The sequence below is a fragment of the Leucoraja erinacea genome, chromosome 11 (genome assembly GCF_028641065.1).
Source record: "Leucoraja erinacea ecotype New England chromosome 11, Leri_hhj_1, whole genome shotgun sequence".
Classification (NCBI taxonomy): Eukaryota; Metazoa; Chordata; class Chondrichthyes; order Rajiformes; family Rajidae; genus Leucoraja; species Leucoraja erinaceus.
Window position 1 is genome coordinate 48,658,949 of NC_073387.1, and position 72,089 is coordinate 48,731,037.

The 72,089-nt window shown below is 44.5% G+C and overlaps 1 protein-coding gene across 2 annotated transcripts; it reads right to left on the reverse strand.

Moving 5' to 3' along the window:
* Nucleotides 1–8,809: 8,809 nt before the first annotated feature.
* slc25a48 (solute carrier family 25 member 48) lies at nucleotides 8,810–58,162 on the reverse strand. 2 transcript variants are annotated; one of them, XM_055643205.1, is made up of 7 exons: nucleotides 56,059–58,162; nucleotides 53,171–53,214; nucleotides 52,900–52,971; nucleotides 51,156–51,411; nucleotides 48,560–48,829; nucleotides 26,302–26,435; nucleotides 8,810–9,062 (listed from the first exon to the last, which is right to left on the reverse strand). In XM_055643205.1, exons 1-7 carry the CDS (start codon nucleotides 56,102–56,104, stop codon nucleotides 9,006–9,008), a joined length of 879 nt encoding a protein of 292 aa, XP_055499180.1. In that variant the 5' UTR covers nucleotides 56,105–58,162; the 3' UTR covers nucleotides 8,810–9,005. The 2 variants fall into 2 exon arrangements, with proteins under 2 accessions (XP_055499180.1, XP_055499179.1); XM_055643204.1 differs by lacking the exon at nucleotides 8,810–9,062 and adding an exon at nucleotides 15,848–19,598 and having other exon boundaries at nucleotides 56,059–58,155.
* Between the last annotated feature and the right edge of the window lie 13,927 nt (nucleotides 58,163–72,089).

Consider the following 72,089-nt stretch of genomic DNA (forward strand, 5'->3'; position numbering starts at 1 on the left):
GAACCTGTTCTCACATGGATGGTCAGCCATGATCATGTTGAATGCGGTGCTGGTTCGAAGGGCCAAAAGGTTTACTCCTGCACCCATTTTCTGGGTTTCTGGGTTTCTATGAGTCACCTGTTCAAGACTCATTTCAGAGATTTCACAGACTTTATGGTGACCATGTTGATGGAAGAACCACTCTTTACATGAGGCCACAAATTTAGAGGTGACCAGAGGAATGCAAGACAGCCCCTTAAAGAGAGGCCGGTGCTCTAGTGATATTTATGTCTCATCCACATATGCTGAAGATGATCTGTACATTGGTTGTGGACCTTACCCTGCATAATCAAAACAGCAATAAAAATCAAACAATCACAAGGTAAAATAAAATATTGCTCTGCACAAATTGGCTGATGCATTCCTTATGATATACAGTGACTAAGCAATGACTGGGGAGGAAGATTGCAACCATCACATGGTCCGCCCTGTTTCAACGAATGCAATCAATCAAATAAGATCAAATAGAACAAGTTGTCCTACAACTTTAGATTGTGCAACTTTAGGCTGTACAATTTAAGAAGAAGCAATGACTACTAGTCTTTGGCAACAAAATAAATGGCTGGAGGAACTCAGCTGGTCAGGCAGCATCCGTGGAGGGAAATAAACAGATGGCTTTTTGGATTGGGGCCCTCCATGAATTAGAGTGGTGATAGCTGGTAGAAAGAGTTTAGGGGAAGAGTTGGAGCAAGAGGTGGCAAGTGACAGGTGGATCCAGGTGAGGCGGGTTCAATGGCAGGTGAGCCAGGCAGGGGAGAGAAAGGTGATGAGCGTAACCGAGGCTGGAGGTGATGAGTGGAATTCATTGCCACAGATGCTGTGGAGGCCAAGTCAATGGATATTTTTAAGGCAGAGAGAGTTAGATTCTTGATTAGTACGGTTGTCAGGGATTATGGTGAGAAGGCAGGAGAATGGGGTTAGGAGGGAGAGATGGATCAGCCATGATTGAATGACAGAGTAGACTTGATGGGCCAAATGGCCTAATTCTGAACCTATCACATGAACATGAGTGGAGAAGACACAAAGGGTGTGAAGACAGGAAGTTGATTTAAAAAAAAGATGGTAGGGAATGAAATTTAGAACCAGAGGAAAGGATGGTGGTGGATGTGAGAGAGTGACTACTTGGTTCACTCACCTCTGCGCATCCACCCTTCCCCTCCCTCCTCCCCAGACACTTTCCCCTGCACCCGCAGAAGATACATCACCTGTCCCTACACCCTCTCCTTCACCTCTATTCAGGAATCCGGACAGCCTTTCTAGGTGAGACAAATGTTAACACATGTAGAAATAAGGAACCGCAGATGCTGGTTTGCGAAAGAAGATGAAAAGTACTGGAGTAACTTCACCATTATCTGCGATATTACTATACTGACCCCAACATCACCCACCCATATTCTCCAGAGTAGTTGCCTGACCTGCTCAATTACTCCAAGTTCAAGTTCAAGAGAGTTTATTGCCATGTGTCCCAGTTAGGACAATGAAATTATTGCTTTGTTTCGGCACAACAGAATATTGTAGGCATAAATAAATACAGAACAGATCAGTGTGTCCATACACTATTGAATATATATATATATATATATATATATATATATATATAGCACTTGTCTATAGTCTGAAGAAGGGTTTCGGCTCGAAGTGTTGCCTTTTTCCTTCGCTCCATAGATGCTGCTGCACCCGCTGAGTTTCTCCAACTTTTTTGTGTACCGTCGATTTTCCAGCATCTGCAGTTCCTTCTTAAACACTATATATATAGCATGTTGTGTCCTTTTGCGTATTGACTATATATGCAGTTCGTTTCTACCTCTTTTCATTGAGTCCGAGGTAGGGTTCCAACCTGAAACATCACCTATCTAACTTGTCCAGAGGTGTTGCCTGACCTGCTGAGCTTCTCCAGCACTTTATGTATTTTTTGGTAAACCAGCATCTGCAGTTCCTTGCAGCTACAGACAACTCCTTAGCCCACCTCGGGAACTGGAGCCTATCTTTCCCAAACTACTCTTTCAATCATGACCCGATCATTTAATTTATTCAGAAGAAGCGTATTGGCTCGAAATGTCGCTTGTCCATTCCCTCCATAGATGCTGCCTGACCTGCTGAGTCACTCCAGCACTTGGCATTTTGCTGATTTATATCACTGCTGTTTCCTCTTCTCTGATCTGTTGCCTCCTTTGCCAATGAGCAAGTATTGTGAGGTATAATCTAGAGATTATCGTCACCAATAGTTTTAATTTAACAGCACTCCAGATACTTTTGTTTAGCAGGAACCCCTACCACCACCACCTTCCTTTCTTTCTTATTTTAGTGAAATAAAAAGATTTTATAAAGTGTTAATTCTGTTTATTCTTCTCTTCACAAGTGCAATCTGAGAAGAACGTTTCCATCATTTTGTGTTATTTTTTCTTTTAGAAATCTTTGATTTACTGACACATCTTTTCACACATATACGTTTCAGTTAATCAGTCATACCAGAACAACACAGTATTTCGTTGACAGTTAACTGACTTGCAAGAATTAAGCTTGAATTTCATCTTAACTTGCTTTAGTTTAATTTAGAGATACAGTGTAGAAATAGGCCCTTCGGCCCACCGAATCCATGCCGGTGAGGGATCACTAGTTCTATCTTAGACACTAGGGACAATTTACAAAAGCCAATTAATAACAATGTTACAAAATTTTGAGATTTTAAAAATCAAGTCTGCAATTTATCCAATCAGATAAAGCATAAAAATAAGTTTAATTTGACACCTAATTCACTTTCATATCTCAAGTATTTAAAAAGTTATGGCCATTTTCATACTCGGAAATTAGCATCTTGTTCCCTATTGATTTTCTATGGACATAACAAAAAAAGCTGTGATCGTGGACAGTCAAAAGCACATAACTTTCTTAAAAATTAAGAGAACTGAATGAAATTTTCAGTTATCATAGATTGAAGCATTCTGAAACAAATATAAAATAATCTTACTTGGATGACCTGAAATTAAAGCATATAATAGTAAGATTAAACGAGAACTTACCAGTTTGAAGTTTGATCTGTATTTTATGAGGAGTTACGATGAGGGATTACGTGAAGAAGCCCGCTCAGGGCGCAGGCGCGGCATGCTTCCAAGCAGCGGTGTGGAATCACAGATAGACACACGTATTTGAAGTAACATAGTAAAGAATAAAGAGACATCAATTATCAGTTTGATCCATGTAATGAGGGTGGGAGCGGAGGGCACGTAATCCCTCATCGTAACTCCTCAAAAAATACAGATCAAACTTCAAACTGGTAAGTTCTCGTTTAATCTTACTATTTTATTTCGGAGTCACGTGAGTGACTTCGTGAAGATTTCAAAGCTCTGTGATTTCAAACCGTGTAACAGTTTTACTCACTCACTGCCGAAAGCTTTCGAGGAAGGAAGTGTTATTGTAATCAACCAATGAATCTGTTTTAAAAACAAAACGGTATTTATTAACAACAACAAAAGAAAATAGCTCCCCCGGGCTTTAAATTAAATATTTGCAGTTTCTAAAATTCTGGCTGCAAATACGTCAGGTTCCACCAACGGCTTATGATAAAATGTTCGGAATGTGGATTCCCTTGACCATCCTGCTTTGTTGAGGATAATGTCAACAGGCACATCCATCCGTGCTGCCGATGATGTGGATGCTGCCCTGGTGGAATGAGATTTAAATATATTAATGTTTATCCCCGCAGCTTCCAATACCTGTTTCAACCATCTTGAAATGGTTTGGCTTGTTACCCTGCCATGTGGCTTTCTGTGGCTGACCCATAAGGCTCTCTCACTTCCTCGGATATTATGGGTTGTGTCAATGTAAATATTTATGTGGGTCACCACACACAATCGTGGCTCTGGTGGGTAAGCCCGGAATGCCACTAGCGTGTTGGATGTTCCTGGCCTGGACTGTTTTATCAGACCTTGTATGGAGAAGGTTATCTTGTCTGGCGTTGTCTCCATGTTGTCCAGTCGTAGTTTATGTAAGGACTGGACCCTCTGAGCAGATACTAGCGCCATGAGCATGAGCGTTTTTAAAGTCAATTGCTCTAAAGTGAGAGATCTTGCTGGTGGTCTGTCCCGAAGGTATGCGAGTACAATACTGACATCCCAGATTTGAGTATATCTAGGGTTGGGGGGCTTGCTGTTAAATATACCCCTCATAAGTTTGACCACCAGCGGATGGGATCCCATGGGCTGATGTCCTGCAGGTCTGAGGTAGTTAGAGAGTGCACTACGTGCCGTGTTGATGGCACTGTAGCTCATATCTTCATGATGATGTAAATCGGCCAGGAACTCCAGAACATTCGCTACTGTGGCTGTATTGTAGGCAGTCCCCGTTTTCTGGCAGTACGTTTCCCATTTCCTAATGCTGGTTAGGTACTGCCTCTTTGTAGATGTTCTCAGGGATGCTGACATGGTGGCGATGGTTTGTTGCGATAACCCCAGATCCAGGTAAGGTCGGTCTAGAATCTGCAACCCAGGAGATTCATGTCTCTGTGGCATGGGTGGCTGATGCCTGATACTGGGTGAGTTAGTAACCCTGGATGACTGGGGAACACCATCGGTGCTTCCACCACCATGTCATGGAGAATTGGGAACCATGGCTGTGTAGGCCAGTCGGGCACTACCAAAACTCCAGACGCTGAATCCGTCTGGATTTTCCGAAGTACCCGACTGATGAGGCAGAAGGGAGGAAAGGCATAGAAAACAAACTTTCCCCAATCCAGCGTAAATGCGTCTACCGCTGCTGCCTCCGGATCTGGTTCCCACGCGACATAGATGGGTAGTTGGTGATTCAGCCTTGATGCAAATAAATCTATATCTGGCTTCCCATATCGCTTTACAATTTCAGCGAATGTTTTAGGATTTAACATCCATTCGATGTTGTCATTGAATTTACGTGACCTGGTGTCCGCCACTGTGTTTAGCTTGCCTGGTAGATAGGTAGCTGAAAGCCAAATATGTCTTTCGACACACCATTGCCAAATCGTATTGACCAATTTGTCGCATGATAAAGATTTTATGCCGCCCATATGGTTAATATAAGCCACCACCGTAGTATTATCTATTTGTAATCTAACATGCAAGTGATGCATATTAGATGCATATGCTTTCAAACCATAAAAGGCGCCCAACATTTCCAAAGAATTAATGCCCAGTGTAGATAGTAACGATGATTCTGTGTTAGTCCATCTACCACCTGTGCTGGATATGGAGTTAGTTGCTCCCCAGCCTTGAGCACTAGCATCTGTTTGGAGTACCAATGTAGCATTAGTAATGACAATAGGACTATGACTGTGCCAAATATTTTGTGTCCACCACTGTAGCTCTGATATGGCTTCAGGGGGTAATGTCATGACCCGATCATAATGACCTTTGTGCTTTTTTAGTGCCTTTATTTTTGCTCTTTGCAAATTTTGATAGTGCAAAGGTCCAAATTGGATAGCTGGGAATGCTGCTACCATTTTGCCAATTACTGCTGCCACTTGTCGAATAGTTGGTCTTTGCTTTATCTTTATGTTATCACATGATTGTATCAACCCAATCATTTTTCCCCTTGGCAGGGTAATAGTCATTTGGACTGAGTTAATTGTGAAACCCAGATAGTCCATAACTGTGGATGGATTGAACTTGGATTTATCTGGATGTAAGACAAAGCCTAGACTCTGTAGGAGCCGTATAGTAGCTGATACTGCTGCTACAGCCAATTCCATAGTTTTACCAACTATGAGGATGTCGTCCAAATATGCCATGACTATATGGTTTTGTTTTCTTAACGTTGCCATGGCTGGTTTTAATAGTTTTGTGAATAGTCTTGGAGCTGACGTAAGCCCATTAGGCAGTGCTTTATACTGCCGAAGCTCCCCCATCCAGATAAATTTAAGGTACCTGCTATAATCCTTATGAATAGGTACTAGATAGTAAGCATCTTTGAGATCAATGCTGGCCATATAGTATCCTTTGGAAATCAGTTGTCTAGCAGTCACAAATGTTTCCATTTTGAAATGTATATACTTAACAAATTCATTCAGGGATGTTAAGTCAATGATGATGCGACACCCACCATCCTTTTTACTTTTAGTAAATATATTGGAAACAAATTCCAAGGGCTCATGAGTAGTTTTCTCTATGACCCCTTTGTTTAGAAGCCTCACCAGTTCAGCTTGTCCCTCCTGTTGTTCCTTATTGGAGAGTACAAATTCCCTTGCGGGTGCATGTTGAACTGGCGGTAAATTTGAAATAAATTCTATTTTATACCCTTGAATACTATTGAGTATATATTTATCATCCGTGATCCTTCCCCATGCTTCTTTAAACAAGTGTAACCTGTTAGTAAGTCACCCTTATTCTCGATATGCGGGTAGGAACCAGATCCACCTACCTCCATGGTTATTGGCGGGGTTGTGATTTTTTCTTTCTGAATGTTCTTCCCTGTCGACGTGCTGGCGATGTTGGGGGGAGGCGCATTTTCCAGGGGGTCCGCTGCAGGCCCTGACCTAAAAAAGGTCTCTGGGGATAGTGCGGCCCACAGCTTTGACCAGTCGGATGTTCGGGCCTCCGACTGGTAGATACAGTGGTGTGCTGCCGCCTGGGTGGAATGAAGAGTTTTGGTATCACTGCCGGTGGTGCCCTCATGAGGCTAACGGTCTTCGATGCCTCCTCCATCTCTTTGAGCTGTTTGTTCAAGTCCTTCCCAAATAAAAATGAGTCGGTCTCTACTGATGGAGTTTTGCATAGTCCTGCAAATTTAGGATTGAGGGCCGGCTTGATGTTGTCTCTTCTTAGGTTGTTTAACTCATATTGAGTCGTGCACATGAGTGCCAGGACATCCTGTTGGTGGGTGGTCATGTCTACGGCCTCGACTCCCCGCGCATACGCTGTTATAGCCGCCGTGAGGAGGCGAAGTATGCGCTGTAGTTTGACCTCCTGTGTCCTGATATGTCCCCCCACGTTGCCCCAAATTTGAGGGTTGAGGCTCTTGACCTTGAGAGCCTCACAATTATCCGGGGCTGTGTGCTCCTCAAGCACTTGGTCGAGCACCTTCTCCCGCAGAGGTTTGTTGGAGAGATGGTTTATGCTGGCAGCCATCCTAGGCTCCAGCGGTGCTCCGACCCGTGGGGTAGCGACAAAGCGACTTACGACCCCTAGCAGCTCTTCCTGCACACCCTGCTCTCTTTCGGCTTCGTCCGCCTGCCCCATACTCAGACCAGCCTGCCCCTGGTCACCAATGCTGACCTCCCATTCCAGGTCCGAGGTCGCAAAGTGGGGTGCCGGACTCAGCACCATGGAGGGGGCGCCTGTCCTGTCTGACCGAGAGCGCTGCTGCTCCCGGTAGACCATCCCCTCCAATAGCTGCTGGATGCAGCTTAGGCGGCTGTCTCTCCCCCGCTTCGGGGTGGACATTTCCCCTCCCGACGAGTCGGAATCGACCGGCCGGTTTGTCTTCCGTTTGGCTTTCCCAGTCCGCCGTGTAGGCTCTGGCGTGACTGGGACCGGCTCGGTCTGGGGGATTTCGAACCGCTGTTCAAGCGGTAGAACCGCCGGTTGCTGCCCCGCTGGAATTGACTCCTCTGGTGGAGTTACAGCTCGGGCAGGTTTGCTAGCGAGTTTCCTACGTTGGGACATGTTTCTTCCAAAGAATCAACACCAAACTCGCTCCGTTCCCAACGCACCGTTCACTTACCTGATGGTGCGTTTTAAAGCGCAGCTGGAGAGCCTGACTCCAGCTGCCGCCGCTGTTGCACTTGCTGGCGTAATGCCGCGCCTGCGCCCTGAGCGGGCTTCTTCACGAAGTCACTCACGTGACTCCGAAGTAAAATTAGTTAGTTACCCAATTGTAGCTAATTTCAGACTTCAATTACTAGATCTAAACATCTATCCATTTCTTAATAAATGATTAACATTTTTAAATAGCCTAAGTGTCCAAATAATATTCACAAATAATTCACAATAAAACATGATTTTAAAATCTCATTTACATTAATTTATAGGCCAAATGGAAGGAATTTAGTGTTCAATTGCTGTAAATTAAAGTCCATTTAATTCAGCTTTCTAGTGGGATCCTGTGAACGCGCTGGTTTAGAACATTCACATTGTACTAGATTTGTGCCCTCAAATGCCCAAAAAAATACTGCGGGATATAATGGGCCTAAAATTAGCTACTCGCAACATTAAACTTTGTATAAAGGGATGTTAAGAAGCCCTTTTAACGTAAAAATAAACATCCTACCTTCATTTGTCCGCTGTATGAGATCCGGCCCGTTGTCGGTGGTCGGGGGTTTAGAGGTTAATTTTTAACCTACTATAACAAGTATAGAAAGCCCTTAAAACTAAAAATAGCTCCAGCTACGGAATCTTCCAGCGATTTTTCGTTAATAATTAACTAGGCTGAAAAACCTCGATTTGAACAGCCTAGTGAAAAATCGCGTTTTAAACCCGCCCCCCTCTAAACGGCGCCAAAATCACGCACACGGGCTGGGACAGATTTTCAGCGACGCTTCAGGTAGGCTTTGCAACATACCTACAATTAACCTACAAACCTGCACGTCTTTGGAATGTGAGAGGTAACTGGAGGATCCGGAGAAAACCCACAATGCCAAGGGAAAACATACAAACTCCATACGGACAACACCTATAGTCAGGATCAAACCCGTGTCTCTGGTTTCTCCCCATATCCCTTGATTGGCCCTAAGAGCTTTATTTAACTCTCTCTTGAATACATTGAATACAATACTCTCCGATTCAAAGCCACAACACTACATCTGAGCCAATACTGATACCTACAAATACCTTTGAAGTGCAACTTCAGCTCAAAGTGAAATATGTAGTGACTATTAAAAGAGACAGAAGGTAATAGAACAGACAAGACTAATGTTAGTATTTTTAATATGTAGGAAGGAACTGCAGATGCTGACTTAAACCAAAAATAGACACAAAAGGCTGGAGTAGCGCAGCGGGAGTTCAGCATGGACGAGTTGGGCCGAAGGGCTTGTTTCCGTGCTTTATGACTCTACGAATCTAAAAAACAATCATAAACCAATTGTATTAGTTGATAAGCAACAATCAAGAAGTGCATGGAATATAACAGGCTGCACTACTTTGCTTTATCTTGGTCCTATGCCCTTTGATTCATTCAATCCCATCAGTTGAGCCTGGCCCATTAAAAGAAGTTAACACTGATACTGGCAAACCTGTGGAAGAACTAATGCACATTAAACACATGCACTCTCCCATCTTAGAAACATAGAAACATAGAAACTAGGTGCAGGAGTAGGCCATTTGGCCCTTCCAGCCTGCACCGCCATTCAATATGACCATGGCTGATCATCCAACTCAGTATCCTGTACCTGCCTTCTCTCCATACACTCTAATCCCTTTAGCCACAAGGGCCACATCTAACTCCCTCTTAAATATAGCCAATGAACTGGCCTCAACTACCTTCTGTGGCAGAGAGTTCCAGAGATTCACCACTCTCTGTGTGAAAAACGTTTTTCTCATCTCGGTCATAAAGGATTTCCCCTTTATCTTTAAACTGTGACCCCTTGTCCTGGACTTCCCCAACATCGGGAACAATCTTCCTGCATCTAGCCTGTCCAACCCCTTAAGAATTTTGTAAGTTTCTATAAGATCCCCCCTCAATCTTCTAAATTCTAGCGAGTACAAGCCGAGTCTATCCAGTCTTTATTCATATGAAAGTCCTGACATCCCAGGAATCAGTCTGGTGAACCTTCTCTGTACTCCCTCTATGGCAAGAATGTCTTTCCTCAGATTTGGAGACCAAAACTGTACACAATACTCCAGGTGTGGTCTCACGAAGACCCTGTCAAGATCATGTCAAGACCTCGATTGGACCCCCAAAATAGATACATAAGGACATGAATATGCAGGGAATGGAGGGATATGTATCACATGAGGACAGTGGCAGAGGCCCGTATCCGATCATGACCATGGGTTACTGCCTGTACGGAGTTTCTCTGTTCTCCCTGTGACCACGTGGTTTTTTTCGGGTGCTCCAGGTTCCTCCCACATTCCAAAGATGTACAGGTATGTAGGTTAATTGTAAATTGTCCCCAGTGTGTGGGATAGTGCTAGTGCACGGGGTGATTGCTGGTCCGCGCGGACTCGATGGGCTGAAGGGCATATTTCTGCGTTGCATCTTTGAAGAACTACAGAAGGAAGCAGTTTAATTTGGCATCATGTTTGGCATCATCGTAAGTGGACTTTGATCAGGTATATTCCCCAGGTCAAAATGTAGGCTGTGTGTATCAAAATCAAATTTCCTATTGCCGAGATTTATTTTTAAATCTAACAGATCAAAGAAAATAATTTTACAATATAAATACAATATAGCCATCTGTAAACATTTTTTGAAAAGGTCAAGAAACCCTTGGCTCATTCTACTTCCATGGCATTTTATCAGTTAAGAATTGCTGAAGGATAAATACCTGAGAAAAGGAAATCAAAGGGCAGTCACGGTGGCGCAGCGGTAAAGTTGCTGCCTTACAGCGAATGCAGCGCCGGAGAACAAGGTTCGATCCCGACTACGGGTGCTGTCCCCCCGTAACCTGCGTGGGTTTTCTCCAGATCTTCGGTTTCCTCCCACACTCCAGACCTACAGGTTTGTAGGCTAATTGGCTTGGTAAATGTAAAAATAAATCGTCTCTAGTGGATGTAGGATAGTGCCGGTGGGCCGAAGGGCCTGTTTCCGCGCTGTATCTCTAAATTAAACTAAACTAAACAAAGCTCATATACACAGAATTATTTTGAGATGTAGTTAGAACAGAAAAATTATCTGTGTTCCAAGTTGGTTAATAATCCAATTAAATTGAACCTTGCAGTTTTGCAGGGTTTTTTTTTGTTGCCATTTTCAAGGTAAGGAGAATTAAATGAGTGTTGTAAACTGGTCAGGTTTAATAATGGATAAGTTACAAAAGGGGATTTCTGCAATAAAGGAAAAGGTGAAAAGCTCCATGCATGCAGTTAAGCAATCAAGGACCTTTAATCTGGCATAGCACTGCAGCAGAGTTATCCCCTACTGTAGCAGACACCCGGGTTCGATCCAGACTGCTGGTGCTGTCTGTGTGGAGTTTGCATGGGCGTTATGGTTTCTTCCCACATTCTAAAGACGTACAGGTTTGTAGGTTAATTGGCTTCGGTAAAGATTGTAAATTGCCCTCATGTTTAGGATAGTGTATGGGGTTCGCTGGTTGGCGTGGACTCAGTCCATGCCGACCAACAATCACCTTAGTATGTGGGAGTGTGGGAGGAAATCGGAGTACCCTCAGAGAACCCACGCAGTCACTGGGAGAAGGTACAAACTCAGTAGAGACAGCAACCGCAGTCAGGATCTAATCTGAGTCTCTGGCGCTGTAAGGCAGCATCTCTACCACTGTGCCGCCCCCTTGATGGCACAGTTGAGGGAGAGTAAGATGTGTAGAGAAGTAAAGGGACTTGGATGTCTTGTTGAACAGATCTACAAGATCCTGTGTACATTTACAAGGAGCATATATAGAAGGCAAAATAGAGACTATCTACCAGAGTGATACTTGGACACAATGAAATTAAATAATGAGGAAAGGCTTTATTTTGTTCCCTTAAGTTTGAGATGTGGTTCAATCTAGACAAGTGTCAAGAATGTTTTATTGTCATACAGTAGACAAACAAAATTCTTACTTGTAGCAGCACAACAGAATATGTAAATATAGTACACAATATTCACTGGAATTTAGAAGGATGATAAGGGATCTTATAGAAACATAAAAAATTCTTAAAAGATTGGACAGGCTAGATGCAGGAAAAATGTTCCTGATGTTGGGGGAGTCCAGAACCAGGGGGTCACAGTTTAGGAATAAGGGGTAGGCCATGTAGGACTGAGATGAGGAAAAACTTTGTCACCCAGAGTTGTGAATCTGTGGAATTCTCTGCCACAAAAGGCAGTGGAGGCCAAGTCACTAGATGTTTTCAAGAGAGAGTTAGATTTAGTTCTTAGGGCTAAAGGAATGAAGGGGTATGGGAAAATAGCAGGAATGGGGAACTCATTTTGGATGATCAGCCATGATCATATTGAAAGGCGGTGCTGGTTCGAAGGGCCGAATGGCCTACTCCTGCACCTATTCTTCCATGTCCACGTTTCTATGTTTCAATGTAATTATCCAGAAAAAAAAAAGTTTAATGTGTATGTGTACCCAGTCACAAATACATATATATACGCACACATCCATACACACAAAAAAATAATAGTGCAATAATAGCAATAGTCCATGTTGTTCAGAGCTTATTTGAGGTTGCTGTGTTTTATAGTCGAATGGTTGGAGAGAAGAAGCTGTTCCTGAACCTGGACGTTGGTTTTCAGGCTAGAAAAGTACGTAAAGTATTTGAAAGGATTGATACACAAAATCATACACAGAAACCGCTCATGAGGGAGTTATTCACCTCATTGTGCCTTCATCAGCTCGTTGATCAGCTACAAGTTTAATCCTGCATTCTTGATCTTTCCAATACTTTACGGGGTTTCACTTTAAATAATCACCCATTACCCTTATGAAACCCACGTCAGTTTCCACCGCCCATTCAGAAAATGCACTTTAGAACAAAATAATATTCTGCGGAAAATTTGTTTCCCCCTCCCCCCTCTGGCTTATCACTGATGACCTCGAACTTCTGTCCTTAAGTTACTGATCGTTCTGCCATTTTTTTTTTCTTATTTACTCTTTTAAAACTCGTCCTCATTTTAAACACCTTTATCAAACATTTCCTTAAACATCTCTGCTCCAAGAACAATCATAGAGACCGTAAAGACAAGGACCTTTGAATTATCTTTAATCTGATTTTATCTTGCATTATCTGATGCATCATCGCACTTAATTGGACTTTTCTTGCACTAGGGATGCATCATTGCACCCACCCTGTTTGTCGTCTTCATTTCTGCCATACTTCACCTCATTGATGAATAGCAGCCACAGGGGATCCCAATCCTCTACAGAACTGACAGTGGGCTCTTCGACCTTAAGCAGTAACACCGCCATCATGGAGCTTCAGTACGCGAATGAGTGCGCCATTACAGCACATTCTGCAGAAGACCTCCAGGGCATCCTGAATGCCTTTGCCAAGGCATACAGAGCCATGGGCCTAGCCTTAAATATCAAGAAGACCCAGGTCCTACATCAACCTCCACCCAACCAGCCGTCTACCCAGCCCACTATAAAAGTGGGCGACACCACTCTTGAAAATGTTGACCATTCCCCAACCTTGGCAGTGTTCTTTCCTCAAAAGCTGACATTGACTATGAGGTCAACCATCGCCTGAGTTGTGCCAGCGGAGCCTACGCCAGACTCAGGAGAAGAGACTTTGAAGACCGAGACCTAAAGGCTCAAACATAACTGCTGGTCTACAGAGCGAATGTCCTCTCCACCCCGTTGTATGGAGCCGAGTCATGGACCACCTACAGCAGGCACCTGAGAGCCCTGGAACAATACCACCAAAGATCCTTACGAAAGATTCTGAGCATCAGCTGGGAGGACAAACGCGCCAACATCAGGGTTTTGGATGAAGCCAACATGACCACCACAATAATGCAGCACCAACTTCGATGGACTGGCCATGTCATCCACATGTCCAACACACGTCTCCCTAAACAAATCCTGTACTCTCAATTGAAGGAAGCCCCCGGCGGGCCAAAGGAACGCTTCAAGGACAACATCAAGAACAGTTTAAAGAAATTCCACATCACACCGAGCAACTGGGAGCACATTGCACTGGACAGGCGCTCCTGGAGGGAATCCGTGCAGGAAGGAGCTGCACGTCACGAAATAGAACTACGCTGTGTCGCTGAGACAAAGCGACAGCATCGTAAGGAGAGAGAGAAGGGGGCTCGAAGACCACCAACTACCGCTTAGTCTCCACTGCCCACGTTGCACCAAGGTGTGTGGATCATGGATCGGCCTCTACAGACATCTGCAGGCCTACAAGTAGCCGACCCTATGGAGAGGAGAGGACAGTCATACTCGTTCAGAGTGACCGCTGACGATGTACTCGTTATCCTGTATCTGTATACTGTGGACGGCTTGATTGTAATCATGTATAGTCTTTTCATTGACTGAAAAGCTTTTTGCCGTACCTCGATACATGTGACAATACTAAACTGAACAGTGGAGATTTCCCACCCCACACCCTTTCCTCCCCCTGTCCCACCTATATCCCTCTCTCTGACTTTACATTTCACTCCTCTTTTGCTCGTCTTCTCTCCTTATCTGGCACCCTGTTGACCTCTTGTCTCTTTTGTATTCTTTTGTCCCCTTTTCATCTCTAGTCACCTATCACTTGTGTAGGAAGGAACTGCAGTTGCTGGTTTAATTCGAAGAGAGGTACAAAAAGCTGGAGTAACTCATCGGGAAAGGTAGCATCTCTGAAGAAGGGTCTCGACCGGAAACATCACCCATTCCTTCTCTCTGGAGATGCTGCCTGTAACTTGCCAGACTTTGTCCCATCTTCACCTCTTTTCCAGCTTTCTCCCCCCTACTACAATCAATCTGATCCAAAACAAATTGTGGCTCAAAACATCACCTATCAGCGTCTTCCAGAGACCCCTTGGCCAACAATAAACCATTCTACATTTTCTTGATCAGCTTCTGCTTTGATCTGTCATTTTCACACCTTGCTCTTCCACATCACTACTTTCCCTCTCCCCTTACTCTCAGTCTGAAGAAGGGTCTTGTCCCAAAATGTCACCCATTCCTTCTGCCTGGCTGTCCCGCTGAGTAGTGACAGCATTTTGTGTCTATTTTCAATGCTACCTGATCTGCTGAGTTACCTCAGCACTTTGTGTTCTACTGTGGTCAAGAGTTTATGATCCTATCTGTTGGTATTTTTCTCTCATTCATTATCTAAAGTACTGGAGGGTGAATAATTACTTAATGCTACTCAGTGCTGTGTTAACCAACATAATTCACAGAGCTAACCAGTATCTCTACTGTCCATCTCGTACCAGGCAAACAGGAACATTTGGTTCTGAGCATTGTTGTAACATACACATAGTGACCAACTTGACATATCATACAATTCTTAAAGGAGTATACAACCAGTATTATATAAACCACCTACTATGCACCATGCACCATTATAGTTCTCTTGTCTTGGCAGGGAACTTATTCAACATCTAATACCTTTGGTTCAGGCTCAATGTAGTTTCTGTACGTAGGTTCTCTAATTTCTTGTATTTGCGGTTGTATAGGGCTCTGGTAAGACCACATCTGGAGTATTGCGTACAATTTTGGTCTCCTAATTTGCGGAAGGACATCCTTGCGATTGAGGCAGTGCAGCGTAGGTTCATGAGATCGATCCCTGGGATGGCGGGACTGTCATATGAGGAAAGATTGTAAAGACTAGGCTTGTATTCACTGGAGTTTAGAAGGATGAGGGGAGATCTTATAGAAACATATAAAATTATAAAAGGACTGGACAAGCTAGATGCAGGAAAAATGGTCCCAATGTTGGGCGAGTCCAGGACCAGGGGCCACACACAGTCTTAGAATAAAGGGGAGGCCATTTAAGACTGAGGTGAGAAAAAAACCTTTTCACCCAGAGAGTTGTGAATTCCCTCCATCTCCCTGCTTGGGCATGTACCTGCCGAAATGCCAGTTAAAGGTTTCCATAGCTTATGCTCCTACCATCAGCCCTGGCAGCGCGTTCCAGGCATCTACCACTCTCTCTACAAAATCCTTGCCACGAAAATCTCCTTTAACCTTTCCCCCTCCCACTTTAAGCCTATTCCCCTAGTTTTTGACATTAACACCCTGGGTAAAAGACTTTGACTTCAATTTTATATATTTCTATCAGGTCACATTCAGCCTCTAATGTGTGAAAGCAACCAATCTTCCACGCATAAACCTTTTCACCCAGAGAGTTGTGAGTTAATGGAATTCCCTGCCACAGAGGGCAGTGGAGGCAAAATCACTGGATGGATTTAAGAGAGTTAGATAGAGCTCTAGGGGCTGGTGGAATCAAGGGATATGGGGAGAAGGCAGGCACAGATTATTGATTGGGGACGATCAGCCATGATCACAATGAATGGCGGTGCTGGCTCGAAGGGCCGAATGGCCTCCTCCTGCACCTATTCTCTATGTTTCTATTCCAAGTTAGTCCAATCATTCCTTATAGCCAACACCCTCTAATACAGGAAGCATTCTAATTAAACTCTTCTGCACCTTTTTCAAGATTGGTTCTATGATATCCCACATTTGCATCCACTCCCTACACACTAGGGGCAATTTTACAGAGGCCAATTAAACCTGCAAACCTGCATGTCTTTGGGATGCAGGAGGAAACCAGTGCACCCGGAGAAAACCCACACAGTCACAGGGAGAACGTGCAAACTCCACACAGACAGCACCCGTGATCCAGATCGAAACCGGGTCTCTGGCACTGTGAGGCAGCAGCTCTACAAGCTGCGCCACAATGCCGCCCTTGCAAGCCTTCACAACACTACACATCTTTGCACACAAAGTTGTGAAAGTGTAATAATGGGTTTGGCAGCCAAATGAACAGAATAACAACATTTTGGCAAACTATTTTTTTTAATTGCTGATCATTTTTCGAAGTTAATTGCACATGGCATTTAGCTCTCACTGACCGTGACTCCACCAAATACAAGTCCCACAGTCTCCACCATGGGGAATGATTGTGGTTCAGTACATTGGCAATACATCAAACCTGTTTAAAAGCAGTGCTGCTGTCTTTCCAATTAACATGTGCCCATGAATGTGAATAAAAATACATAACGGACAATGAAATGGTTGTCATTCAAGACCATAATGCCAAATGCAATTTCATGCACAGCCTATATCCAACAACATGAAATGGAAATTAAAATTACAATCAGAAATATAGTACATGATGTGATCGTCACACCTTCCACACATAAGGTTCACTACACCCCCTTCTGGCCTGTAACAAGTATTTTCATCTGTAAGCTACAAAACAGATACATGGTATCTAATTTACAGTGAAAAAATAATTTGCTTTGTGATTGACACATTTTATACTTGGTCACAGATTAGAGAATAATCTAAATGCTTCTGAACACAGTATTAAAACATTGAAATTAAAGTTAGGACTTTATACAACAATCTTCAGACTTGGTGAAATGTTATTCTCTTTAGACTTTGTTTTCATACGTTGTACTGTGGACATATTTCATTATAATACATATCAGTAATGTTATCTTGCTTTTGTGTGGTTCATTGCAATTATCTGTGAAGAAAATACATAAGCCAAGATAATCATCGTGGCGAAGATAGACACAACATTCTGGAGTAACTCAGCAGGTCGGGCAGCATCTCTGGAGAAAATGGATAGGTGACGTTTCGGGTGGGGACAACTTCTTCAGACCGACCCGAAACGTCACCCATCCATTTTCTCCCGAGATGCTGCCTGACCCGTTGCGTTACTCCAGCATTTTGTATCCATCTTTGGTATAAACCAGTTCATTTTTATTACATTTTTAATCGTGGTGGCCTTTGATTTCTGCTCCTGTGTGGAATAAAGTTAAAAAAAATAACTTCCTGCACATCAATAGGTTTTGTGACTTTTCCACTTGCAAAATTGCAAAGCATTCTCCTGGTACACATATTACATTGTGGCATGTTGGAACATTAGTGATAGCCAATTAACATTTACTTAGCAGCGTAAAGTGTCTTGTTATACTGTTGAATAAAATTAATCTTTGTGCCGCATCAATGCAACAATTTAAAAGCACAGTAATATATAGAAATGTAATTGCCTGGTAGCATGTAGAAACATAGAAAATAGGTGCAGGAGTAGGCCATTCGGCCCTTCGAGCCTGCACCGTCATTCAATATGATCATGGCTGATCATCCAAATCAATATCCCATACCTGCCTTCTCTCCATACCCCCTGATCCCTTTAGCCACAAGGGCCACATCTAACTCCCTCTTAAATATAGCCAATGAACTGACCTCAACTACCTTCTGTGGCAGAGAATTCCACAGATTCACCACTCTCTGTGTAAAAAATGATTTTCTCATCTTGGTCCTAAAATACTTCCCTCTTTTCCTTAAACTGTGACCCCTTGTTCTGGAGTCAATGTCAATTAGTCTGTTAGGTCCAAGCTTTCAATTTTCTTATTAGCCATAACTAAGATGGTGAATCTGTGGAATTCATTGCCACAGAAGACTATTGAGGCTGTCAGTTGATATTTTTAAGGTGGAGATTGACAGGTTCTTAATTAATATGGGTGTCAGGGGTTACGGGGAGAAGGCAGGAGAATGGGGTTGGGAGGGAAAGATAGATCAGAGTGGACAGAGTAGACTTGATGGGCCAAATTACCCAATTCTGTTCCTATCACCTATGAACTTATGATCGAGTTCGTGAATCAGATCAACATCATATTGACAAGGGACAAATTTGCTGTTTCCTGGAAAAAAACAGGCACAAAAGGTCACGCTTGAGAAGAAATCAGAGGAGCAAACAAGGTCTGTTTTCCACATGCTGCCCCCCTCAACCTCCCCTCTGCCCCTTGTACATTTCCATGCCTTTATTTAAGAAATAGATGAAGAAATAAGAAATAATCCTCCATGAAGTATTTTCAGCTAAATCAGTGAAATTTGTTAAATAGGTGCACATTAATGTTAAAACAAATATGGAAGTATTAATGGAGGGAAAATATCAGAGAATGGAGGATGAACAGGAGAATGGAACTAGGCAATGTTTCGGGTCGAGACCCTTCTTCAGACTGAAGAAGGGTCTCGACCCGAAACGTTGCCTATCTCCTTCCCTCCATAGATGCTGCCTCATCCGCTGAGTTTCTCCAGCATTTTTGTCTAACTTCGATTTTCCAGCAGTTTCTTCTTAAACAGGAGAATGGAACTAATTGGTTTGTTCTTATAAAAAGCTGTAGAGGAACAATGTGGCTACTTGTTTTCTCTTGTGATGCATGATTCTATGCAGTTCCCTCAGGCTATTTTGTTATGTTACACAATAATGCTGAGATATATATATCTTTCTGCAAGTTAATGGCACCGTTTCTCAGTTCACTACCTCCACCAATATAATCCCTTCAATAATCAAAGCTTCCTCTGCGTTTTCTGTTCCTGTTTCGATTTTAGTGGGGGAATTTGTTTGCTTGAGGATGACTCAGCAAGTCAGTCTGTTGGTCGACATTTCAGCATCAAAGATTCCTCTGCTCAATTCTTGTGGCCTTGCTTTATACACGCTGTGTTTGACTTCCTGGGGAACATTGCATATAACGTTTGCAATACACCGTCATTCTGCGTAATGTCTGCGTAGTCCAATAGCGTTATGGTCGTTTGACGTGTTTGACACCAGTAGCCATGGAGATAATAGAATCATTCTGTTCATAAATCAGGTCAGTTGTTGGTTGGGGCAGGAACAATGCAACCGGATAAATACCAGGGACTAAATGTTACGTTCTGCTTATTGACCTCGCAATATTTTCAACGTGAATTCATATCCAAGGAACATGGCTGCACTCATAGGGAATCCCCGGATAGCATTCACAGCTGTTCCTCTGAAAAATGCCTAGCAAATAAAACAAGCATTAATATAGAAGTAAATTCCCACGCACAGTAATTGTCACATCTGCATGGCATCTATTTACTTGGTTATTTTCAATGATGACTATGTATTCTTGTATTTGCAATATCCCCATCCAAGAGAACTAACTACCTGCTCCATAAGGTTGCCTGTCCATTCCCTCCACGGATGCTGCCTGATCCATTGAGTTACTCCAGAACTTTGTGTTTTACTCAAGATTTCAGCGCCTGAGTTATTTGTATGGTATGGTCTGGTATTTATTTGACACACGGACCGAGGCACAGTGAAATTCATTTTTGTATACAGTTCAGTACAAGTATCACTATATATAAGCACTTCGATGCATATAATAGATAAACATGTCAGATACAGTACAAGTGTATATCAGTAGTACACTGAGACAGTGTACCAAGTCACCAGTTTGGCACCATTTTTAAGTTCCTTTGTGCTCCATAATGAAGCCATCAACAGTAAGCTGGGATGGCCTTCCCTGATACCTCTCTGTTCTGGGCTTACACTTGGTGACAATCAGTATTTCACTGATGCAGTGGACTGCAAATTTGTTCCTTGGCCACAATAATTCTCATATTGTACTGAGTGGTCCAACTTAGCATGCCAAAGTAATGTTTGCTCCTTAATTTTGATTGGATATAGAGTTATACAGTGTGGAAACAGGCCCCTGTGGTCCAACTTTTTTTATAACACCCAAAATAAAAAGCAGACAACTTGCTGTCCGACAACACTGTTGGAGGCTTTGTGGGAGTACGGAGGCAGACCACTCGCTTATTTTCTGGAACTGTGTAAAGATAAGGCCATACTGGGAAAATGTTAATGCAGTTGTAAAAAATATGTTGGGCTATAAAATCCCAAATACTTGCTCTGCGATGTATCTGGGGCGTATTAAAGATATTGTAAAAATAGAAGATACATATTTGATTAAAGTTTTGCTTGCAGCAAGTAAGAAGGCCATTACCAGGCAGTGGCTTAATGAAAAAAGTCCAAAGCAGGAACGGTGGTTAGAAATTGTGTGAGACATCTTTAATATGGAGAAATTGACATATTCCTTGAGAGTCAAGGATAATTCATTTGAGAAGATCTGGGAAAAATGGACCGTTTATTTAAACCATGACACCAATTAGATAAATGCCGAGCTAGATATGGGAAAATTGTGTTATATAAAACTAGATGGTATGTTTGTATGAATATTGAATTATCTCCAGATAACTGATCAATGTAATGTTTTTTTCTTTTTTAATTTTGTAAGTGAACCACACGGTCTTATTCCAATTTTTTATTCATTTACTTCTTTTTTTTCCCCCTATCTACTTCTTTTTTTATTTTGATTGCTGTTTTTCTTATTTTGTTTTATTTATGGTGATGGTGTTGCACTGTTTTGTATATATCTCTAAAAAATATGTAAAAATGTAAGTGAAAAAAAACAACAAAGTAATGTGTGCACCTTAATTTTCAATTGGATATAGAGTTATACAGTGTGGAAACAGGCCCTTCGGTCCAACTTGCCCGTGCCAAGCAACATGTCCCATCTACGCTAGTCCAACCTGTTTGCATTTGGCCCATATCCCTTTAAACCTATCCACATACTTGTCTAAAAGTTTCTTAAACATTGTGATAGTACCTGCCTGAGCTACCTCTCTGGCAGCTCTTTCCATAGATCCACCAGCCTTCATGTCAAATAATTGCCACTCGGGATTCTATTAAATCTTGGCCCTCTTACCTTAAACCTATGTCCTCTGGTTCTTCATCCCCTTACTCTGGGTAAAATACTGTGTGTTTACCCTATCTAATCCTCTCATGATCTTATACACCTTTACAAGATCGCCCCTCATCCAACTGTGCTCCAAGGAATAATGTCCTAGCCTACTCAACCTCTCTGCACCCTTTCCAGTTTAACAAGAAAATCTTTGCCTTAAATGTACTTAACGTACATTAACGTACTTAATGTACTAAATGTCATAGTTTTTTAAAATTTAATTCTCCTCTGTTGCGGGAATCTTTATTTATCCCCTAACATGTCACCCACAAAACATGACATTGGAGCTCTGATAGAAAGAGATGATATGAGCCACCAGTTCCCTTAAATAGTGCCAGCACTCAATGTAGAGATTAACATGGCATGGAGATAACATTTATTATCGATCCTTGAACTGGGCCAACATATTTGGTGCAAATATTTATTTTAAAAGGATCATTTACCTCCCCTTTATATCAAACAATTATAAAATAAGAACGGAAAATTCCCAAAATTGGTGCCAGTTCTGCACATTTTTAAGTGGGATCCACAAGGAACTGCAGACGCTGGCATCTTGAGCAAAAAAAACCCCAACCTACTGGAAGAATTCAGCAGATCAGGCAGCTTCCGTGGAGGGATATGGACAGATAGATGACTTTTTGAGTGGAGACCCTGTTTCAGACCTCTCCCGTGTACATTTTCAATGTGTGATTTATATGGAAGGTTGTTATTGAGGTGAGAGGAAACGGGGAGAGATATGGAACATGTTAAAACACGCCATAAGTAATCTCCGCGTTGATTAGCAATCACTGGGAAATTGGCATGGAGCTTCCTGGGCTGTGACCTTAATGTAACAGATCGGACACAAAGTACTGGAGTAACTCAGCGGGTCAGAACCATACTTCAGACACTCCCTTTTAAAGAAGCATCCCAACCCGAAACGTCACCTATCCATGATCTCCAGATACGCGGCCTGTCCCACCGAGTTGCTCCAGCACTTTGTGTCCTTTTGTGTAAACCAGCATCTGCAGTTCCTTGTTTCTACTTAACGTTACTGAGGTTGGTCCAATTAATCCATCCAATGATGTCATCCAATGCACAGCAGACAATGAAATCTAGCTGTTTAGAGGACCAACTACCACAGTTAACTAAACTGTCTGAAGAAAGGTTTCGGCCCGAAACGCCTATTTCCTTTGCCCCTATTTCCTTCGCTTTGTTGCCTATTTCCTTTGCTGCATCCGCTGAGTTTCTCCAGCATTTTTGTCTACCCACAGTTAACAAAACAATTAGCAAGCCCCTCAACAAGCGGGCGATGTGAATTAAAGTGTCTCCATGCAGGGGCAGAAAACCCAGAAACGTTGCCTATTTCCTTCGCTCCATAGATGCTGCCTCACCCGCTGAGTTTCTACAGCATTTTTGTCTAGATTCTTGACACGCCCCCCCCATGTTTTGAGAGGTGGGAGACATCCCCCCCCCCCCCAAGTTTTTGTGATCCCGATTTTAAAATCTCCACTTTTAGCGCTGGATTGTGTGAGTGTGCCTCGCGCGCGTATGTGTGAGTGTGCGCATGCGCGTGTGGTCGCCAAAAAATAGTGTCCCCCATCCCCTCCATGTTTTGATAGCGAGTTCCGCTTTTATCTCCATGGATATACTGTATTACACACTGCTTTTGTCCGATTCTTTCTTCTATACTCCATGTTTTGATCACAATGATTACTGGTCAAGATCGCAGCATGTGATCAAGTATTATCTTTCTGCTGACTGGTTAGCACGCAATAAATCCTTGTTCTCATACAACAGATTTTGATTAGTAGTTTAAGAAGGAACTGCAGATGCTGGAAAATCGTAGGTTAAGGAAATAGGCAAAGTTTCGGGTCGAAAACTTTCTTCAGTCTGAAGAAGGGTTTCGACCCGAAACGTTGCCTATTTCCTTCGCTCCATAGATGCTGCCTCACCCGCTGAGTTTCTACAGCATTTTTGTCTAGATTCTTGATTACTAACGGTGTCAGGGGTTATGGGGAGAAGGCAGGAGAACGGGGTTGGGGGGGGGGGGGGGGGGAAGAAAGATGGATCAGCCATGATTGAATGGCGGAGTAGACTTGATGGGCTGAATGGCCTAATTCTATTCCTATCACTTGCGATCTTATGAAAAAAGCTTTTGACTGCCCCTCGGTACACGTGACAATAAACAAAACTCAACTAAACTTGATGAATCCACAACCTGCTGGGGTTTGAAGCCACTTGCAGCATGGGACCACATCATCATGTTGACGTTTAGATTGGGCAGACACACCGAATCTCTTGCCCAGAGTAAGGGAATCAAGAACATAGACATAGACATAGGACATAGAGGGGAAAGATTTTATAGGATGCTGAGGTGTAAATTTTTCACACAAAGGGCGGTGGGTGTATGGCACGAGCTGCCAGGGGAGGTAGTTGAGGCAGAGACTATCGCAACGTTTAAGAAACATTTACACAGGTACATGGCTAGGACAGGTTTAGAGGCATATGGGCCAAATGCAGGCAGGTGGGACTAGTGTATTTGGGACATTGCGGGCAAGTTGGGGAAAGGGGGCCTGTTTCCATGCTGTATGACTCCAAGAAAGCACAGCAACGCCTCCACTTCCTTCGACGGATGAGGAGAGCCAACCTCCCCCCTTCTGCCCTCACCACTTTTTACAGGGGTGCCATTGAGAGCATTCTTACCAGCAGTCTCTCAGTCTGGTATGGCAGTTGCTCTGCTGCTGACCAGAAGGCCCTACAGAGAGTGGTGAGGACAGCGGAGAAGATCACCAGATCACCCCAACCAGTAATCCAGGACTTATACCCATCTCGTTGTCGCAAGAGACCAACCAATATCATCAAAGACACCACCCACCCAGCACACAAACTGTTCACCCTCCTACCATCCGGCAAGCGCTACCGCAGCATGCGGAGCAAAACCACCAGATTCAAAAACAGCTTTTTCCCTCAGGCCATCAGACTACTCAACACACTCAAGAAAATTCCATGAACATTACACAAACAAAGACCTACTGACTGTCAAAATAACTTTAACTCAATGTCTGCAGTATGCTATTTGAACTTTTCTATATTGCACCTTTTATTATTGCACCTTAATAACATACCTTAAAATTTTACTACACTCTGGCACACTGTGAATGTTTTATATAATATATAGGTCCATTGTCTATTTTTATTGGTATATAGTCTGTCTGTGTTATAAATATTACTTGCACATTTGGAGTATGGGGAAACGCAATTTCAATCCTCTGTGTAACTACTTGTTGCATTATTTGAATTGACAATAAAGTTTACTTTGACTTTGACTTTGACTTGGATAGATTACACACTGTATTTTCCAGATTCTTTATTCTCTGCTCCACTTTTGATCACAAGGAATACTGGCAAAGATCGCAGCATTGTGATTAATGGCTCTTGGATGAATCCACCGCCTGCCGTGGCTATGTGCCACTTGCAGTGTAGGACCACAGCTTTATGCGTGGGATTGTTGAGTCACATTGCAGTGTCCCCCTCCCCACTTCACATCCCATTTCCCTTCACATCCCCCATAGCTGCCTCCCTGCTGCTGTATTCAGCGTGGCAGCAGCACAAAAGCTATCGCAGAGATGAGGGAAGAGGTGAAAGAGAATGGGAATTGCAGGGAGACGCTTCAGTCAGTGACATGCGAGTCTACAACACCTCCTGTTCCAGTCTTTCATATGAAGAAAGACTGGATAGACTCGGCTTGTACTCGCTAGAATTTAGAAGATTGAGGAGGGGGGATCTTATAGAAACTTACAAAATTCTTAAGGGGTTGGACAGGCTAGGTACAGGAAGATTGTTCCCGATGTTGGGGAAGTCCAGAACAAGGGGTCACGGTTTAAGGATAAAGGGGAAATCTTTTAGTTCCGAGATGAGAAAAACATTTTTCACACAGAGAGTGGTGAATCTGTGGAATTCTCTGCCACAGAAGGTAGTTGAGGCCAGTTCATTGGCTATATTTAAGAGGGAGTTAGATGTGGCCCTTGTGGCGAAAGGGATCAGGGGGTATGGAGAGAAGGCAGGTAGAGGATACTGAGTTGGATGATCAGCCATGATCATATTGAATGGCGGTGCAGGCTCGAAGGGCCGAATGGCCTACTCCTGCACCTATTTTCTATGTCTATGTTTCTATGTTCTGGAAACACCAGTAATGTTTCATTACATCATTCAAGATTTGGACTGTTTTCTTTTTTTTCCCACAAGGCTTTTTAGCAGTGCAGTGGGTTACAAGTTCAGGTGCTGGCACTCATTACCCGCAGTGTCCATTTAATGCACCAAATACGTTCCTGAGTTCTAGGAGCAGAAGTAGGCTATTTGGTCCATCAAGTCTACTCCACCATTCAATCATGGCTGATCCATCTTTCCCACACAACCCAATTCTCCTGCCCTCTCCCCATAACCCTGGACTCCTGTACTAATCAAGAATCTGTCAATCTCCACCTTTAAAAATATCCATTGACGGCCTCCACCGCCTTCATTGGCAATGAATTCCGCAGATTCATCACCCTCTGACTAAAGAAATTCCTCCTCTTTGCGTTTCCAAAAGTACATCCTTTTATTCTGAGGTAGACAAAAATGCTGGAGAAACTCAACGGGTGAGGCAGCATCTATGGAGCGAAGGAAATAGGCAACGTTTCGGGTCGAGACCCTTCTTCAGACTTTTATCCTTTTATTCTGAGGCTATGACCTGTGGTCCTAGACACTCCCACTAGTGGAAACATCCTCTCCACATCTATTCTATCCAGGCCTTCACTATTTAGTAAGTTTCAACGAGGTTTACCCCTCATCCTTCTACATCCTTCTAGGATTTATCTTAGCTCTTTTGAAAAAGAAAGGATTAAAAAATAACATTCTTGAACTCCAAAATGATCTAAAGCAGCGAGTTCCACTTACATTGAGCCCTTCCGTCCGGTAACTCTTTTGAATACAGTGTAATATTCCCTTGTACTTTGTCTCGTTAACCCCATCGGCTTGAAGACGACTTTTGACCACATCCATGGGAGTTGCAGTGCCCCATGAAATTGTTCCTGCAAAAGAGAATTTCAGTCTATAGTCCAGAAGTAACTGCACTAGGTTTAGCTTAAGAGACGTGAGAAATAAATATCTCTCTTCAATCGCACGGTTAACAGCATGTGACCAGATATGAAACGGTGCAACAGGGTGAAAACAGAGAGTTATGCTTTTGTAAAATCAATCAACCATGTACACTCTGGTTACTATCCCCTGCTGGGTAGTGTCTACCACTTGTTGATGCCACAAAGCACTAACCGAATGACTCCCCTCCCCCCCCACCCACCGCCCGCCCGTCCATTCCTGCTGTTGCAAGTTGCCAGATTGGAAGAGACGCAAAGCAAACTGTAATCACCAAGGTCATCTATCGAGTTGGTTACAGTGTGTGATCACAAATTAGGCAAGGAATGGATTGCAAAAGAGATTAAGTGCGCTGATGGGCAGCATCCACTAACGTCACAAACGTCCAAAAGTTAAACACAGTAGTTTCTGGAACTCCAAAAGGGGGAAAAAAAAATTGCTGAAAATACTCAGCGGGTCAGGCAGCATGCATGGAGAGAAACAAAGGTAATGTTGATAACATTGAAGCTTTGAAATGGTTTGACCTGCAGGGTGTTCCTGGCATTTTTAGTTTCTACTTAACTAAAGGAGACAAGAATTGAAGGATATTAGGTTGATTTTAGTTTAGTTTAGCGATTCTGATTCACTAACTCGGACATAAGTTCATAAGTCATTGGAGCAGAATTCGGCCATTTGGCCCATCAAGTCGACTCCGCCATTCAATCATGGCTGATCTATCTTTCCCTCTCAACCCCATTCTCCTGCCTTGTCCCCGTAACCCCCGACACTCTTACCGATCAAAAGTCTGTCAATCTCCACCTTGAAAATATCCATTGTCTTGGTCTTCACAGCCATCTATGGCAACAAATTCCACAGATTCACCACCCGCTGACTTAAGAAATTCCTCCTCTAAAGATATTCCCTTTTATTCTGAGGCTGGAAGAGTTTCTCAGGCAACTGAACCGCCCTCTCATCAACTAGAGTGCAGCCCTGATCACCCATCTACCTCATTGGAGACCTTCAAGCTATCTTTAATTGGACTTTATTAGACTTTATCTTGCACTAAACATTATACCTTTTATCCTGCATCTGTACTCTGTGGACGGCTTGGTTGTAATCCTTTATAGTTTTCTCGCTGACTGTATATCACACAGCAAAAACGTTTTCTCTCTACCTCGGTACAAGTGACAATAATAATAAACTGAACTAAACTAAACTAAAAAAACTACTTACTGGTATGAAACAAAAGCATTGTCAACCATATTATCTAAATGGTGGCCGATTGGGAAAGGGGGAGATGCAGCGAGACCTGGGTGTCATGGTACACTAGTCATTGAAGGTAGGCATGCAGGTGTAGCAGGCAGTAAAGAAAGCGAATGGTATGTTGGCTTTCATAGCAAAAGGATTTGAGTATAGGAGCAGGGAGGTTCTACTGCAGTTGTACAGGGTCTTGGTGAGACCACACCTGGAGTATTGCGTACAGTTTTGGTCTCCAAATCTGAGGAAGGACATTATTGCCATAGAGGGAGTGCAGAGAAGGTTCACCAGACTGATTCCTGGGATGTCAGGACTGTCTTATGAAGAAAGACTAGACAGACTTGGTTTATACTCTCTAGAATTTAGGAGATTGAGAGGGGATCTTATAGAAACTTACAAAATTCTTAAGGGGTTGGACAGGCTAGATGCAGGAAGATTGTTCCTGATGTTGGGGAAGTCCAGGAGAAGGGGTCACAGCTTAAGGATAAGGGGGAAATCCTTTAAAACCGAGATGAGAAGAACTTTTTTCACACAGAGAGTGGTGAATCTCTGGAACTCTCTGCCACAGAGGGTAATTGAGGCCAGTTCATTGGCTATATTTCAGAGGGAGTTAGATGTGGCCCTTGTGGCTAAGGGGATCAGAGGGTATGGAGAGAAGGCAGGTACGGGATACTGAGTTGGATGATCAGCCATGATTGAATGGCGGTGCAGGCTTGAAGGGCCGAATGGCCTACTCCTGCACCTAATTTCTATGTTTCTAAGTTACATGTTTTTACCATTGGTTAAATCCAAATCTCTCTTGGCAGATCGAAAACATTTACTTTTCAATCACCTTAAACTTAACAGCTGTTTCAAATTTAATATTTTCACAATGCAATTATTAGTAGCACGAAGGAAGTTTCACAGTCATAGAGTCATCTAGCACAGAAACAGGCCCTTCAGCTCCATTTACCCATGCCCACCATGCTGACTATCCATACTAGATACAAAATGGTGGAGTAACTCAGCGGGTCAGTCTGCAAAAAGATCTCGACCTGAAATGTCACCCATTCCTTTCCTCTACAAATGCTGCCTGACACGGTGAGTTACTCCAGCATTTTATGTCTATGGTGTAAACCAGCATCTGCAGTTCCTTCCTACACACACTGACTCTCCAAGCTGGTCCCATTTGCCTGCACTTGCCCCATATCCCTAGTCGAAATCTTCTCTATCCATGTAGACTATTAATAATATCTGCTTCCAGTTCTACATGGAATTTGCTTCGGTTAGATTTAAAACATATTTTTCTGAATCAGATTAAATATTTCAATATGGAAACAGTTTTATCAGTAACTCTTTTCCAACAGTGTACGTATTAACTAGAGTTGAAAAACATTTTTAAATGCTATTAATAATTTAACTAAAAGAATTTGTACATCTTAAAAGTCAAATATTTAAAAATGTGAGTAAATATCTATGTTTAGCTGTTCTTTATGCCTGTACAGTTCAGTAAAGAACAAACTCTCCACCCCCATCCCATCCCATCGTACATTGTAAACTTGACCTCATTACCTTATCTGGAATACATGATGTACACAAGGCCACGGGACATACAGGCACAACTACATTATAAATTACCAGGTGGCACCGTACATGGCAGTCTCGCCAACAGCCTGTCTAGTCCGTTTCTTCTTTTGCCATTTTTCAGCCTGTGTTTACTTGTATGTCTTAGTGTACTTTTAGTTTTGTATCATGTGGGGGGTTGGAAGAAACTTTTATTATATCTCTTCCCTCGACGGAGATGCGATTTTTTCTGTTCCGTATCTCCGCCCGCACTGCAGCCTTAACATCGTGGAGCTGGCGACCCCGTTGTGAGGGGCCGACTTCGGGAGCTCCAACTGCAGGAGCTTCGACTGCACCGATCGTGGCAGCTTCGATGCTGGGGTTTCGATCGCCGACTGCGGGAGCTTCGATCGCCCCAACTGCAGATGTTTCGATTGCCCCGACAGCGGGAGAAAAGGAGGAAAGAAGGTGTAAGTTACTTGCCTTCCATCACAGTGGGGAATGTAAGGTCGCCGAAAAAACAAGATGGGCGTGCTGCCTGCACTGGTGAGGACTCGGAGGGAGTGCCGTGAGTGCGGTGATCTCAGTGTTTGCGGGGACATCGAGACAGGGACTGCAGAGAGAGTGACAGCGGTCGGTACAACTCTGGTCACATCACAGTGAAGGAGCGTGTGTGTGTGTGTGTGTGTGTGGCCCGGACATTGAACTGATGGCCGTGGGTCTCCGCTTATGCTGTGTACCCTGGGGATTCCCACACTCCACTGTGGTTCCTGTTTAAGTCTATGTTTAATCTTGATGTAGTTATGTATCTTGTTGCTTTTTAGGTATGACTGTATGGCAAATTAAATGTCACTGTACCTCAGTACACCTGGCAATAAAGTACCCATGAACCATTGAATTAAAAGAATCCTGCCACTGAATAATAATTCATGGCAGCCCTGCATAACCTGTGAAAGGAATTGGAGAATAAATTAATGGATGTTCAAAGAGTGCTAGGAGCATATCTGGGACCTTTTAATGGATCACAAAATCTTCATAAGAAAGAGTCATCATTTGGTACCAGTGGACTGAAACTTTGTATGTTAGGTTTAGTTTTGTTTACTAAGGGACAGTGAACAGTTTTTTTTATTGCTTGCTATCCAGTCGGCAAAGACTATACATGATTACAATTAAGCCGTCCACATTATACAGATATGGACAAAGGGTATATCGTTTAGTGCAAGATAAAGTCCTGTAACGACTGATTAAATATAATGTGAAGGTCTCCAATGAGGTAGATGGGAGGCCAGAACCACTTTCTGGTTGTTGAGAGGATGGTTCAGTTCCTGATAACAGCTGGGGAGAAACTGGCCCTGAATCTGGAGGGGTGCGTTTTCAAACTTTTGTATTTCTTGCCTGATGGGAGAGGGGAGAAGAGGGAGTGACCTGGTCATTGATCATGCTGAGGCAGCGTGAAGTGTAGATGGAGTCAATGGAAGGGAGGTTGGTTTGTGCGATGGAGTGGGCTCTGTCCACAACTCTCTGCATTTTCTTGCAGGTAATGTCCGATTCACTTTTGCACCATTGCGGACATTGGACTTTGTGAACAGAACGGATGCGCTACAATGCTGAGAACTATATTATGCTCTCTGTAGCTTCTCCTTTACTCTCCCCTTTGTATTTGTGTTTGGCTTGATTCTATTAATGTACAATATTTAGTTTAGTTTAGTTTATTGTCACGTGTACCGAGGCATAGTGAAAAGTTTTAGCTGCGTGCTATCCAGTCAGCAGAAAGGCAATATATGATTACAATCGAGCCATCACAGTGTATAGATACATGACAAGGAAATAACATTAGGCCAGCAGATCAAGATATCAAGGATCACCAATGAGGTTCAACACTGCTCTCTGGTTGTGGTAGGATGATTCAGTTGCCTGATAACAGCTGGGAAGAAGCTGCTTCTAATGGATAGCACACAAAACAAACCTTTTCCACTTTATTTCAGTACACCTGATAATAATACATCTAAACCCAAAAATTGCATTCACCATTTACAGGTACAGATCCTTCATCCAAAAGCAGATACAAAGGGATCCCGCAAAAAGAGAGCATTAAAGATGGGCAGGTTTCAGCCCGTAACTCAAAATTGCTTGTACCCTAACATTAACTCTGTGTGGAACTCATTGCCTGTGGAGGCCAAGTCAGTGGATATTTTTAAGGCAGAGATAGATAAAGTCGTGATTAGAATGGGTGTCAAGGGTGATGGGGAGAAGGCAGGACAATGGGATTGGGAGGCAGAGATCAAGCTTGATTGAATGGCGGAGTGGACTTGATGGGCCGAATGGCCTAATTCTACTCCTGTATCTTGTGAACCTGTGTGATAGTGGCAATAGATGGTGGTGAGGCGCGGACCAGATTCACATCTCTCCTGACTATTATTTGAACTGAATGTTACTAATGGAGAGATTTCACCCCCTGCCCCCTCCCCCAATCTTCCACAATACCTTAAATTGAGGGATGGGGCTAGTGGGATCAATAATTCTCTAATACCTATCTGACACAGGCAAATGTTGTGCCGACATTCATATAGAGAGTCAGTAGCGCCTTCTACTTTGTGGGGCTTAGAGTTAAGCTTAATTCTATCCATATAACAATGGATTGCCTATAAATGTTCACGTTCAGCCATTAACAGAAGGAGGTAGGTTAATGTTTGAAGTGAGAGCAAAAGGGCATAATCTAAATGTTCAACCCCCTTTCACTTTTGGTTTCCAATTTAACTTATGTACCTCCAGTACTTTTATATTTTACTTTAGAAATATTCAATTTCAGGTCTCTCTTTTCAATTCTTTCGTCATCTAATACTTACACACTTGCACATTATCTGGCTGATATTACATCGTTGGATAAATCCCACGCAAACCTACTATTGCCAACCCAGAAGATGTTGGCTACCTTAACAGAGACCAAGTGGGTGGTGAATTTGTGAAATTCATTGGCAGATGGTGGTGGAGGCCCAGTCATTGGGTATTTTTAAAGTGGGGACTAATAGGTTCTTGATTAGTAAGGGAGTCAAAGATTCCAGGGAGAAGACAGGAGAATGGGCGAATGGAGAGGCCCAGGAGCCGTTGGTGAGGGAGGAGCGACCTCCGTGCGGTGAGTTACAAAACCCATCGCGGGGCTTGTTTCAACAGAGGCCCAGGGGCTGTTGGTCATGGAGGTGCGACCAAAATCTGCAACGTTCCATTCGCAGATCACACTTCAAATTAAGGGGGCTGGTGGAAGCCTCTGATCGGTCAAACGGACTAGAGGAAGCAGCCGTTACAGGACTAGAGGAAGCAGCTGATTGGCTTGTATCCCGGGTAAGGCTTTATTGTATTTGGATAAGGGGGAGAATGAGGGCCAGGGCAGTTTACTGTTCTGGATGTCAGATGTGGGAGGTCATGGAGTCTGAGTGCCCTCCAGACGTCCACATCTGCGCCAGGTGCGTCGAGATGGGGCTCCTAAGGGACCGTGTCAGGAACCTGGAACAGCAACTCGATGACCTCTGTCTGCTCAGGGAGAGCGAGGAGGTCATAGAAAGGAGTTACAGGGAGGTGGTCACTCCAAGACCACGGGAGACAGAAAACTGGGTCACAGTTAGGAAGGGCAACGGGCAGAGGCAGGGACTGGTGAGTACCCCGGTGGCTGTACACCTTGAAAATAAGTACTCATGTTTGAGTAAGGGTGGGGGAGACAGCCTACCTGGGGGCAGCGACAGCGGCCGGGCCTCTGGCACAAAGACCGGTCCTGTTGCTCAGAAGGGTAAGGAAAAGAAGAGGAGGGCAATTGTAATAGGGGACTCTATAGTCAGGGGGTCGGATAGGCGATTCTGTGGACGCAGACAGGAGACCCGGATGGTAGTTTGCCTCCCTGGTGCCAGGGTCAGGGATGTGTCTGAACGTGTCCAAGAAATCCTGAAATGGGAGGGAGAGGAGCCTGAGGTTGTGGTACATATAGGTACCAACGACATAGGTAAAAAAAGAGAAGAGGTCCTGAAAGAAGAATTTAGGGAGTTAGGTAGAGAGTTAAGGAGAAGGACTGGAAAGGTAACAATCTCAGGATTACTGCCTGTGCCACGCGACAGTGAGAGTAGGAATGGAGCGAGGTGGAGGATAAATGAGTGGATGAGGGACTGGTGCAGTGGGTATGGATTCAAGTTTCTGGATCATTGGGACCTCTTTTGGGGAAGGTGCGACCTGTACAGAAAGGACGGGTTGCACTTGAACTCGAGGGGGACCAATATCCTGGCAGGGAGATTTGCAAAGGCTACTGGGGAGACTTTAAACTAGTATGGTTGGGGGGAGGGACTCAAATTGGGAAAGCTAGCAGTCAGTGTGTGAGGCAGGAGGCAGAGAATGGTAGCACTCTGACCCAAAATGTAGGGGAGAGAGAAGAAAAAGACAATAGACAGAGAATAAGAGAGGGTGGGTTTCTTAAATGTGTATATTTTAATGCTAGGAGCATTGTAAGAAAAGTGGATGAACTTAGAGCCTGGATTGACACCTGGAAGTATGATGTTGTGGCGATCAGTGAAACATGGTTGCAGGAGGGCTGTGATTGGAAACTAAATATTCCAGGATTTCGTTGCTTCAGGTGTGATAGAATTGGAGGGGCAAGAGGTGGAGGTGTTGCATTGCTTATCAGGGAAGATATTACAGCAGTGCTTTGGCAGGATAGATTAGAGGGCTCGTCTAGGGAGGTTATTTGGGTGGAACTGAGAAATGGGAAAGGGGTAACAACACTTATAGGGGTGTATTATAGACCGCCAAATGGGGAGCGAGAATTGGAAGAGCAAATATGTAAGGAGATTGCAGATATTAGTAGTAAGCACAAGGTAGTGATTGTGGGAGATTTCAATTTTCCACACATAGACTGGGAAACATTCTGTAAATGGGCTGGATGGGTTGGAGTTTGTAAAATGTGTGCAGGATAGTTTTTTGCAGCAATACATAGAAGTACCTACTAGAGAAGGGGCGGTGCTGGACCTCCTGTTAGGAAATGAGACGGGTCAGGTGACAGAGGTATGCGTTGGGGAACAGTTCAGGACCAGTGATCACAATACCATCAGTTTCAATATAATTATGGAGAGGGTCAGAACTGGACCTAGGATTGAGATTTTTGATTGGAGAAAGGCTAACTTTGAGGAGATGCGAAAGGAGATTTTTGATTGGAGAAAGGCTAACTTTGAGGAGATGCGAAAGGATTTAAAAGGAGTAAATTGGGACAGTTTTTTTTATTGATTTAAATTGAATTGAATGCCTTTATTGTCATTCAGACCTTACGGTCTGAACGAAATTTCGTGCCTGCAGTCATACATACAATCATACAATCATAACCAACAATAACCCATAAACACAAATTAACACCACCACAGTGAGTCCTCCAAGCACCTCACTGTGGTGGAGGCAAAAATCTTAGGGCTGCAGTCTCTTCCCTCCTCTTCTCCCTCTGCGCTGAGGCGATACCACCGGGCGATGGTACAAACAGTCCCGCGGTTCACCGAACCCCGCAACGGGCCGGCTCAAACACCGCGGCCCGGGGTGGTCGAAGCTGCCGCCCTCCAGTCCAGCGGACACAGCCGCTGGCCCGCGGCTGAACCCAGGACTCGGGTCATAGCCGCCAGAACGCCGTCCCAGCCATCGGAGCACCGTTCCAGCCCCGAGCCGGATCGCCCTCACGAGAGTGCCATTCCACCCTCGAGCTGGGCCACTCCGACGGAAGCGCCGTTCCAGCCCCAAGCTGGGCCGCCCTCACGGGAGCGTCACAGCCCCTCACGGAAGCGCCGTTCCAGCCCCGCGCCAGGCCGTCCTCACGGGAGCGTCACAGCCCCTCACGGAAGCACCGTTCCAGCCTCGAGCTGGGCCGCCCTCACGGGAGCGAGCCCAGGGCAAGTCCTGACTGGCTCTGCCTCCGGAGTCTCGGGGCCGCCAACTCCGCCATTAGGCCTCAGCACAGACGGAGGCAGAGAAGGGGGATACGACAATAAATTCATATTCCCCCGAAGAGAGAGACAGCAAGCACCGTTTCACCCTCCCCCCCACCACACACATACACAACCTAAAAAACAAAAACTAACTAGACAAAACGAAAAAAAACAACATAAAAAAGTAAAGACAAATGGACTGCAGGCGAGCCGCAGCCGTTCACCAGCGCCGCCACTTCCGGATGGGAAAGATGTGGAAGAGAAATGGAGTACATTTAAAGGTGACATTTTAAGAGTACAGCATCTTTATGTCCCTGTTCGGTTGAAAGGAAATAGTAGAAATTGGAAAGAGCCATGGTTTTCAAGGGAAATTGGACACTTGGTTCGGAAAAAGAGGGAGATCTACAATAATTATAGGCAGCATGGAGTAAATGAGATGCTTGAGGAGTATAAAGAATGTAAAAATAATCTTAAGAAAGAAATTAGAAAAGCTAAAAGAAGATATGAGGTTGCTTTGGCAAGTAAGGTGAAAGTAAATCCAAAGGGTTTCTACAGCTATGTTAATAGCAAAAGGATAACGAGGGATAAAATTGGTCCATTAGAGCGTCAGAGTGCACAGCTATCTGCAGAGCTAAAAGAGATGGGGGAGATATTGAACAATTTTTTTTCTTCGGTATTCACCAAGGAGAAGGATATTGAATTATGTGAGGTAAGGGAAACAAGTAGAGTAGCTATGGAAACTATGAGATTCAAAGAAGAGGAAGTACTGACACTTTTGAGAAATATAAAAGTGGATAAGTCTCCAGGTCCTGATAGGATATTCCCTAGGACATTGAGGGAAGTTAGTGTAGAAATAGCAGGGGCTATGACAGAAATATTTCAAATGTCATTAGAAACGGGAATAGTACCGCAGGATTGGCATGTTGTTCCCTTGTTTAAAAAGGGGTCTAAGAGTAAACCTAGCAATTATAGACCTGTTAGTTTGACGTCAGTGGTGGGCAAATTAATGGAAAGGCTACTTAGAGATAATATATATAAGCATCTGGATAAACAGGGTCTGATTAGGAACAGTCAACATGGATTTGTGCCTGGAAGGTCATGTTTGACTAATCTTCTTGAATTTTTTGAAGAGGTTACTCGGGAAATTGATGAGGGTAAAGCAGTGGATGTTGTATATATGGACTTCAGTAAGGCCTTTGACAAGGTTCCTCATGGAAGGTTGGTTAAGAAGGTTCAATGGTTGGGTATTAATGGTGGAGTAGCAAGATGGATTCAACAGTGGCTGAATGGGAGATGCCAGAGAGTAATGGTGGATGGTTGTTTGTCAGGTTGGAGGCCAGTGACTAGTGGGGTGCCACAGGGATCTGTGTTGGGTCCACTGTTGTTTGTCATGTACATCAATGATCTGGATGATGGTGTGATAAATTGGATTAGTAAGTATGCAGATGATACTAAGATAGGTGGGGTTGTGGATAATGAAGTAGATTTTCAAAGTCTACAGAGAGATTTATGCCAGCTGGAAGAGTGGGCTGAAAGATGGCAGATGGAGTTTAATGCAAACTCGATGGGCTGAATGGTCTAATTCTACCCCTATGGTCTTATGATCTACTATAAGCAATAGTCTATGTCATAAAGCATAATGGAAACATAATGAAAACTTCAGAATACTACAACATGGAAGAATGATATATGACTATTGTTACTCATCTAGCGCTTTGAGAGAGCTACGTAGTCAGACCCACTCTCATGCTCCTTGCTGTCACTGTGCATTTTAGGTGTTACCAGTCTGCTTGGTGTCACTTAAATTATATATATTTTTTTTTTTTTCTCTTCCCCTTTTTAAAAAAATATTTATTTTTTTTGCTCTCCTTCCTGGGCTCTTTTTTTCTACATCTCTATGGGCTCTTTCTATCTATCCACAAATTACCAATTGATAACTTTTGGGGCCTACACATCACTACTTTCCTTAATCTCTTCTTTCTTCTTTTCTTGCGTCTATTATTTTTATACGGTTACATTTAAAACAAGAAGTTGTACACAAAATGTATTATGTTAGATACCATGGTTTATACGATTGTACATTGCTTCTAATAAAAATATATTAAAAAAATTAAAAAAATAGAAATTATATTTTATGGATGGGGAATGGTCTGAGTAAGTAGTTATGGAGTTAGCATTGTATTTTTAACATTCCTTCATTTTTTTTATTGTCAGTTTCACAGATATTTTTAGAGTTTAGAGGCTTAGAGATATGACATGGAAACAGGCCCACCAAATCCATCGATCACCCATTCATATTAGTTATACGCCGCCCAATTAACATACAAATTCTCCACAGGGAGCACCCGAAGTCAAGATCGATCCTGGGTTTAGTATAGTATATCGATACAGCGTGGAAACAAGCTCTTCGGCCCACCAAGTCCGTGCCGAACAGCGATCATCCCGTACACTACACTACCCTACACATTAGAAACATAGAGACACAGAAAATAGGTGCAGGAGTAGGCCATTCGGCCCTTTGAGCCTGCACAGCCATTCAATATGATCATGGCTGATCATCCAACTTAGTACAACAGAGACAATTAGACAATTAGAGACAATTTGCATTTTTTACCGAAGCCAATTCACCTACAAACCTGTATGTCTTTAGAGTGTGGGAGGAAACTGGAGCAACTGGGTAAAACCCATGCGGACAGGTGGAGAATGTACAAACTTCACACAGACAGCACCCATATTCAGAATCGAACTTGGGTGTCTGGCTCTGCAACACCGCAGCGCCACCGTGCAGCGTCATGCATGTACAATGTTTAGTTTAATATAGTTTACAGATACAGCATGGAAACAGGCCCTTCGGCCCACTGAGTACGCTGTCCATCGATCACCCGTTCACACTGATTCCATGTTATCCTGCTTTCTCCTCCACTCCCTACACTCTAGCGGCAGTTTGCAGAGGGTCAATCAACCTGCAAACCCACACATCTTTGGGATGTGGGAGAAAACTCACACAGTCACAGGAAGGATGTGCAAACTCCACACAGACAGCACCCGAGGTCAGGACCAACCCCAGGTCTTTTCCTGCAGTAGCTCATGCCACAGATGTGAGCTTTTGTTCAAGCTCAATAATACAAGGCAAAACCTGAATTACAGATCTCCTGTCTGTCTAGGAGCTATGATATATTCAGTCCTAATTACTGTAGACACTGCATCATTATCTTCCCTTCCCTCCTCTCTGGTGAGTTTTGAATAAGTATCTGAAGAATGGAACTTTTTGTTTAATTTATAGGTACAGGTTGTTCGGTCCAGTGATGCCCGCACCAGTGATCCCCGCACACCAACAGCAACCTACACACACGGGACAACTTACAATTTTACCAAGCCAATTAACGTGGAGCGCGGGGGGAGACCGGAACACCCGGAGAAACCCCATGCAGGTCATGGGGAGAATGTCCAAACTCCGTACAGCCAACACCCATAGTCAGGATCGAGCCTGTCTCTGGCGCTGTAAAGGGCCTGTCCCATGAACATGCGACTCCATACGGCAAGCGCGACCTTACGTGGTCGCTTGAGCCGTATGGCTCGTGGGGCCGATCCCACTTTGATCACCAGAGCCGTATGGAGTTGTGCGGAGCTGGTCCCCACATCGCGCGGGGCTCCGAAAAACTGACCGTTAAAAAAATCCGCGCGGCAACGGCCTGCCGGCCCGCAGCCGCCTCGACGCCGTACGTCACGCGTGAACTTCCCGCGGGCTTCGCTCGAACTACATGTCACTCACTCGACCTCCGCGCGGCCCCCGCTTCTGGTTTGGTCACGCTTGCCGCATGCAGTCGCATGCTCGTGGGACAGCCCCTTTTAGGTCGCGCTTGCCGCATGGAGTCGCATGCTCGTGGGACAGGCCCTTAAGGCAGCAACTCTATCGCAGCGCCACTGTGCTGCAGGGATATGGACAATTTAACTTGCAGTGGTGTGAATCTATATTGTCCACAAATTTGCCAATGAGTAACTCCAGGGATTTAAGATAGTGTGGCTGCCTCAAAAGTCACAGAATCAAAAATATGACTTATTTTCTTCAGCACAAAAAAATGAACACGGACTTTGAAGATTGTACTTGATTGATTACGAGGTATTGGAAGATTAAAAATATTCTAGAATATCACTGTTTCATTGTGGTTTTATTCTTTGTAATTTGTAACTATTTTGTAGACTCACGGCTAACTTTCTTCTCCCCAGGAAATATTATTTTGAAAATTGGATACAACGTTAAATATAGACCCATGCTCTGTCATTAATACACTTCCGAGGGCCCTGCACAATTCTCAGCACTTCAAATATTCTGCTGAAGTTTCAGAAATTGATAGCCCTGCCTCTAACTTTCTCTCTGGCATATGGTGGCATAAAACAGGTTCTTGATATTTATCGCACATAACTTAACTTTATTTCAGAAATTCATAACCTCTGACTGTAGCATTGTTTCATTATCCTTTATTACCCACGACAAAACTCTGATCTCTGATCAAAGAAAGGCACATGGCAGCTGGAACAACTCTGCGGGTCAGGCAATATCTCTGGAGAACATGGATAGGCAATGTTTCAGGGGGGGGAGTGGGAAAGAAAGCTTGTAGAGGGGAGAGTCAGGGCAAAGCGTGGCTGCTACTAAGTGAACACAGGTGAGGGGGTTCTCTGATAGGCAGATTGTTGGACACGGGCCAGAGAGATGAACATAGAGCAATGAGCCCAAAAGGAAAAAGAGTTGTGAATTGTGAAGCTGGAGGATACAAAAGTTGCAAATTGTGAAGCTGGAGGAAGGAATGTAGGGGGGGAAGGGGAGAAACTGATGCAATGTCAGCCACGGTTCAGGGAAAGGGAGTGAGGGCGGAAGGAAAAATGAAATAAGCTTTGGGATCTTACAACCCAATGGTATGAACATTGAATTCTCCAATGTTTCGTAACTTTGGCAAACACCCCCCTCCAATTTCTCCTCCAACTGCCACCTCTTTCTTCCCCCACCATCTCAATCCCCTACTGTGAACCCCAGCTGATCTCTCCCCCTCCTCTTCTGCCTGCATTCCTTCCTCCAGCTTCACAATTCGCAACTCTTTATCCCCTTTTTGGCTCACACGTGTCACTTCATCTAACCTTTGTCCAACAATCTGCCTTTTAAAGAACCCCCTCACCTATTACTGACCACGCTTTGTCCTGCCCCTCACCTCCTCAAGCTTCCATCCTCATCCTCCCTCCAATCACTCCAAAGGGTCCCGACCCAAAACGTCACCTATCCGTGTTCTCCAGAGGTACTGCCTGACCTGCTGAGTCACTCCAGCATGTTGTGTTGAGCTTTGATCATTTCAACTGAGTACAGTTGTAAATTAAAAAGTTTGGTTAATGTTTATCTGATGCCCTAACTCAAGCAATGCTGTTAAATTGCTGGATGTTCGCCAGTCAATGGCTTTGTGCCAATCTTGTTCTGAGCTGCTGCAAAAACTGAAACACTCCAATTCTTTCTGGATTTCCATTCCCTAGCTTTGCGGGTGCAGTGGCCGGCCACAGTGGTGCAGCGGTAGAGTTGCTGCCTTACAGCGCTTGCAGCGCCAGAGACCCGGGTTCGATCCCGACTACGGGTGTTGTCTGTACGGAGTTTGTACGTCCTCCCCGTGACCGCGTGGGTTTTCACCGAGATCTTCGGTTTCCTCCCACATCCCAAAGACGTACAGGTATGTAGGTTAATTGGCTTGGCGTAAGTGTAAATTGTCCCTAGTGTGTGCAGGGTAGTGTTAATGTGTGGGGATCGCTGGTCGGTGCGGACTCGGTTTCCTCCCCCATCCCAAAGACGTGAGCCGAAGGGCCTATTTCTGCACTGTATCTCCAAAACTAAAACAAAACCTGCACACGTGACTCCACAGGTAGGGTTCTTGAACTAGTTGCTAAGTGTGCATGTATAAAATAATCTCATGAGGTCATAATACTCCAAATGTGACCTAACCAAAGTCCTATAGAGCTGCATCGTGCCACACAAGTCATCTGAATATATTCATGTACAGTATATTTGATGTGATTGAATAGCATTCAAAACAAAGCCTTTCACTGTACCTTGGTGCACATGACAATGATAAACCTAAACCATAACACAGGTGGTCTGAGACACAAGCATGGGATACTCAAGATAACAGTAAAAATTATATTACGTAGTTTATTAAATTATGCAACTAGTTTTCTGGGACCTTTCATGTTCAAAATCAATTCTTGCTTTCACTCTTACAGTATATTGGGTTGTCATAAGGACATAAGTGATAGGAGCAGAATTAGACCATTTGGCCCATCAAGTCTACTCCGCCATTCAATCTTGGCTGATCAATCTCTTCCTCCGAGCCCCATTCTCACGCCTTCTCCCCATAACCTCAGCCACCCGTACTAATCAAGAATCTATTTATCTTTCCCCAAAAAATATCCATTGACTTGGCCTCCACAGCCGCAAAGGATTCCCACAGCTTCACCACCCGGGGTTTCCCGGGATACACCCACACAGCCTGAAATGCAGGCTGGTATCAAGAGAATCGTTAACCTGGCACAGTCCACAACAGCTGCACCTCACAATGTATAAACTACAATGGTAATGTAGAGATAAATAAATAACTGTCGTTTTTGACCACAGTGTATAATAATGTAGCCAGAAATAACATTGAATGGGGAATGGGGATCATGACGGAAACCTCCTTGTGGCGATCCCCGGAAACGACGACATGATGCACTTTGTGATGCATCAGGTGACCAATTCTGTCAACATGTTGGACGACAACGGGAGCCAACAGCGAGCTATGCGTGGTCTGACACACGAACGAACGAACGAACGGTGGGGAATTACATTTTCAGGGCGGCACAGGGCCTCAGCGGTAGAGTCACTGCCTTGCCGCGCCAGAGACCCGGGTTCGATCCTGACTATGGATGCAATCTACACAGAATTTGTACTTTTCCCATGTGACCCCGTGACTTTTCTCCAGGTGCTCCAGTTTCCTCCCACACTACAAAGACGTACAGGTTTGTATGTTAATTGGCTTTGGTTGAAAAATTGCAAAATTTTTGTTGCTTTGTTGTGCAGGATAGTGTTTGTAACTTCTGCAAATTGTCCATAGTGGGTAAGATAGAACTAGTACAGGGTGGTCGTTGGTCGGCACGGACTCTGTGGGCCGAAGGGCCTGTTTCCATGATGTATCTCAAAAGTAAAGTCTAACTCTGTAAATCGTGTCAACAGCACATATTATTCTTGTCACTAACACCTGGGTAGTAACTAATCTGTATCAATGAATACCTGAAAAACCATTGAAGACTGATTGCTTTTCTGTGCTCAAAACTGGACGAATTAAATGGTTCCTCCTGCTTTAATAAATATACAAATAAAATAGACTAATTCAATTAGAACATCAAAACAGATCAGAAGAGCACAACATCCCTTCAGTATCCAATGTGTAGATAAAAATTAACCATGAGCGGAATGAAGGTCAGATTTCAAGCTGAGCTCCTCCCAACCAGCAACCAGAACTTTAGTGAATGATCTTACAAAACATCAAAGGAAAACAGTGCACGATCACTTAATTGCAACAATTTGGGGAATTTTTCATCAAAGCGTATTGCATGGTCTCAAGAACCCCAATGGAAATAAAATCAAAATCCGCTTTTTTATGTCACATATACGCTACGGAAATAGGTGTAAGACGTCTCGATCCGCTTCCATAGAGCTGTACCAAACACCTTGGACTAGAAATGGTATTCCATTGTGCAATGTTACATGTAAGGGGATACAAATTCACTTCAAAGCCAACTGCTTAGTTTACTCTTATTCCATTTGGAGATACAGCGCAGAAACAGGCCCTTCGGCCCAACGAATCCACACCGACCAGCGAGCCCCATTACACATGCCAGGAACAATTTTACAAAGCCAATTAGCTTACAAATCTGTACGTGTTTGGAATGTGGGAGGAAACCGGAGCTCCCGGAGAAAACCCATGCAGGTCACAGGGAGAACGTGCAAACTTCACACTGACAGCACCCATAGTCAGGATTGCGGTATCTGGTGTGCGGCTGTGTGCAACATTTGACTGGGGGGGGTCACCGTTCCAATGTTCAAACCCGTTTTGGCTTAACAAACAGTAGAGACCTTGAACACAGCACCAAACCTTAACCAGTGGGCGAAGTGCTCTTGTGGCATCAGAACATAGAACAGTACAGCACAGGAACAGGCTCCTCAGCCCACAATGTTTGTGCCAAGCATGATGCCAAGTTAAACTGATCTCATCTGCCTGTACATGATGCACATCCCTCTTATTCCGTGTGCTTCCATGAGCATATCCAAAAGCCTCTTAAATGCTACTATCATGTCAGCCTCCACCACCACCCCAGGCAATGCATTCCAGGCCCTCAGCTGTGTAAAAAAACTCAACCTGCATATCTCCATTAAACTTCTTCCCACTCAACTTATAGTTGTGCTTTCCAGTATTGGACATTTCCACGTTGAGAAAAAGGTTCTGACTGTCTGCCTTATTTAGACTTCTCATAATTTTATATATAAACTTTATATATTACTTAAAAGATCTGCACTACACTTTTTTTTTAATTTCAAAAATAAACTTTATTCAGAATAAAAAATATATACAAAACAAAAACTGCAAAAATACATCATACATTCTCAGTGTCTAGACATTCGATGATGTCGTGTTCAGTAGCGTTCACCCTTGCTATTCATTTGGCAGCCTAGGTTGATATCCGCTCCCTTGTTTTAGGGGTGTCCCCACCGGACTCTGCCCCCCCAATGTCCAGCAGCGGAAGGACCTTAGAGTGTGGCCCTGCCCCACAGAGCCTTGGCATTGGCTGCACCAAGCTTCAGTGCGTCCCTCAGCAGCTACTCCTGCAGACTGGAGCAGGACAGACGACAACGTTTCCTGAAGGACCTCTCCCTTGTGTAGGGTGATCAACATGTTTTGGGCAGACCGAAGAGCATCTTTCACCAAATTGATGGTCTTCCAACACCACTTAATGTGTCTAACCATGGGAGAAACAGACCCTGTGATACTTGTGTCATTGAGGATGGCCTGAGTTAGTTTATCTCACTATTAAGCCCTATCTATCTAAAGGTGGGTGGTCCCATCTCCAACAGCCACATCTCAATGGCCATCATCAATGAACGATGCACATCCCCATCGCACCCTGACCATTGAAGGCCAAATCTGCGTTCCACATTAGGCTCGCTTGAATACCAATTGCCCTTTGAATTGAAGCTTGGGTGGGACCGCAACAATGTTATTTAATCCGGAGTCACGTGAGTGACTACGTGAAGAACCCGTCCAGCACGCATGTGCGATATTGCGTTCACACAGGCAACAGCGTCGCAGCGGGAGTCAGGCGCTCCCGCTACAGTTTAAAAAGACGGACCGCCAGGTAAGTTTATTCTGAGGTCGTTTTTTCCGGAAAAGAAGGATTTTATTTTGTTTCAACAATGAGAACATGAACAAAACTATCCAAGAAATCTGCCCCCCGTTCGACTCCAACGGAGGAGCGTTCCATCAGTGGGGGGCAAGAGGCGGTAGGACCGCTAACCCAGCGATCCGCCATCCCCGACACCGAGCCGAGCCCAGTCCCGCTAGTGCAGCCTGAGCAGCGGGCTGGATGTAAAGCAGCACGGAAGACCAATCGGTGGTATCCGATTCTTTGGACGGGGACGTCTCACCGCCCGTTCGGGGCAGAGACATCCGCCTGAGCCGCATGGAGCGGCTCGTGGAGCATATGCTCCAGCGAGACTTGCTTCGAGAGGGGCAGTCTCGCAGAGGGAGTTCAGGCACTCCCACCACAGTGCGTCACGCACTAGCCATCGCTTCCCCCTCATCCGAGGGCAGCTTTGGCGACCAGGGCTGGGCTGGTCAAGAAGAGGGGTCACTGGCCGAAGATGTCGGGAGTACGCTTGGGGTACAGGAACAGGAAGAGCTGCTGGATGTGGTAGACCGCCACGTGGCAGCTCCACATGCAGGATGGCCATCAGAGCCAAAACTGGCGGCCAGCATAGACTACCTGTCCTTCAAGCCCCTACAAGAGCAGGTAGTTAATGAGGCCCTAGAGCTATATTCGGCCCCTGAGAATTGCGCCTTGCTCAAAGTGCCGGCTGTGAACAGCCAAATCTGGGGGCATGTGGATCGGACAGAAATGACCACGAATCAGCAGGATACACTTGCACTGCTGTGTACCCAGTTTGAAATTAACAACCTCCGCAAGGAGATTATAAGACCTGCCCTCAACCCGAAATTCGCGGGTTTGTGCAAAACACCAACCACAGAGCCAGAAATACTGCTCTTCGGCAAAAACCTCTCCAAGAGAGTAAAAGATATGGAGGAGGAGTCCAAAACATTTGGCCTCATGAGGTCAGGCCCCGGGACGAGCAAACCCACTAAACCCAAGCGGCAGTACCCCACCGCGTCCACCAGTCGACGTCAACCCTATGGGACTGGTGAAAGCTCAGGGTCCGCACATCACCACCGGAAGCCTTTTTTAGGCCAAGGCCCAGAGCGGACCCCATGGAAATACACCACCCCCAACCAACAGCAACACGTCAGACAACACAACAGAAGACTTATCGTCCGACAAAGAAGCAAATGAAACACCCATAACCAAGGAGGTAGGTGGGTCTGGTTCCAACCAGCATATAGAAAGTGGGGGCTCTATACTAACGGGGGGAGATCACACCTGTTTGAGCAAGCATGGAAGTCTATCACGAATGACAAGTATATACTCAACAGCATTCGTGGATACAAAATAGAGTTTACTCTAGAAAATTTGCCACCAGTTCAGCATTCACCCCAAAGAGTCTTTTCCCTCTCAGTTAAAGAAAAATTAGAGGGGCAAGCTGAACTGGTGAGGCTAATCACAAAGGGTATCATTGAAAAAAACAAACATGAACCCTTGGAATTTGTCTCTAATATATTCACTAAAACTAAAAAAGATGGTGGATGTCGCATCATCATTGAGTTAACTTCACTAAATATGTTTGTTAAGTATGTACATTTCAAAATGGAAACGTTTGTAACTTCCAAACAACTGATTTCCAAAGGATACTTCATGGCAAGCATTGACCTTAAAGATGCTTACTATTCAGTACCCATTCATAAGGATCATTGCAGATACCTGAAATTTACCTGGATGGGGCAGCTATGGCAGTTTAAACGGGTTAACATCAGCCCCAAGATTATTCACCAAGATACTAAAGCCAGCCTTGGCAATATTAAGAAGACAAAAACATATTGTCATGGCATATCTTGATGATATCTTAATAGTAGGCAAAACCATGGAATTGGCTATATCAGCTGTGTCAGCTACCAAACAATTGTTTGAAACCTTGGGATTTGTCTTACATCCAGATAAATCTAAGTTGAAGCCATCCACAACCATGGACTATCTGGGCTTCACAATTAACTCAGTCCACATGTCTGTAACTTTGCCAAAGACAAAAACAGCTGAATTGGCACAAACATGTAACAATTTAATGGTCAACGATCGACCAACCATTCGACAAGTGGCGAGAGTAATTGGGAAAATGGTAGCAGCATAATCAAAACTTACAAAGAGCAAAAGTGCAGGCACTAAAATGATATGCAGGTCATTTTGACCGGATCATGAAATTACCCACTGAAGCAATATCAGAGCTACAGTGGTGGATAGGGAACATTTGGCATAGTTCCAGCCCTATCATCATCGTTAACCCTACATTAATTATTCAAACAGATGCCAGTGCTCAAGGCTGGGGAGCAACTAATTCCATATCCAGCACAGGTGGTAGATGGACTAACCCAGAGTCATCGTTACTACTTACACTGGGCATAAATTATCTAGAAATGTTGGCTGCATTTTATGGATTAAAAGCATATTCAACAAATATGCATCACTTGCTTGTTCGGTTACAAATAGATAATGCTACGGTGGTGGCCTATATTAACCATATGGGCAGCATAAAATCGATATCATGCGACAAATTGGTCAACACAATCTGGCAATGGTGTGTCGATAGACATATTTGGCTATCAACAACTTACCTACCAGGTAAGCTAAATACAGTGGCAGACACCAGGTCACGCAAATTCAATGACAACACCGAATGGATGTTAAATCCCAAAGTATTTGCTAAAATTCCAAGCAATATGGTATGCCAAATATCGATCTATTTGCATCCCGACTAAATCACCAGGTTCCTATGTATGTCGCTTGGGAACCAGACCCTGAGGCAACAGTGGTAGATGCGTTCGCGCTGGACTGGGGAAATGTCTTCTTTTATACATTTCCTCCCTTCTGCCTCATCAGTCGGGTACTACGCAAAATACAAATGGACTCTGCTTCAGGTATTTTGATAGTACCCGACTGGCCTACTCAGCCATGGTTCCCAGTGCTCCTCGACATGATCGTCGAGACCCCTATGACTTTTCCCAGTAACCCAGAATTGCTAACCCACCCAGTATCTGGCACAAGCCACCCATGCCATGATAAAATCAAACTCCTGGGTTGCAGATTTTGAAAAGGCCTTTGTTGGGCCTGGGATTGTCAGAAAACACCATCCCACCGTGTATCGACAAGGAAACAGTACATATCTAGTAACAAGAAGTGGGAGAAATACTGTTTGGATACAGGAACCACCCATTCAACCACAACAGTCACCTATGTACTGGAGTTCTTGGCAGGCCTTTACCACAATGAAGGACTCAGCTACAGCGCCATCAACACAGCCAGAAGTGCTCTGTCTGCCTATTTAATACAGGCACCAGGACAACAGGCCATGGGGTCCCACCCACTGGTGGTCAAACTCATGAGGGGGATATTCAACTCTAACCTCCCTAGACCTAGGTGCACCCATATCTGGGATGTCAGTGTGGTCCTGACATACCTCAGGGGATGGTCACCAGCCAGGTCCCTCACCCTGGAACAATTAACTCTTAAGACGATCATACTGATGGCACTTGTGTCAGCACAAAGAGTCCAGTCACTTCACCTTTTGCGACTGGACAACATGATCATAATTCCAGACCATGTCTCATTTACTACCCAGGGGCTGGTCAAACAGGGCAGGCCAGGAACATCTAATCCAGTCATGGAATTCCGGGCCTACCCACCAGAACCACGGTTATGTGCCATGACCCACCTACTGAACTATATAGACACAACTAAAATCCATCGAGGGAGTGAAAACGCCTTATGGGACAGCCACAAGAAACCTTATGGTCGGGTGACGAGCCAAACCATTTCTAGATGGCTCAAGCAGGTGCTGAAAGCTGAAAAATAGATGCATTATAGGCACAAGCTTACACTGAAAGCAATCTTACCTGCCACGCCACCAGCCAGACACACAGATAATAGATTAGGCGTCGTACTCCCCTCGGGCATCATCAAGTCACACAGCAACATGTAGGGGACAAAATACAAACAATATCCCGGAATATCTCGGAGATACATGGCTCCAACACCTCGGTACAGTCCAGCAATCCCTTCGCTCCGCAGAATTCTGCTGATGCAGTGCACAGGACCCCTGTACATAGGCTGATTGTTCATTGCAATCGAGTGAATGGAGCCAACGCCAACCAAGTTTAATTTAGCTGTAGAGGTGCAAAACATACTTAGTCAAGTCCCAAAACAAAATTGTCATCAACAATAAAAAGCTGCAGAAAACATTATAACAAAGGCGAGACACAGAAATATTAGTGCCCATGGCAATATTTAACTTTGTTCAGTTTTGCTGAGATTAGAGATGCAGCGTGGAAACAGGCAAAACATACTTAGTCAAGTCCCAAAACAAAATTGTCATCAACAATAAAAAGCTGCAGAAAACATTATAACAAAGGCGAGACACAGAAATATTAGTGCCCATGGCAGGCGAGACACAGAAATATTAGTGCCCATGGCAATATTTAACTTTGTTCAGTTTTGCTGAGATTAGCCCTTCGGTCCAGCGATCACCCGTACACTAGTTCTATCCCACACAATAGGGTCAATTTTACATAAGCCAATTAACCTACAAACCTGCACATCTCTGTGATGTGGGAGGAAACCTGAGCACCCGGGGAAAACCCATGCGGTCCCAGGGAAAATACACAAATTCTGTACAGACAGCACCCGTAGTCAGTATTGAACCCGGGTGTCTGGTGCTGTAATTGTCTTCCACCTTAATCTTAATAATATATAATACTTAATAATATATTTTGATTGAAAACAGGGCAGCTTATTAAACGTGGTTTTCCTGTATAAAAACACATTTATGAGGAATGATTCAAATCTCACCGACGAATGAGTCATGATTATTAGTTGGTATTCAGAAAGAAACAAAAGCTGGAGTAACTCAGCGGGACAGGGAGCATCTCTGGAGAGAAGGAATGGGTGACGTTTCAGGTTGAGACCCTTCTTCAGACTTTGGAAAGGATGGAAGTTTATCAAAATAATTGAAGGAGGTAGTTGAGGAAGGTGCTACCGCAACATTTAAAAAACATTTAGACAAGCACATGGATAGGACAGGTTTAGAGGGATATGGGCCAAATGCAGGCAGGAAGGATTAGTGCAGATGGGACATGTTTGTCGGTGAGGTTCAAGTTGGGCCAAAGGACCTGTTTCCACACTGTATGACTCCATGACCTCTGTATCAATACACTATATTGCATAAAGTCATGACGGAATTGATAATGTGAATGCACAGTCTTTTACCCAGTTAGAAAAATAAAGAAGCAGAGGCCATAGGTTGAAGGTGAAAGAATTAATAGGTAATCGAGGAACAACTTTTTCACTCAGAGGATGGAAGGTATTTGGAGTGAGTTGCCAGAGGAGGCACTATAGCAGCATGTAAATGACAATTGGATAGGTGCGTGGTTAGGAAAGGTTTAGAGGGATATTGACCAAAAGCTGGCAAATGGGATTGGCTTAGATGGGGCATCTTGGTTAGCGTGGATGAATTGGATCGAGGACTAATTGGTTCGGCAACTTGAGTACCCAGGAGCGAAGAAGACTGCATATAATGGTGGACACTGCCCAGCCCATCATGGGTGCGGATCTCCCCATCATCAAAGGGATTTGCAGGAGTCGCTGGCTCGAAAACGCAGCCAGTATCATCAGAGACCCACACCACACTGGCCACGCTCTCATTTCACTCCTGATATCAGCTAGAAGATACAGGAGCCTGAAAACTGTAACATCCAGGTTCATGAACAGCTTCTTCCCTACAACCATCAGGCAATTAAACACTACAACCTCCAAATAAGCTCTGAACTACAAAGACTTGGAGACATTGGTTTGGTCTTTTTGCACTATTATTGAGTTTTGTTTGTTTTCATGTGTATGTATGTGTATATGAAATATATGAAATAAAGGTTCGGTACACCATATATATATATATGTACTGAATGTGTAGGAAGGAACTGCAGATGCTAAACTGAAGATAGACACAAAAAGCTGGAGTAACTCAGTGAGACATGCAGCATCTTTACAGAGAAGGAATGGGTGACGTTTCAGGTCTGAAAAAGGGTCTCGACCTGAAATGTCACGCGTTCCTTGTCTCCAGTGATGCTGCCTGTCTCGCTGAGTTACTCCAGCTTTTTGTGTCTATCTCTGTATATACTGAACTTTTTTTTTGTTTATTATATTGTTTACAGAGCACTATGTTTACATTGAAGATAGACACAAATAGCTGGAATAACTCAGGGGGCCAGGCAGCATCTCTGGAGAGAAGGAATGGGTGACGTTTCGGGTCGAGACCCTTCTTCAGACATATGTTTACATATTCTGTTGTGCTGCTGCAAGTAAGAATTTCATTTTACTATCTGGGACATACAACAATAAAACATTCTTGTCTCTTGGGGGGCCTGTATGACTCTATGTCTCCATTGCCATAGAGAGTCCCGTGCTTATTCCATAAAAATGAACTTGTGCAGTCCTTACCTGACCGCACCGTCTGAGTCTGCATCTGCAGTCTGATCTTGACCAGGTCCACTGGGGCACCGATCGCGACCGTGACCAGACCCACCACCGCGCTGGCAGCAGCCACATCAGACAGGGCTGGGCCTCGGCGACTGTCTTCACCATAGCGATACTGGCAAATGGCCCTCTGCGCATTGCCATAGACACCCAATGCCACCGAGTTGTACACCGCGATGCTGGCTAATGGGAAAGATAGGCCTTTGAAGAAGCCAGCAACCTGGAAAGAGATTACGGTGTTTAGAAACATAGAAAATCGGTGCCCTTCGAGCGAGCACCGCAGTTCAATATATCATCTGATCATCCAAAATCAGTATCCCATTACTGCTTTCTCCCCATATCCCTTTGTTTCATTAGCCCTAAGAGCTAAATCTAACTCTCTCTTGAAAACATCCAGTGAACTGGCCTCCACTGCCTTTTGTGGCAGAGAATTCCACAGATTCACAACTCTCTGGGTGAAAAGGTTTTTCCTCATCTCAGTCCCAAATGGCCTACCCCTTATTGTTAAACTGTGACCCCTGGTTCTGAACTCCCCCAACATCGGGAACATTTTTCCTGCATATAGCCTATCCAATCCATTAAGAATTGTATTTGTTTCTATAAGATCCCCTCTCATCTTTCTAAATTCCTATGAATATAAGCACAGTCGATCCATTCTTTCATAATTGTTACAATTTTTACAGTGTAAACAGCAATATGCACCCGTTCCTTTATGATCAGTTAAGGAAAATAATAATAATTATTATTATTATTGTTATTTTTAGATAATGTGATATTTAAATAACATGATCTTTTGAAAAGGAAAACATGTCTTTATCTAATAATAATGAGATAAAGCCTAATGGGCCTGTCCCACTTTGGTGAATTTTCAGCGGACTGCCGGCGACTGTCAAGTTGCCGTTAATCGCCTGAAAAACTGGGAACTGGAATGGCGACTGTCAGAGTGGAACACACAGACAAACACATCGCAAAGGCGGGGGCAGGGCAAGCGGGGGGGAGCGCTGACTGAAATTCACATGATGCAAAGCCAAGGTGATACAGATACAGAACAGAAAGGTTGGCGCTGTAATTAAGACGGCTAAAGCACAGTGTACGGTAAGTCCTTTAAAAGAAGTGGGGGAGGGGGAAAGAAGGAGTGGAGACAACTTTTTAAGAAGCCAGCAAATTAATAAGCCAGAGATACACATCTGTGAAGCCCGGCGGACATTTAACATTACCGGACGGTTTTCCTTGGTTCTGAAAACTCCTGCTTAGGTTTATTTTCCCCAATGAGCCAATGAAAATGACCAGTCAGCAAAGGCGATTAACTAAAACTACCTATGACTACCTATAACTACATGATCACCCCCACTACAACTGCACCTATGACTACAGGATTATCGATTATCTCCATGGCGAAAAACTTGCGTCGACAATACTCAGGCTGCGACTAGTTCCCAGAATGCGGGAACTTCTCGCAACCATGAAGAAGACTCGCCAGAGATCACCAGTGAACATGTGGCGAGTGCAGAGTCTCCTGCACTCACCTAAAAAGTTGCCTAGGTGGGACAGGCCTATTAAGTTTTCACTTTAAAAACCACCTTATTTAAATTTCCCATTATTATATAATACTAATAATATAAAGACTTATATGTTCATTTTTAAATATCACATTATTTGCATAAACCATTATCAAATAATAATAATAACAATAATGATAAAGACTTACATGTTCATTTTTAAATATCTTCAGTGCACATTGGACTGTGTTACTGTAGCCATGTCCGGCTTGCAAGCGGGTCTGAAAAATAATTAACTTTGAGGCGTAAATGAGGACACAGCAGGTAACATATAAAGTGTTTTCGTGAGCTGTTCTTTGAATGTTGATGCTTTGGCGACTTCAAAGGGGATCCTGTTGAGATACCAAGTTAGCGTCTCCGTGTTTCCCCCACACAGTTCGAAAGCCTTGCTCGGCGTTAGAAATACAAATGGAAATTTACCTTGACAGTGTCGAGGGGGTGGCCAACAATCACGCTCGCCGCTCCTACCACGAAAATAAAAATCGTCAGAGTCACAATAAAAATTTGAAACCTTCCTTCCACTACAGTAAAACGGAGATTACACTTCAAAGGCACCTCAGTGGCTGTGAAGCAATCGCTTTTCCACATCCCGAAGCCTTTAAAAAATGCTATAATACAAACAAGTCATAGAGTTATACAGCACAGAAACAGGCCCTTCGGCTCAACACATCCATGCCGCCCAAGATGCCCCATCTACGCGAGTCCCACATGCCCATGTCCTTCTAAAATGTTCCTGTCCCAACACCACTTTTAGGGAACTGTGTACTTGAGCTTGTTGATCCCTTTGCTCTACAACACTCCCCAGGGCCCAACTGTTAATTCTGAAAGACCTGCCCTAGTTCGACTTCACAATTTGAAACATTTCACTGCTTCTGAAGGGATGCCATTTGCCAATCCCCACCACTTGCCCAAATGATCAAGATCCCTCTCTAATTCTTGCTAATCATTGTCACTGTCTACGATACCACCTGCAAAGTTACTCACCATGCTTTATATATTAGCACATAGAACATATCTCAACAATGGGCCCAACACAGACCCCTGAGGCACACCATTAGTCACAGGCCCCCAGTCTGAAAAATTAAATTTCCACCATCACCCTCTGCTTCCTACCACTTAAACCAATTCCGATTCCAGTTTTCCACCCTTCCCGAGGTCATCTGTTGCCGGCTCTGTTTTGTTCTGGCCTTCTCTACCTTTCAGTCTGAAGACGGATTCCAACCCCAAAACGTCACCTATAGCTTTCCTCCAGAGGTGCAGCCTGACCTGCTGAGTTACTCCAGCACTTTGTGTCTATCTTCTGTATCCAGTTGACTAGCTCTTCCTGCATCCCATGCAATCTAACCTTCCAGGGCATACCATCACACAGTGACTTATCAAAGGCCCATATAAACAATGTCTACGATCTCACCCTCATCAACCATCAACTTTAGTAACTTCTTCAAAAATCTCAAAAATTCATGAAACATGATTTCTCATACACAAAACCATGACGATTTTCCCTAATCAACCCATCTTTCCAAATGTATGTATATCTTATGTATATATCTTAGCCATAAAAATCCCCTCCTGGAACTTGTCTACCAGAGAAGTTAAGTTACTGCTCTATAGTTCCTAGACATTTCTTTACAACCTATCTTAAATCAAGCGCACGTTAGCCATCTCCAGTCATCCTCACCTCACCCCTATATAACAAAGATTAATGTATCTCAGCCAGGACTCCCACAACTCAAGAGTTAAGAGTGCTTTATTGTCATATGTCCTGAAATGGGACAATTAAGTTCTTATTTACAGCAGCTCAACAGATATGTAAACACAGTACTCTAGCTTCCCACAGTGCCCGCCTGGATATACCAATAGAAACAAGGAACTGCAGAAGCTGGTTTACGAAAAAAGACACAAAATGATGGAGTAACTCAGCAGGTCAGGCAGCATCCCCGGAGAACATGGATAGGTGACGTTTTGAGTTAAGGCCTTTCTTCTGACAAGAAACTTCACCTATCAATTCAAAGAGCATCTCTGGAGAACATGGATAGGTGATGTTTTGGGTCAGAAGAAGGGTCCCGACTCAAAACGTCACCTCTCCATGTTCTCCAGAGATGTTGCCTGACTTGTTGAGTTACCCCAGCACCTTGGAGATCAGGCCCTGGAGATGTATCTACATTCATACATTTTAGGACATCCAACACCTCCACTGACATCACCATTAACTTTTCAATGTACCCCAATCCTTCCTTTCATGTCTTTCTGAACGGTAAAAGCAGAAGAGAAATATTCAAGGCCCATGTCCCTTGGGTCCACACATGGCTCACGCTGGCGTCTCAGGGCCTATATTCTCCCTCTTCCTTTAATATCTGTATACAATCTCTTTGGACTTTCATTAATCTTATCTGCCAGAGCTATCTCATACCCCATTTTGCCACCCCGGTTTCTTAAATATGCTACTCAATCCTCTATACGCCTCCAGGGATACACCTGATCCAAGTTGCCTATATCTGGCACTTAACTCTGTGTAGCAAGGAACTGCAGATGTTGGTTTAAATCGAAGATCGATGCAAAATGCTGGAGTAACTCAGCGGGACAGGCAGAGCATCTCTGGAGATAAGGAATGGGTGACGTTTCGGGTCGAGACCCTTTAACTCTGCTTTACCGACTCGAAGGAGGCTCGTGACCCTACACGCCACCTCTCCATTCCTTCCACAGATGCTGCCTGCCCCACCGCGTTACTCCGGCACTTTCTGTTTTGCTCAATATCTCTACTTATCCGAGGTTCGTTGCTCCTGCCCACCTTGCCCTTGCGCTTGGCTTAACAGAAGCATGCATTCCCAGAGATAGTCTCACTATCTCACCTTTTAAAAGGGTCATCTACTCTCCGGACTTGGCTTTCCCCGCAAACATCCTACTCCAAGCAACTTCTACAAGTGTGGATTGAAATTTATTTGCCACCTAGACCAAAGATCTTAGAGCAGACCTAGACAACGTAAAAACCAGACAAAGAAACTTGACACCGAAGTGACCGCTTGGGAATAAATTAACTTGAGCCAAATGTCACCAGAAGTTCCAACTAATTCCATCCAATGATGGAACTAGATTAGTGACGACCTCATTAATTTAATTTGGCATGGTACTTTAGATTTCTGTGCACCACTACAGATTCCATTACAAGCTTTGCACAAGGCTGTTGCTTTGTACCCCCACTGTCGCATTTATTACTGTACAGACACCACATGTTTCACGCGGGGGTTTTGTGCTAAAAAATCTGCACGTAATTCAAAAAACCCATAGAACTGTTAAAAAGGTGCTGTTACCTCCGACCCATCCAGCGATGAAATCGTCGAGCTGGACGCTAGCCATTTAACGCCTATTACAGGTTGTCTAAGCGGCGACCTGGCTGAATAAGGGAACTGGATGAAATTCACCGGCTGCTGCCACACTCCTCAGTCTCACTTTTTTTTCTTTGCAGGGACTCGGCTCCGGGCAGCAACGAGACAGGACGGTCTGTGGACACTCTGGCGCCGCCTCCACTCACTGACTGAGTCGGAGAATCAGCATCGCTGGAGACCGGGCGGAGAGAGCTGGGGGCGGGAGCCCGGTTCGGCTGCTAGAGAGGGTCCAGTGGGAAGAGAGGGCTCGGGTGATACAGACTAAAGTGGGAGGGAGGGAGGTGACGGAGGACGACTGGCACATGTATTTCAAACCCGCTTGCTTTCTCCCCGCCTTGTGCTCACATTCCCAATACAAAAAGCCACTACATCGTTCTGCATTACCCCGAAGCAGCCTCTTCTCTCACATCACCCCACTCCCCCAGTCTCCAAACACTGCCTGCCCCGCTGTGTAACAACTCCAGCATTTCGTGTCTATCTTCGGTGTAAACCAGCATCTGCAGTTCCTTCTTACACGAGTGATATTTCACTGGTTCCTTATGCGGATGAAACTTACAACAAATTATTCAGATATTCAGCCACCTTTATTTCCCCAACGTTTTCGAAGCTTATGGATAGGTGTGGGGTCCGGTTTTATTCATGAGCAAAATAGCTCCTCTACCCTTAAATCCTGCACGGTCGTTTTTTCCCCTGTGCTGCATCTGTTGTGGATGAAGGTAAAACGAGCACTGGAACAATGCTGTTGATGTTTCTGCATGGTCGTCCGCAGAGCCTTGATTTCCCAAAACGCCACCCAGGAAACTGCAACTACAGAAGGACTTGTTCCAGCCATGACATGTGCCGTGTTGGAGAGGAAGGAGATTATTGTTGACTTCAGGCAGACCAGAGGAGGCAGTCATACCCCCATCCATATAAACGGGACTGAGGTGGAGCGCGTCTCCAGCTATAAATTCCTCGGGGTACACATGTCGGAGGATTTGTCCTGGTCCCTCAACACCTCCAAGCTGATCAAAAAGGCACAGCAGCGCCTTTACTTCCTGAGGAGGCTCAAGAAAGCCCACCTGTCCCCCCGGATCCTGACCAACTTTTACCGCTGTACCATAGTATCCTGACCACCTGCTTCACGGTATGGTACAGCAGCTGCACTGCTGCGGACAGGAAGGCACTACAACGGGTGGTGAAAACAGCGCAGCACATCATCGGTGCCCCGCTCCCTGCCATGGATGCCCTCCACCGAAAACTGTGTCTGAGACGGGCTGGGAAGATCATCAAAGACCCCTCACACCCCAACCATGGACTGTTTGCCCTCCTCCCATCAGGGAGGCGGTATAGGAGCCTCGGGTCACGTACTAGTAGGATGAGGAACAGCTTCTACAACAACACAATCACATTGCTGAACTCGGAGTCCCGCCGATAGATTTCTCTGGTCTCTCCATCCCCATTGTTTAATTATTCTGTATTTCTTGATTATTCTGTATCTTCTCTCTTTCTATTTTTTTTTTCTTATGTACAACCACTACGGACTGACGCAAAACTGCATTTTGTTGTACTCATACTTGTATTTGTGCGATGACATTAAAGTTGAATTGAATGGAATTGAATTGTGTTGTTTCCAGTTGAATGTTAAAACGCATCGTTCAATCTGCTGGAGGAACTCCACCGGTGAAAGTAGCGAGTCAAGAATGGTCATATATGTACCCCCACAACAGGGACAGTGACATTCCTGATATACACAAAGTGCTGGCCTAACTCAGCGGGCCAGGCAACATCTCTGGAGCGTAGGAAAGGGTGACGTTTTGGGTCGAGACCAATCCTTCTTCAAACAACTAGTTTAGTTGAGTCTATTGTCACGTTTTGTTGCATGCTATCCAGTTAGCGGAAAGACTATACATGATTACAATCAAGCCCTCCACAATGTATAGACAGAGGAAAAAGGGAATTCAGTTTTGTGCAAGATAGTCCAGTAAAGTCCAATTATAGATAGTCCAAGAGTGTCCAATGAGGTAGATTGGAGGACCGCTCTCTAGCTGTTGATGGGATGGTTCAGCTGCTTGATAATAGCTTTGAAGAAACTGTCCCTGAATCTGGAGGTGTTCGTTTAAGTTGGTGTGTTGGCATATTGGGCTCATCCCATTTGCCTGCATTTGCCTTTCAGCTCTCTAAAATCTTCCTATTTGTAGATTTAGGATAGATAGATTTGTAGATAGCTATTAATGACTATGATATAGTTGGGATCACGGAGACATGGCTCCAGGGTGACCAAGGCTGGGAGCTGAACATCCAGGGATATTCAATATTCAGGAGGGATAGACAGAAAGGAAAAGGAGGTGGGGTAGCGTTACTGATTAGAGAGGGGATTAATGCAATGGAAAGGAAGGACATTAGTTTGGAGGATGTGGAATCGGTATGGGTAGAGCTGCAAAACACTAAGGGGCAGAAAACGCTGGTGGGTGTTGTGTACAGGCCACCTAACAGTAGTAGTGAAGTTGGAGATGGTATCAAACAGGAAATTAGAAATGCGTGCGACAAAGGCAAAACGGTTATAATGGGTGACTTCAATCTACATATAGATTGGGTGAATCAAATTGGCAGGGGTGCTGAGGAAGAGGATTCTTGGAATGTATGCGGGATAGTTATCTAAATCAACATGTAGAGGAACCAACGAGAGAGAAGGCTATTTTAGACTGGGTATTGAGTAATGAGGAAGGGTTAGTTAGCAATCTTGTTGTACGTGGCCCCTTGGGCAAGAGTGACCATAATATGGTTGAGTTCTTCATTAGGATGGAGAGTGACATTGTTAATTCAGAAACAATGGTTTTGAACTTAAAGAAAGGTAACTTTGAGGGTATGAGACGTGAATTGGCCAAGATTGACTGGCAATTAATTCTAAAAGGGTTGACGGTGGATATGCAATGGAAGACATTTAAAGACTGCATGGATGAACTACAAAAATTGTTCATCCCAGTTTGGCAAAAGAATAAATCAGGGAAGGTAGTACATCCATGGATAACAAGGGAAATCAGGGATAGTATCAAAGCAAAGGATGATGCATACAAATTAGCCAGAAAAAGCAGCATACCGGAGGACTGGGAGAAATTCAAAGACCAGCAGAGGAGGACAAAGGGCTTAATTAGGAAAGGAAAAATAGATTATGAAAGAAAACTGGCAGGGAACATAAAAACTGACTGCAAAACTTTTTATAGATATGTGAAAAGAAAGAGATTAGTTAAAACAAATGTAGGTCCCTTGCAGTCAGAAACAAGGGAATTGATCATGGGGAACAAGGATATGGCGGACCGATTGAATAACTACTTTGGTTCCGTCTTCTCTAAGGAAGACATAAATAATTTGCCGGAAATAGCAGGGGACCGCGGGTCAAAGGAGTTGGAGGAATTGAGTGAAATCCAGGTTAGCCGGGAAGTGGTGTTGGGTAAATTGAATGGATTAAAGGCCGATAAATCCCCAGGGCCAGATAGGCTGCATCCCAGAGTACTTAAGGAAGTAGCTCCAGAAATAGTGGATGCATTAGTAATAATCTTTCAAAACTCTTTAGATTCTGGAGTAGTTCCTGAAGATTGGCGGGTAGCAAACGTAACCCCACTTTTTAAGAAGGGAGGGAGAGAGAAAATGGGGAATTACAGACCAGTTAGTCTAACATCGGTAGTGGGGAAACTGCTAGAGTCAGTTATTTAAGATGGGATAGCAGCACATTTGGAAAGTGGTGAAATCATTGGACAAAGTCAGCATGGATTTACGAAAGGTAAATCATGTCTGACGAATCTTATAGAATTTTTCGAGGATGTAACTAGTAGCGTGGATAGGGGAGAACCAGTGGATGTGGTGTATCTGGACTTCCAGAAGGCTTTCGACAAGGTCCCACATAAGAAATTAGTATACAAACTTAAAGCACAAGGCATTGGGGGTTCAGTATTGATGTGGATAGAGAACTGGCTGGCAAACAGGAAGCAAAGAGTAGGAGTAAACGGGTCCTTTTCACAATGGCAGGCAGTGACTAGTGGGGTACCGCAAGGCTCAGTACTGGGACCCCAGCTATTTACAATATATATTAATGATCTGGATGAGGGAATTGAAGGCAATATCTCCAAGTTTGCGGATGACACTAAGCTGGGGGGCAGTGTTAGCTGTGAGGAGGATGCTAGGAGACTGCAGGGTGACTTGGATAGGCTGGGTGAGTGGGCAAATGTTTGGCAGATGCAGTATAATGTGGATAAATGTGAGGTTATCCATTTTGGTGGCTGGAGTAAAAACAGGAAAGCAGACTATTATCTAAATGGTGGCCGATTGGGAAAGGGGGAGATGCAGCGAGACCTGGGTGTCATGGTACACCAGTCATTGAAGGTAGGCATGCAGGTGCAGCAGGCAGTAAAGAAAGCGAATGGTATGTTAGCTTTCATTGCAAAAGGATTTGAGTATAGGAGCAGAGAGGTTCTACTGCAGTTGTACAGGGTCTTGGTGAGACCACACCTGGAGTATTGCGTACAGTTTTGGTCTCCAAATCTGAGGAATGACATTATTGCCATAGATTGAGTGCAGAGACGGTTCACCAGGCTGATTCCTGGGATGTCAGGACTGTCTTATGAAGAAAGACTGGATAGACTTGGTTTATACTCTCTAGAATTTAGAAGATTGAGAGGGGATCTTATAGAAACTTACAAAATTCTTAAGGGGTTGGACAGGCTAGATGCAGGAAGATTGTTCCCGATGTTAGGGAAGTCCAGGACAAGGGGTCACAGCTTAAGGATAAAGGGGAAATCCTTTAAAACCGAGATGAGAAGAACTTTTTTCACGCAGAGAGTGGTGAATCTCTGGAACTCTCTGCCACAGAGGGTAGTTGAGGCCAGTTCATTGGCTTTATTTAAGAGGGAGTTAGATGTGGCCCTTGTGGCTAAGGGGATCAGGGGGTATGGAGAGAAGGCAGGTACGGGATACTGAGTTGGATGATCAGCCATGATCATATTGAATGGCGGTGCAGGCTCGAAGGGCCGAATGGCCTACTCCTGCACCTAATTTCTATGTTTCTATGTTTCTATTTGTCCAAATGTCATTTAAAAGTACTAATTGTATCAGCTTTTATCGTTTCTTCTGGCAGCTCATTCCAGATAAGGACTGCCCTCTGAGTGAAAAAGTTGCTCATGAGATCTCTCTAAAATCTCACCCATCACAACATAAATCTTTGCACCCTAGTTTTTGCATCCTCGACACTGTGAGCATTCACTTTATCCGTGCCCCTCATAATCTTGTACACATGATCCCATTCTTCAGTCTGAAGGGGTACTGTCTGACCCACTGAGTTACTCCTGCACTTTGTGTCTATTTTTTAATACAATTCACCTGCTTTCTAAGACAGTTATTTTTTCATTGTGTTTTGCACTAATATCTTGTTATTTGCTTTATTTTTCATTTCACTGTCTGGTAGAATACGTGTGTAGGTTATAAATAATCTTTTATGATTTATGTTTTTTTGTGTTTATCTGAGTCCACGTGCCTGTGATACAGCTGAAGAAAGATTTTTCATTGTACATGTACAGTACCTCACCCGAGGTGGCTTGACTCGACATTGGGATTCAGACCACAGATCCTTAAGCCCTGACCTAGAATATCCAAGTGTTTCTTTTTGACTTATCACAAATGGAGATTTTCCAACCACTTCTTAAATAGTTCGTAGTATTTTTAAAAATTACCAGCATAACTGGAAATTAATTCAGAACAAAGACAAAGTAAACCGTGTGGCGCAGCAGTAGAGTTGCTACCTCACAGCGCTTACAGCGCCAGGGACCTGGGTTCGATCCTGGCGACAGGTGCTTCTCTGTACGGAGTTTGTACGTTCTCCCCGTGACCTGCGTGGGTTTTCTCTGAGAACTTCGGTTTTCTCCCGCAGTCCAAGGACATACAGGTTTGTAGGTAAATTGGCTTGGTATAAATGTAATAAATGTCACTTGTGTGTGTAGGATAGTGTTAATGTGCGGGGGACGCTGGTCGGTGTGGACTCGGTGGGCTGAAGGGCCTGTTTCTGCACTGTATCTCTAAACTAAACTAAAGTAAATGAAAGAAGACTAGAAAAATAAAAAACTGCTTTACTTTTTCAATCAAGATCATCAACGTTGTTCAACTCCGCCCAGACCCTCCTCCACCACAATCAATCTGAAGAAGACTCCCAAGCTAAACTGTAACCTTTTCCTTTTCTTCAGAGATGCTGCCTGACCTGCTAAGGTACTCCAGCTTTTTGTGTCTATCTTCAACTGATTAGTACCTTGTAAATTAAGAAAGCTATCCCTGGGGAAAAGCTCTAAGGCTGGAGATGTTTAAGAAGGAACTGCAGATGCCGGAAAATCAAAGGTAGACAAGAATGCTGGAGAAACTCAGCAGGTGAGGCAGCATCTATTGAGCGAAGGAAATAGGCGACGTTTCGGGTCGAGACCCTTCTTCAGACTGAGATGTAGTACTTTCTCAGCTCTACATGTCTTCCGCTGCTTTTGGGCTCAAGAGTATTTTCTTATCTACATATGCAATGGATAATGAAAGCAACTGAAGATATACTGGGTGGTATTAACACCGTGGTCTAACCCTGACTGCAAAATACTTCTGAACCTTACAGCTGGTGAAAGATTGAGTAACCCATCACACATTCTTCTAACTGCTTTCTTCTGAATGAACGTTAAGGTTCTATTTAAAGAAAGAGACACAATTGCTGGAGTAACTCAGTGGGTCAAGCAACATCCCTGGAGAACATGGATAGGTGATGTTTTGGGTCTGGACCCTTCTTCAGACTGATTGCCGGTATGGGGGAGAGTGGGGGGAGGAAGAAAACTAGAAGAGAGAAAGGATAGGACAAAGCATGACGAAGAAGGGTCCTAACCCGAAACGTCATGCACCATTTTCCTCCAGAGATGCTGCGTGTCCCGTTGAGTTACTCCAGCACTTTGTGTCTGTCTTTGGTATGAACCAGTATCTGGAGTTCTTTGTTTCTACAAATGTTATGGATGAACACAGGCGAGGGGGTGGTGGTTGTTAGGTGGATGTTTGAACGAACTGGGAGAGCAACAAGGAATGGAAGCAGAATGAGATAATGGTATGAGGTTGGGTGGATGCAATCCTTTAATGAAGCAGATGTGGATTTGAAAACAGTGGAAACTGCAGATAGGACACAAAGTGCTGGAGTAACTCAGAGGATCAGGCAGCATCTCTGAAAGAGGGTCCCCACTGAAAATGTCACCTATCCTTCTTGATTAGTAAGCGTGTCAGGGGTTTTTGGGGGAGAAGGCAGAAGAATAGGGTTCATGTGTGTATATATTTATATTATGGTATATGGACACACTGATCTGTTTTGTAGTAAATGCCTACTATGTTCTGTGTGCTGAAGCAAAGCAAAAATTTCATTTCAGGGACACATGACAATAAACTCACTTGAACACTTGGACGAACACTTGAGAGGGAAAGATAGATCAGCCATGATTAAATGGGCTGAAATTGCCTAATTCTGTTCCAATCACTTATGAAATGATGAACTATGAACTTATCCATGTTCTCCAGGGATGCTGCCTGACCCGCTGAGTTACCCCAGCACTTTGTATCCTCGTACTTACCAGCATTTGCAGTTCCTTGTTTCCACAGAAACTGCGGATGCTGGAATCGTGAGCAAAACACGTGATTTGAGTGCTGGAGGAACTCAATAGGTCAGGCAGCTTCTGGGAGTGTCTGGGAGTGTCACTATGCCCCTTTACCCTCCATCGTATGTATCCTACTCCTCCTTCTCCTCCTTCTCCTCCTCTCATCCCGAGTCTCTCATTTTCCTGTTCCCCTGCTTCCACACCCAGGTCCCTTTCCTGGTGGAATTAATTGCCACAGAAGGCCTTGGAGGCCAAGTCAATGGATATTTTTAAGGCAGAGATAGATCGGTCCTTGATTAGTACATGTGTCAGGGGTTATGCAGGGAAGGCAGGAGAAGGGAGTTAGGAGGGAGAGATAGATGAGCCATGATTGAATGGTGTAGTAGTCTTGATGGGCCGAATGGCCTAATTCTGCTGCTATCACTTACGAAAATGAACTTTCCACCCACATCCCTCCCTCCGACTTTACATTTCACTCTTTTTTGCTCCTTATCGGATACCCTTTTGTCTCCATTACACCTGTGTTGGTCATTTACTCCACCCACCTGCCAAGCAAATCCGACATCACCTGTATCCCACCTATTGCTTGCCAGGTTTTATCGCCTCCCTTTCCAACTTGCTCTCCTCCATGCCACTCAGTTTGAGGAAAGGTCCTGACTCGAAATGTCGACCATAGGTTTGATAGCTCAACCCTTGACCATCAAAGACAGATTGCTTCGGCTTGAGAGGGGAATGGAGGTGGTGCAGGTCAAATGCTATGAATTGTGATTTCGCTTAGATGAATTATTGCTTATGCTAGATTGGATATCAAATGAGAAATTGGACAACAGTAAACTGTGGAACGATGGAGGGATGAGAGACCAGAAGCAGATGCCAGGCCTGTGATAAATTCTCAGAATCATTACAGCACAGAAAGGCAGTTTTATTAACGTGCCTCTGCCTGTTTTTTTGTGCAAAATAAAATCAATTTCCCTAATTTATAGAATCAAAATAGTTCCATGTGATTTTATCTGAAGAGCCAGAGGGAGTACACAGTCTCACATTCACCTCACGTTTAAAAGACTCTACCTCAGTCAGATTTGCAGAAAGAACATTATTCTAATTAAGAATGTAGAAACAAGGAACTGCAGATGCTGGTTAATACACAAAAGGGCACAAAATGCTGGAGTAACTCAGCAGGTCAGACAGCATCTCTGGAGAACAGGGATAGATGACGTTTCAAACACAATGACTTGACATGTTAAGTTTTCCCTTTCCATCCTGTTTACAGTGTATCCCCACAGGGATATGTGGGGATACAGCTGGCTTTACCCTTCCCCCTCCCCCTCCCCTTCCCCCCTCCCCCTCCCCCCTCCCCCTCCCCCTCCCCTCCCCCACTCTGCGTGCAGCTTTACAAGCTGCAATGATCTCCTTTCCAGCTTTAGCATAGTTTACTTTAATTTAGTTTAGTTTAGTTTAGTTTACTTTAGAGAAACAGCGGGAAAACCACCGAGCCCGTGCCGACGAGTGATCATCCCATACACAGGCACTATCCCACACACACTGGGGAAATTTTTTTTTTTTACCAAAGCCATTTAGCCCATAAACCTGTACGTCTTCGGAGTGTGGGAGGAAACCGGAGCGCCTGGAGAAAATCCACACGGTCACCGTGAGAACGTACAAACTCCGTACAGACAACACCGGTAGTCAGGGGGATCGAACCCGGATCTCTAGTGCTGTGAGGCAGCAACTCTACCTCTGCGCCACCATGCCAAGCTCTGAGAAAAAGTGACTGCAACCTGAATCGGTGACTGTTTCTCTAACCATGGATTCGATCTCACCTGCTTTCCAGCATTTTTAATTAATTTTTGTTTTACAATTCCAGCATCTACAGTTTTTTTTGATTTTCTCTTTCCACTGACGTGGTTTGGCTGAGTCCTTCTGTCATTTTCTATTTTGGTTTCAGATTCCAGCATCTGAATGTTATTATTTTGGCAGCATGGTGGTGCAGCGATAGAGTTGCTGCCTGACAGCGGCAGGGACCCGGGTTACATCCCGACTGCGGGTGCTGTCTGCATGGAGTTTGTACGCTCTTCCCGTGACCTGCATGGGTTTTCCCCCGGGTGTTCCAGTTTCCTCCCACACTCCAAAGACGTACATGTTTGTTGGTTAATTGGCTTTGGTAAAATAAAAATTTGTCCCTACTGTGTGCGGGATAGTGTTAGTGCAGGGATCGCTGGTCGGTGTGGACTCGGTGGGCCGAAGGGCCTGTTTCCATGCTGTATCTCTAAACTAAACTATTCCCTTGTTTAAGAAGGAACTGCAGATGCTGGAAAATCGAAGGTAGACAAAAATGCTGGAAAAACCTCAGCGGGTGAGGCAGCATCTATGGAGCAAAGGAAATAGGCAACGATTCGGGCCGAAGAAGGGTTTCGCAGTGTCAATGAAACACTCTTTGACTCTTATTGACTTTCTTGTTGCTCTTTTCCGATGCTGATTGCTCCTGTTTAGGGATCTTAAACAGTGAAAATGCGGAAAGCAAGAAGCCTTGATTTTGATTCCGTGCATAGCTCGGAATAAGGACAATGGGTGTTCCACAATGAACAAAGAAGAGTTCATCTTTGAATCTATTTAATGCAGCCCAGTTTCCAGTAGCATATGTTTGCCAACAGTTGATGCAATCCCACAAGGCTAAAATGGATCAAAACAAACTAATAACAAATTCTCATGAACTTTGCAAATCTCTCACGAAGTGAAGGAGTTGGGCTTTCTGATTCTAATATACATGAAAAAACAGTACTACTCTGAATGGTGAGAAGGATTTTTGAACAAGTTATGCCACAGTTGTTTTCATGGTGTTGTTTAGCATAGAAACAAGACCTTCTGACAACCAAGTCCATGCCGACCATCGATCACCAATTCACACCATGTTATCTATGTGATCCCACTTTCTCATCCACTCCCTATACACCAGAGGCACTTGACAGAGGCTGCAAACCCGCACGTCTTTGGGATGTGGGAGGAAACTGGAGCATCCGGCGGAAACCTACGCAGTCATAGGAAGAACGTGCAAACCCCACAGAGACTGCACCCTACGTCAGGATCGAACCCAGGCCTCTGGCGCTGTGAGGCAGCAGCTCCACCAGTTCTAATGGAGCAACTGCAGGAACTGTTAATTGGGACTGAGATAGCAAGTATTGCAGCTTCTCTGAAGGAACACACGACCATTATCTTACTCCAACAATTGCAAACCTTTCACGACTGTTTCTCGATCTCACCGTCTCCATCGCAGGCAATGGACTACTCACCGACATTTACTACAACCCCACTGACTCCCATAGCTATCTTGACTACACTTCTTCCCACCCTGCTTCTTGTAAGGTAGGACTGTAATGACCTACTCCCAATTCCTCCATCTACGCCGCATCTGCACCCAGGACACCAGGGCATCGGAGATGTCCTCATTCTTTTGGGAACTGGGGGTTCCCTTCTTCTATTATAGATGAGGCTCTCACCAGGGTCTCCTCTATATCCCACAGCTCCGCTCTTACTCCCTATCCCCCCCCACCCAATACAAGGACAGTCCCCCCCCCCCCCCCCCCTTGTCCTCGCCTTCCACCTCATCAGCCATCGCATAGAACATATAATCCTCCAACATTTTCGCCACCTCCAACGGGATCCTTTCACTGGCCACATCTTCCCATCACCCCTTTCTGCTATCCGCAAAGGCCGTTCCCTCCATAACTCCTTGGTCAATTCGTCCCTTCCTACCCAAACCACCCCCACCCCGGGAACATTCCCTTGCAACTGCAGGAAATGCTCCACTTGTCGCTTTACCTTCCCCCTCGACTCCATCCAAGGATCCAATCAGTCTTTCCAGGTGAGGCAGAGGTTCACCTGCACCTCCTCCAACCTCATCGACTGCATCCGCTGTTCCAGGCGTCAAATTCTGTACATTGGCGAGACCAAGCGCAGGCTCGGCGATCGCTTCGCCCAACAGCCCCGCTCAGTTCGTACTAACCAACCTGATCTCCCGGTTGCTCAGCAGTTCAATTCCTCCTCCCATTCCCAATCTGACCTTTCTGGCCTGGGCCTCCTTCATTGCCAGAGTGAGGCCCAGTGCAAATTGGAGCAACAGCACCTCATATTTAGCTTACACCCTAGCGGTATGAACATTGACTTCTCCAATTTTAGATAGCCCTTGCTTTCTCCCTACCTCCCCTCCCCCTTCCCAGGCCTCCCACAAAGCCTAGTGTCTCCGCATCTTCCTTTCTTTTTCCTGGCCCCCCCACCCCAACATCAGTCTGAAGAAGGGTCTCGACCAGAAATGTCAAGTCAAGTCACATTTATTTATATCGCACATTTAAAAAACAACTCTCGTTAGCCAAATATAAGAATAGTATAACAGACAAACTACATACATATTTACATATAACCCTCGCTCAGTGGACGTCAGGAAAGGCTTGGGAGTATAGATAAGATTTTAGTCTTGACTTAAAGGAGTCGATGGAGGGGGCAGTTCTGATGGGAAGGGGGATGCTGTTCCACAGTCTAGGAGCTGCAACCGCAAAGGCGCGGTCGCCCCTGAGCTTATGCCTAGACCGCGGGATATTCAGCAGCCCCAAGTCGGCCGATCTGAGGGACCTGGAGGTGGAGTGGTGGGTGAGAAGACTTTTAATGTAGGAGGGGGCAAGCCCATGTCGCCCATTCCTTCTCTCCATAGATGCTGCCTCACCCGCTGAGTTTCTCCCAAAAATGTTGTCCACCCGTAGTGACAGCATAATTTCTTTCCCTCTGTTGTTGGGATTCCAAATGGTCCTTCTATAAGCTAGTGTACTGTTCGATTCACCTCTACCCCATGGACATTAAACTTGGTCCATGCAACTGATGCACTATAATGCTGAGAACAATATTCTGCACTCTGCATCTCCCCTTTGCTCTATCTATTGTACTTGAGTTTGAACTGATTGTATTTGTGTATGGTATCTTGATTAGTACGGGTGTCAGAGGTTTTCGGGAGTAGGCAGGAGAATGCGGTTAGGAGCGAGAGATAGACCGGCCACGATTGAATGGCGGAGTAGACGATGGGCCGAATGGCCTAATTCTACTATTCCTTATGACATTATAACCTTATTTGATCTGTTTGCATAGCGGGCTCAACATCGTTTTTCACTGCACCTCAGTTTTTGTGATAAAATCTAAACCTAAAACCAAAAAAGGATTTGCTGTTAAAAATAACAAAATATAAAAATCATTGGTATTATCCCAGCAATTTGAATACCTACTCAGATGTAAATTTCACCAGATGTCATTGTTTTATGTTTTGAGATACAGATTAGAGAACATTTTGGCAGTAAACTCTTTGATACCATGTGAATTTAATTAGTTGCAATTGAGCCTCCAGATCTCTTTAATGAAGCCTTCCATAAAATAATGAAACACAATTTCATTGTTTTTCACTTGACTGTAATCTAACGGAGTTCAATTTTTCATCATTAGTAAATACCTCCATACTTGGAGGTACAAGCGACTTCAAGTGCTGGTACCTGAAGTAACAAATAAACTGCCGGAGGAACTCAACAAATCAGTTGGCATTGGGGCAACACGGTGGTGCAGCGGTAGAGTTAATACCTTACAGCGCCAGAGACCCGGGTTTGATCCTGTTTTTGGGTGTTGTCTGTACGGTGTTGATCCGTTGGGCTTTCTCCGGGTGCTCCGGTTTCCACCCACACTTCAAAGACGTCCAGGTTGGTAGGTTAACTGGCTTTGAATAATTGTAAATTGCCCCTAATGTGTAGGATAGTGCTAGTGTTCTTTTATTGTATTGTATGGCTGCAGAAACTACATTTCGTTTGAACCTCATGTGAGGTTCAAATGACAAATAAAGGTATTGTATTGTATTGTATTGTGTGCAGGGATCGCTGGTCAGCATGAATTTGGTGGGCCGAAGGACCCGTTTCCATGCTGTATCTTAATACTAAACTAAAATCTGTGGAGGCAAATAAATGGTCAACGTTCTGAACCATGATCCTACTGAGTCCTATCTGTTTGTTTCGTGAATCTGAATACTTTATTCAATTTAAAGAAGGTTGTTCAGCCTGAGTTGTTCGCTGTCAGACTCTGGTAATAGATAGGGTGAACTCACAATAGATAGGGCACACAATAGATAGGGCACACAAAGGGTAGTGGATGTATGGAACAAGCTGCCAGAGGAGGTAGTTGAGGCTGGGACTATCCCAACGTTTATGAGTTAGTTAGACAGGTGCATGGATAGGACAGGTTTGGAGGGATATGGACTAAACGCAGATGTGGGACGAGTGTAGCTGGGAAATGTTGGCCGGTGTGGGCAAGTTGGGCCGAAGGGCCTGTTTCCAAACATTATCACTCTATAACCTTTTTACGCCAAATACCGTGTAGCCCACAGACGGCTATGGAGGCCAAGTCCAACAGATCCCACAGATCCCATTTCATCTCTCTCCACAACCACACCTCTGCTACAGCCACAGTCACTCAAGGCGTTCCCCAAGGCTCCGTACTCGGCCCCCTCCTCTTCATCATCTACATCCTCCCCCTTGGTCAGATACTCTGCCACTTCAACCTGGACTTCCACTGTTACGCCGATGACACCCAGATCTACCTCAGCACCAAATCCCCCCACAACCCCCCCCCCTCCCATATCAACTCCTGTTTGTCAGCTATAAAAACCTGGATGCAACATAACGTCCTCAAACTCAACAGCGATAAAACAGAATTCCTCCTCACAGGCTCCAAATCCACACTCAGCAAAATCAATAATCCTACTCTCACCATCGACGGCACCACTGTCTCCCCATCTCCCCAGGCCCGCAACCTTGGCGTGATCTTTGATTCCACCCTCTCCCTTGAGCCTCACATCCGCCATGTCATTAAAACCTCCTTCTTTCACCACCGCAACATCGCCAAAATCAGACCCTCTCTCACACCCCTCACTGCTGAATGGATGAAAATCATCCATGCCTTCAACTCCTCCCGACTGGACTACTGCAACTCACTTCTCCTTGGCATCAGCTCCAGCTACATCAACTGACTCCAACTGGTCCAGAACGCAGCCGCCCGACTCATCACCCACACCAAATCCTGGCACCACATCACTCCAGTCCTCAAACAACTTCACTGGCTTCCCATCTCCCACCGGATCACCTACAAAATCCTGGTCCTCACCTACAAAGCCCTCCACCATCTGCCCCCCCCCCCCCATATCTCACTGACCTCCTCTTCCCCCTACCAACCCTCACGGTCCCTCAGATCCACATCAGACAAGCTCCTCTCCATCCACAAATCCAACCTCCGCAGTTTTGGGGACAGAGCCTTCTCCAGGGCAGCTCCCAGGCTCTGGAACTCCCTCCCCCAACTGATCCGCAATTTTGAGTCCCTCACCATCTTCCACTCCCGCCTCAAGACCCATCTCTTCACCTCTGCCTATCCTTAGCCCCACGCCCCCCTCCCTTTTCATCTGTGCATTAATTGTTGCTCATTTTTTGGTTTGTTTTGTTTTTGTTTTTGTTTTTTGCCTTGCCTTGTAAAGCGACTTTGAGTCCCTGAAAGCGCTATATAAATTCAATTTTATTATTATTATTATTAAGTCATTGTGTATTTTTAAGGCACAGATTGAAAGATTCTTGATTAGTACGGGTGTCAGGGGTTAGGGGTAAGCTGGAGAATGGGTTGAGAGGGAAAGATAGGTCATAAGGCCATGTGATAGGAGTAGAATTAGGCCATTCGGCCCATCAAGTATTGTGTGCATTTTTGATCCCCTAATTTGAGGAAGGACATTCTTGCTATTGAGGGAGTGCAGCATAGGTTTACAAGATTAATTCCAGGGATTGCCGGACTGTCATATGCTGAGAGAATGGAGCGGCTGGGCTTGTACACTCTGGAGTTTAGAAGGATAAGAGGGGATCTCATTGAAACATATAAGATTGTTAAGGGCTTGGACACGCTAGAGGCAGGAAACATGCTCCCGATGTTGGGGGAGTCCAGAACCAGGGGCCACAGTTTAAGAATAAGGAATAAGCCATTTAGAACGGAGACTAGGAAACACTTTTTCTCACAGAGAGTTGTGAGTCTGGGGAATTCTCTGCCTCAGAAGGCAGTGGAGGCAGGTTCTCTGGATGCTTTCAAGAGAGAGCTAGATAGGGCTCCTAAAAATAGCGGAGTCAGGGGTTATGAGGAGAAGGCAGGAACGGGGTACTGATTGGGGATGATCAGCCATGATCATATTGAATGGCGGTGCTGGCTCGAAGGGCCAAATGGCCTACTCCTGCACCTATTGTCTATTGTCTAAGTCTACTCCGCCATTCAATCGTGGCT

What these genes read in the sequence shown, in the direction of transcription:
- slc25a48 (XM_055643204.1), bottom strand. Translation starts at nt 56,104, where the DNA reads ATGGCTAGCGTCCAGCTCGACGATTTCATCGCTGGATGGGTCGGAG. An exon ending in CATCGCTGGATGGGTCGGAG is followed by an intron (nt 53,215 to 56,058) that starts GTAACAGCACCT and finishes TTTTCGTGGTAG; the next exon opens with GAGCGGCGAGCGTGATTGTT. An exon ending in GACTCAGACGGTGCGGTCAG is followed by an intron (nt 48,830 to 51,155) that starts GTAAGGACTGCA and finishes GCACCTCTACAG; the next exon opens with CTAAATTAAACTTGGTTGGC.